This window comes from Macaca mulatta, chromosome 6 (genome assembly GCF_049350105.2).
Source record: "Macaca mulatta isolate MMU2019108-1 chromosome 6, T2T-MMU8v2.0, whole genome shotgun sequence".
Classification (NCBI taxonomy): Eukaryota; Metazoa; Chordata; class Mammalia; order Primates; family Cercopithecidae; genus Macaca; species Macaca mulatta.
In genome coordinates, this window is record NC_133411.1 from 150,812,764 (window position 1) to 150,884,514 (window position 71,751).

At 43.9% G+C, this 71,751-nt stretch overlaps 2 protein-coding genes and 1 long non-coding RNA gene across 24 annotated transcripts in view; 2 read left to right on the plus strand and 1 right to left on the minus strand.

The window, feature by feature from the left end:
- The first annotated feature begins 12,392 nt into the window (after positions 1 to 12,392).
- On the plus strand, positions 12,393 to 33,413 carry RNF14 (ring finger protein 14). 17 transcript variants are annotated; one of them, XM_078004043.1, is made up of 10 exons: positions 12,393 to 12,966; positions 14,006 to 14,179; positions 16,706 to 16,875; positions 17,252 to 17,410; positions 17,924 to 18,075; positions 21,438 to 21,965; positions 23,532 to 23,760; positions 26,763 to 26,935; positions 28,565 to 28,695; positions 31,957 to 33,413. In XM_078004043.1, exons 6-10 carry the CDS (start codon positions 21,510 to 21,512, stop codon positions 32,012 to 32,014), a joined length of 1,047 nt encoding a protein of 348 aa, XP_077860169.1. In that variant the 5' UTR covers positions 12,393 to 12,966; positions 14,006 to 14,179; positions 16,706 to 16,875; positions 17,252 to 17,410; positions 17,924 to 18,075; positions 21,438 to 21,509; the 3' UTR covers positions 32,015 to 33,413.
- A 1,743-nt stretch (positions 33,414 to 35,156) lies between these two features.
- GNPDA1 (glucosamine-6-phosphate deaminase 1) lies at positions 35,157 to 58,147 on the minus strand. Of its 6 annotated transcripts, none has more exons than XM_015140841.3 (7): positions 58,115 to 58,147; positions 57,033 to 57,162; positions 52,699 to 52,800; positions 51,063 to 51,245; positions 49,877 to 50,061; positions 48,010 to 48,184; positions 35,157 to 35,873 (listed from the first exon to the last, which is right to left on the minus strand). In XM_015140841.3, the coding sequence occupies exons 2-7, from the start codon at positions 57,154 to 57,156 to the stop codon at positions 35,764 to 35,766; spliced, it is 879 nt and encodes a 292-aa protein (XP_014996327.1). In that variant the 5' UTR covers positions 57,157 to 57,162; positions 58,115 to 58,147; the 3' UTR covers positions 35,157 to 35,763.
- Positions 58,148 to 71,078: 12,931 nt separating this feature from the next.
- Positions 71,079 to 71,751, plus strand: part of LOC144329556 (uncharacterized) — a 16,929-nt gene continuing 16,256 nt past the window's right edge. Inside the window, exon 1 of the long non-coding RNA XR_013394914.1 lies at positions 71,079 to 71,254. This is a non-coding gene — a long non-coding RNA (uncharacterized LOC144329556). The remainder of the gene's footprint in view (positions 71,255 to 71,751) is intronic.

Sequence of the window (71,751 nt, forward strand, 5' to 3'; positions counted from 1 at the left end):
CTTCTTTTGTTTTCCTTCCTTCTAACTCCCAGATGCAGGCATGTCCCCTAGAAGCTATCATCTGTTCTCTTCTCTGCATAGGGTTATTGGTCCAGAAAGGGGTTGCCAGATTTAGTAAATAAAAATACAGAGTGCCCGCTTAAATTAGAATTTCAGATAAACAATGAATAATTTTTAGTATAAAGATTTTAATCTGACAACTCTGCCCAGAAATAATGTATGCTTTCAACACAAGTTCTTTTTTTTTTTTTTTTTAAGAATTTTGGTTTACACAGTGAATTTGAAAATCTATTAGTAAACAGAAAAAAAATCAAACATATTGACTGGGAGCATCATCTGTGCATGAATATTCAGAAGCAAACTCTGTTGATTGGCCTTGTTATGTATTCAGCATTTCTGGGTGACTCCAAGATTGAACTGTTTTACACAGAAAGAACCACCCTGGAGGAAGCCTAGATTACAATCATTTATTAAATCATTTGGTCATCCAGTCACTCATTTATTTGGAGGAATTCAGCATTTTCCTCTCTATTTACAAGGTCTGATCTGGTATCGTTTGGTCTGGTTTGGTCTGGTCTGGTCTGGTTTGGTCTAGTCTGATCTGGTCTCGTTTTGTCTGGTTTGGTCTGGTCTGATCTGGTCTCGTCTGGTCTGGTTTTGTCTGGTCTGGTCTCGTCTGGTCTAGTCTGATCTGGTCTGGTTTCTGGTCTGGTTTGGTCTGGTCTGGTCTCATCTGGTCTAGTCTGATCTGGTCTTGTCTGGTCTCGTTTGGTCCAGTCTGATCTGGTCTCGTTTGGTCTCGTTTGGTCCAGTCTGATCTGGTCTCGTTTGGTCTGGTTTGGTCTAGTCTGATCTGGTCTCGACCAGACTGGACCAAACCGGATGAAACCAGACCAAACCAGATCAGACCAGACCAAACTGGACCAAACCGGACCAGACCAGACGAGACCAGATCAGACCAAACCGGACCAGACCAGACCAGACTAAACCGGACCAGACCAGACCAGACTAAACCGGACCAGAGTAGACCAAACCAGATCAGACTAGACTAGACCATATCAGACTAGACTGGACCAGACCAGACGAGAACAGATCAGACTAGATCAGACTAGACCAAACTGGACCAGACCAGACCAAACCGGACCAGACCAGACCAAACCAGACCAGACCAGACCAAACCAGATCAGAATAGACCGGACCAGACCAGACTAGATCAGACTAGACCAAACCGGACCAGACCAGACCAAACCAGATCAGACTAGAGTAGACCATATCACACTAGACCGGAGACCAGATCAGACTAGACCAAACCGGACCAGACCAGACGAAACCGGACCAGACCGGACCACACCAGATCAAACCGGATCAAACCGGACCAGACTGGACCAGACCAGATCAAACCAGATAAAACCGTACCAGACCGGATCGGACCAGACCGGATCAAACCACACCAGACCGGACCAGACCGGATCACACAAATTGAACCGGATCAAATCGGATGGAACCGGATGAAACCGGATCAAACCGGATCAAACCGGATCAAACCGGACCACACCGGATCAAACCGGATCAAACCGGACCAGACTGAACCAGACCGGATCAAACCAGATAAAACCGTACCAGACCGGATCGGACCAGACCGGATCAAACCGCACCAGACCGGACCAGACCGGATCACACAAATTGAACCGGATCAAATCGGATGGAACCGGATGAAACCGGATCAAACCGGATCAAACCGGATCAAACCGGACCACACCGGATCAAACCGGATCAAACCGGACCAGACTGAACCAGACCGGATCAAACCAGATAAAACCGTACCAGACCGGATCGGACCAGACCGGATCAAACCGCACCAGACCGGACCAGACCGGATCACACAAATTGAACCGGATCAAATCGGATGGAACCGGATGAAACTGGATCAAACCGGATGAGACCGGATCAAACCGGATCAGACCGGATGAAACCGGATCAAACCGGATGGAATCAAACCGGCTCAAACTGGTTCCAACCGGGTCAAACCGGCTCAAACCGGCTCCAGCCGGTTCAAACCGGATCAGACCGGATGAAACCGGTCCAGATCGGATCAAACCGGATGGAACCGGATCAAACCAGCTCAAACTGGTTCAAAACGGATAAAACCGGCTCAAACCAGATCAAACCGGATGGAACCGGATCAAACCGGTTCAAACCGGATCAAACCGGCTCAAACCGGACCACACCGGATGGGACCGGATCAAACCGGATCAAACCGGTTCAGACCGGATCAAACCGGATGGGCCCGGATCAAACCGGCTCAAACTGGTTCTAGCCGGATCAAACCGGCTCCAACCGGTTCAAACCATATCAAACCGGATCAAACCAGCTCAAACTGGATCAAACCGGCTTCGACCGGTTCAAACCGGATCAGACCGGATGAAACCGGTACAGACAGGATCAAACCGGATGGGACCGGATCAAACCGGATCAGACCAGATCAAACCGGTTCAGACCGGATCAAACCGGATCAAACCGGCTCCAACAGGTTCAAACCGGAACAGACCGGATGAAACCGGTTCAGACCGGATCAAACCGGATGGACCCGGATCAAACCGTCTCGAACTGGTTCTAACCGGATCAAACCGGCTCCAACCAGTTGAAACCGGATCAAACTGGCTAAAACCGGTTCAAACCGGATCAGACCGGTTCCAACCGGATCAAACCGGCTCCAACCGGTTCAAACCGGTTCAGACCGGATCAAACTGGATCAAACCGGATCAAACCGGTTCAAACCGGATCAAACCAGATGAAACCGGATCACACCAGATCAAGCCGGGAGGAACCGGATCAAACCAGCTCAAACTGGTTGAAACCGGATAAAACCGGCTCAAACCGGTCAAACCGGATCAGACCGGATGAAACCGGTTCAGACCGGATCAAACCGGATGGGACCGGATCAAACCGGATCAAACCGGTTCAGACCGGATCAAACCGGATGGACCCGGATCACCGGCTCAACTGGTTCGAACTGGCTCAAACCGGCTCCAACCGGTTCAAACCGGATCAGAGCGGATGAAACCGGTACAGACTGGATCAAATCGGATGGGACCGGATCAAACCGGTTCAGACCGGATCAAACCGGATGGACCTGGATCAAACCGGCTCAAACTGGTTCTAACCGGAGCAAAACGGCTCCAACCGGTTCAAACCGGATTAGACCGGATGAAACTGGATGGAACCGCATGAAACCAGCTCAAACTGGTTCAAACCGGATCAAACCGGTTCAGACCGGATCAAACTGGATGGGACCGGATCAAACTGGCTCAAACCGGATCAAACCGTATCAAACCGGTTCAGACCGGATCAAACTGGATGGGGCCGGATCAAACCGGCTCAAACCGGATCAAACCACCTCAAACTGGTTCAAACCGGCAGAAACCGGTTCAAACCGGATCACACGGGATGAAACTGGTTGAAACCGGATCAAACCGGCTCCAGCCGGATCAAACCGGTTCAAACCGGATCAGACCGGATGAAACCGGTTCAGACCGGATCAAACCGGACGGACCCGGATTAAACCGGCTCAAACTGGTTCAACCCGGCTCAAACCCGCTCCAACCGGTTCAAACCGGATCAGACCGGAAGAAGCCAGTTCTGACCAGATCAAACCGGATGAAACCAGCTCAAACTGGTTCAAACCGGATCGAACCGGTTAAGACCGGATCAAACCGGATGGGGCCGGATCAAACCGGTTCAAACCGGATCAAACCGCCTCAAACCGGATCAGACCGGATGAAACTGGCTCAAACCGGATCAAACCGGCTCCAACCGGATCAAACCGGTTCAAACCGGATGAAACTGGTTCAGACTGGATCGAACCGGATCAAACCAGCTCAAACTGGTTCAAACCGGATGAAACCGGCTCCAACAGGTTCAAGTCGGAGCAGACCGGATGAAACCGGTTCAGACCGGATCAAACCGGATGGAACTGGATCAAACCAGTTCAAACTGGTTCAAACCGGATTAAACCGGCTCGAACTGGTTCTAACCGGATCAAACCGGCTCCAACCGGTTGAAACCGGATCAAACTGGCTCAAACCAGATCAGATCGGTTCAGACCGGATCAAACTGGCTCAAACCGGTTCAAACCGGATCAAACCGTCTCCAACCGGTTCAAACCGGATGAAACCGGTTCAGACCGGATTAAACCGGATGAAACCGGATCAAACTGGCTCAAACTGGTTCAAACCGGATCAAACCGGTTCAAACCAGATCAAACCGGATGAAACCGGATCACACCAGACCAAGCCAGGTGGAACTGTATCAAACCATCTCAAACTGGTTCAAACCGGATAAAACCGGCTCAAACCGGATCAGACCGGATGAAACCGGTTCAGACCACATGAAACCGGATGGAACCGGATCCAACCAGCTGAAACTGTTTCAAACCAAGTCAAACCGGTTGAAACCGGCTCAAACCGGCTCAAACCGGTTCAAACCGAATAAAACTGGTTCAGACCGGATCAATCCGGATGGAACCGGATCAAACCAGCTCAAACTGGTTCAAACCCGATGAAACCGGCACAAATCGGTTCAAACCGGATCAGACCGGATGAAACTGGTTCAAACCGGATCAAACCGGCTCCAGCCGGATCAAACCGGATCAGACCGGATGAAACTGCTTCAGACCGGATCAAACCGGATGGAACCGGATCAAATCGGCTCAAACTCGTTCAGAGCGGATCGAACCGGATCAAACCGGTTCAAACCGGTTCAGTCCGGATGAAACTGGTTCAAACCGGATGAAACTGGTTCAAACCGGATCAAACCGGCTCCGACCAGATCAAACCGGTTCAAATCAGATCAGTCCGGATGAAACTGGTTCAGACTGGATCAAACCGGATGGAACCGGATCAAACCAGCTCAAACTGTTTCAAACCAGATCAACCCGGTTGAAACCGGATCAGACCGGCTTGAACCGGTTCAAACCGGATCAAACCGGATGAGACCAGATGAAACCGGTTCAGACCGGATCAAACCGGATGGGCCCGGATCAAACCGGCTCAAACTGGTTCTAACCGGATCAAACCGGCTCCAACCGGTTCAAACCATATCAAACCGGATCAAACCAGCTCAAACTGGATCAAACCGGCTTCGACCGGTTCAAACCGGATCAGACCGGATGAAACCGGTACAGACAGGATCAAACCGGATGGGACCGGATCAAACCGGATCAGACCAGATCAAACCGGTTCAGACCGGATCAAACCGGATCAAACCGGCTCCAACAGGTTCAAACCGGAACAGACCGGATGAAACCGGTTCAGACCGGATCAAACCGGATGGACCCGGATCAAACCGTCTCGAACTGGTTCTAACCGGATCAAACCGGCTCCAACCAGTTGAAACCGGATCAAACTGGCTAAAACCGGTTCAAACCGGATCAGACCGGTTCCAACCGGATCAAACCGGCTCCAACCGGTTCAAACCGGTTCAGACCGGATCAAACTGGATCAAACCGGTTCAGACCGGATCAAACTGGATCAAACCGGTTCAAACCGGATCAAACCAGATGAAACCGGATCACACCAGATCAAGCCGGGAGGAACCGGATCAAACCAGCTCAAACTGGTTCTAACCGGATAAAACCGGCTCAAACCGGTCAAACCGGATCAAATCGGCTGCAACCAGTTGAAACCGGATTCAAATCGGCTGCAACCAGTTGAAACCGGATCAGACCGGATGAAAACGGTTCAGACCGGATCAAACCGGTTCAAACCTGATCAAACCGGATGGACCCCTCTCAAACTGGTTCTAACCGGATTAAACCGGCTCCAACCGGTTCAAACCGGATCAGACCGGATGAAACCGGTTCAGACTGGATCCAACCGAATGGGACCGGATCAAACCGGCTCAAACTGGTTCAGACCGGATCATACCAGAGGGGGACCGGATCAAACCGGATCAAACCGGCTCAAACTGGTTCAAACCGGATCGAACAGGCTCAAACCGGCTCCAACCGGTTCAAACCGGATGAAACTGGTTCAAACCGGATCAAACCGGCTCAAAGCGGTTCAAACCGGCTCAAACCGTTTCAAACCGTATCAAACTGGTTCAGACCGGATCAAACCGGATGGAACCGGATCGAACCAGCTCAAACTGGTTCAAACCGGATCAAACCGGATCAAACCGGTTAAGACCGTATCAAACCGGATGTGACCGGATCAAACCGGATCAAACTGGTTCAATTCGGATAAAACCGGATCAAACGAGCTCAAACTGGATCAAAACGGTTCAAACCGGATGAAGCCGGATCAGACCGGATGAAACCGGTTCACACCGGATCAAACCGGATGGGACCGGATCAAACCAGATCAAACCGGTTCAAACCGGATGGAACCGGATCAAAACGGTTCAGACAGGATCAAACCGGATGGACCCGGATCAAACTGGCTTAAACTGGTTCTAACCGGATCAAACCGGCTCCAACCTGTTCAAACCGGATCAGACCGGATGAAACCGGTTCACACCGGATGAAACCGGATGGGACCGGATCAAACCGGCTCAAACTGGTTCAAACCGGATGAAACCAGATCAAACCGGTTCAGACCGGATCAAACCGGATAGGACTGGATCAAACCGGTTCAAACTGAATCAAACCGGATCAAACCATCTCAAACTGTTTCAAACCGGATCAATCCGGCTCAAACCGGTTCAGACCGGATAAAACTGGTTCAAACCGGATGGAACCGGATCAAACCAGTTCAAACCGGATCAAACCGGATGGAACCGGATCAAACCGGCTGAAAGTGGTTCAAACCGGCTCAAACCGGATGGAACCAGATCAAACCGGATCAGACCGGATGAAACTGGATCAAACCAGATGAAACCGGATCAGACCAGATGGAACCAGATCCGACCGGATCAAACCGGATGGAACCGGATGAAACCGGATCAGACCGGATCAGACCGGGTAAAACCGGATTAGACCGGATGAAACTGGATGAAACCGGATCAGACCGGATGAAACCGGATCAGACCGGATGAAACTGGATGAAACCGGATCAGACCGGATGAAACCGGATCAGACCGGATCAGACCGTGTAAAACCAGATTAGACCGGATGAAACCGGATGAAACCGGATCAGACCGGATGAGACCGGATGAGACCGGATCGGACCGGATCAGACCGAATGAAACCGGATTAGACCGGATGAAACTAGATGAAACCGGATCAGACTGGATCAGACCGGATGAGGCCCGATGAGACCGGATCAGACCGGATGAAACCGGATCAGACCGGATCAGACCGTGTAAAACCGGATTAGACCGGATGAAACCGGATGAAACCGGATCAGACCGGATGAGACTGGATCGGACCAGATCAGACCGGGTGAAACCGGATCGGACCGGATGAAACCGGATTAAACCGGATCAGACCGGATCGGACCGGATGAAACCGGATCAAACCGGATGAAACCGGATCAGACCGGATAAGACCGGATGAAACCAGATGGAACCGTATTAAACCGGATCAAACCAGATGGAACCGGATGGAACCTGATCACACCGGATCGAACCGGATCAGATCAGATGAAACCGGATCGAACCGGATCAGATCGGATGAAACCGGATCGAACCGGATCAGACCGGATGAAACCGGATCAGACCGGATGAGACTGGATGAAACTGGATCAAACCGGATGGAACCGGAAGAAACCGGATCAAACCGGATGAAACCGGATCAGACCGGATAAGACCGGATGAAACCGGATAAGACCGGATGAAACCGGATGGAACCGGATGGAAGCTGATCAGACCGGATCAAGCCGGATCAGACCGGATGAAACCGGATGAAACCGGATGGAACCGGATCAGACCGGATCAAACCGGATGGAACCGGATGAAACCGGATGGAACCGGATCAGACCAGATGAAACCAGATCAGACCGGATGAAACCGGATTAGACCGGTCAGACCGGATCAGACCTGATCAAACCAGATCAGACCAGACCAAACCGGACCAGACTGGACCAGACCGGACCAGACCGGACCAGACCAAAACCGGACCAAACCAAACCAGACCAGACCAGACCAGACTAGACCAGACGAGACCAGAGCAAAACAGACCAGATTAGATCAGAACAGACTGGACTAAACCAGATCAGACCAGAGCAGACTAGACCAGACCAGACCAGGCTAGATCAGACCAGACCATACTAAATCATATTAGACCAGACTAGAGTCCCTTCTACTTAGCTCTTAGGGCCTGTGATAAGGTGCAGGACCCAGGGCAAAATCAGACCCTAAAAACAGCCTACTCAAGAGGTCAGTTCTCCATAACATGATTGTTACACATTGCATGCCTGTATCAAAACATCTCAGGTACTCCATAAATACGTACACCTACATTGTACCCACAAACATGAAAACTAAAAAATTCTTTTAAAAATTAAAATAAATTAAATAAAACAAGAGATTGGTAGAACACCAACAAATAAGAGGTCAGAACCCCTAGTCCAAAGCCACAAATGGATTCCTCCCATAATGTGTTTCATTTGGCCCACATAATGTTGTCATCATCATCATCATCATTATTGAACTATTGCTAATATTTACAAATTAGATTTTACCCCCAAATCTAATTTTCTAACTTCTCTAGAAACAGGAAGCCCTGGAAAAACTGAGCCCACATTTCCCCATGACAAGCATCGGCCTCAGCTGGGCAGCTGCTGCCCCTCGGCAGGCCACACTCTCCATTTCAGCCTAGCCCCCACTGTTCCCTGCTGTCTGGAACCAGCTTGCTTCACTGGTCCCCACCAGCCCCTGTGGGCATGTGACGTGGGGCTTCCTGCTGAAGTCAAAAGATGGATGAGAGACCCAGTAGTTCTGCAACTTCCCACTCATCATTTCAACTGCCTCTGGAAACACTCACATGTGGACCAATCCAGGTGGAACATGAGGCACCTGTGAAAATGTGAGTTGCAGGAGAAGGTGTGAACCCAGAATCCAGCCTCAAAGGCATCGGGAAAAAGCCCAGGAGCCAGGGATGGCCCAGGGTCTCCACTCCACTTGCCTCTGCTTGGGCGCACCTCTTGTGGACACATTCACCTGCCTCAAAGGCACAAAGCCAGGTCATCTCCCTGCAGGGAACCCCTTCCTCTCCTGTCACTGTCCAGAGTCATCCTTTCTCCACCTCTGGCTGAGCAGGCCTGGGAGGTAGGAGTGCATGGGGTGACATGGGGCTTTCTCCACCCAGTGCACTCTGTGCAGAAGGCCCACAGACAACTATCACTTCATCAAAAGCCTCACACCTCTCCTTCCATGGACCCAGCCCCATTTTCTCCCACAAACAGCCTTTGCTAACCTGAGACCCTAGGCAGGCAGTGGCACAGGACCCTCCCCTCCTGGAAGGTGGAGGCTGCTGTTATTAGTGTGCCAGGGACTCTTCTGCTGGAAAGGGTGCCAGGTCCTGTTGGCTCGAGCCCAAGCCTCCTGACCCCAGACCCCTCCCAAATGAAGTCCCCTCACCCACCAGCTGACAGCCTGTGGGTCAACAGAAGGTTTGAGAATTATCCCCTGACAGCACTTCAGCTTCATAGCCACCATTACAGAGCAATGGGGAGAGCCTCCCTGTGCACGGATTTCATAACCAGTCATTGGGTTAGAGCAAATCAGTGGTTTAAATATTTGGCCCTGCTGGCACTGGGAAGTGTGTGTGTTCATGGAAAGCTCCATGGTAAACCCACAAAGGCTGTGGGGACCACGCAGAGAATGCTTTGCCGCTGAGGGCTGCTAACTGGGGAGCGGAAAAGCCTGACCTGCCTGAGGAGGGCCCTAGCATTTTCTGACCTGCACCTGAACCCACAAATGACCACCCAGCATGGGTGAGAGGCCACCTGGCACAGTACCCTCACATGTGGCCAGTGTCTGAGGGTTCAGGGCAAAGCGGGCACAGGACTGTGGGTGGGATGGCTGGGCAGCAGCCACCTACATAAGAAAAAAAGCGAAAGAAAATTCATCATTTCCATCAGGCAGTGGTCAGGCCAGTTGAGTTTAGTGAATAAAAGAAGATTTTTACCTTAAGCATCAATGTTTGTGTTTCTTTCAACACTCTCCTATATTGTGGTTTAAATTACATTGCTTTTTCAAAAGCTGTAATGATTGAATTAGTCAGTGTCATTTTGTTTGCATGTGACAGAATCCCCACTTGAACTTGCTCAGGAAAGAGGATGGCTGTTAGACTGAGGACATTATGCTGAGTGCAATGAGGCAGCCTCCAAAGGACAAACAATGCCCAGCTCCACCGTACGAAGCACTAGCGTAGCCAAACTCACAGGGACACACAGTGGAAGAGTGGGTGCCAGGGGCTGGGAAGAGGGCATGGGGAGTTTAATGGGGACAGAATTTCAGGTCTGCAAGATGAAAAGAGTTATGGAGCTAAACGGTGGTGATGTTTGCACAACAGCGTGAGTGCACTGAGTGCCACTGAACTGCGCACTTAAAAATTAAGATGGTGAATTTTATGTTATATGTATTTTGTGATACATTTTTTTTTGAGACGAAGTCTTGCTCTATTTGAAAAATTGTCTTTTTGTTATTGAGTTGCAGGAGTTACTTATATATTTTGGATAAGTAGACCTTTGTCAGATATATACGATTTGCAAATATTTTATTCTATTATGTGGGTTGTCTTTTCATTTTCTTGATAGTGTCCTTTTGTTACAGGAAAGAGGTCCCAATCCAGACCCCAAGAGAGGGTTCTTGGATCTCACACAAGAAAGAATTCAGGGCGAGTCCGTAAAGTGAAAGCAAGTTTATGAAGAAAGTAAAGGAATGAAAGAATGGCTACCCCATAGACAGAGCAGTGCCAAGGGCTGCTGGTTGCCCATTTTTATGGTTATTTCTTCATGATATGCTAAACAAGTGGTGGATTATTCATGCCTCCCCTTTTTAGACGATATAGGGTAACTTACTGACGTTGCCATGGCATTCGTAAACTGTCATGGCACTGGTGGGAGTGTAGCAGTGAGGACAACCAGAGTTCACTCTCGTGGCCATCTTGGTTTTGGTGGGTTTTAGCCCACTTCTTTACGGCAAGCTGTTTTATCAGTAAGATCTTTATAACCTGTATCTTGTGCTAATCTCCTATCTCATCCTGTGACTTGGAATGCCTAACTGTCTAAGAATGTAGCCCAGTAGGTTGCTCAGCCTTATTTTACCCAGCCCCTACTCCAGATGAAGTTGCTCTGGTTCGAATGCCTCTGACATTTTGAAGTACAAAAGTTTTTAGCTTTGGTGAATGCAATTTATGTGTTTTTTTCCTTTGTTGCTTGTGCCTTTAGTTTCATGTCTAAGAAACTATTACCTAATTCAAGTTCATAAATATTTACTCCTACATTTTCTTCTAAGGGTTTTTTGGTTTTTTTTTTTTTTTTTTTGAGAGGGAGTCTCGCTCTGTCGCCCAGGCTGGAGTGCAGTGGCGCAATCTCGGTTCACTGCAAGCTCCGCCTCCCGGGTTCGTGCCGTTCTCCTGCCTCAGCCTCCCGAGTAGCTGGGACTACAGGCACCCACCACCACGCCCTGCTAATCTTTTGTATTTTTGGTAGAGACGGGGCTTCACCATGTTGGTCAGGCTGGTCTCTATCACCTGACCTCATGATCCGCCCTCCTCGGCCTCCCAAAGTGCTGAGATTACAGGCGTGAGCCACTGTGCCTGGCCTTCTAAAGATTTTATAGTTTTAGTTCTTACATTTAGGTCGTTGATCCATATTTAGTTAATTTTTGCATATGGTGTGAGGTAGGAAGCATATAATTTTAATTTCTGCTTAGCCTGATGATAATCATGTGACCCTTTGTAAGTTTTTGCACCTAAGTCTCAATTTCCTTATTTGTAAAGTGAGAATAACAAATGGTAGCTAAATCATAAGGTTACAGTGAAGATAGAAAATTTACGTAGAGCATTTATCACAGTGCTTGAAGCATCCTAACTGCTCAATAAATGCGGTCGGTGTTGCAGTTATAACATGAGCGATGAATGCGTGCTTCTGCAGTGGAGCTCCAGAAAGACGGGCAGCATTTCTGAGAAGGTAAACGGGAGGAAGCAGGCTAGCTTAGTCCACTTAGAGAAGCAGGTCTGGGATTGTTGTGAGAGTCTCTGCCCTAGGTAGACCACTGCCTCGTGATCACCTCTGGGGATTGGTAAAAATTGGAATTCTCGGGCCCCATCAGAACTACTGAAAACAGCCTCCTGTGAGCACTGGGCTCGCAGTGGTTGGAGTGACGGCGGTCGCGCCGGCAGCGCCGCCTTGGGCCTGCGGGAGGCGCCCGAGAGACAGGGGCGACCACGGCGGCTGCGCAGAGTCCTCTCTAGGCCGACTACCCCACCAGCGGGATCCGCTTGGCTCAGCTGACAGCTCCCGAGAACGGAAGAGGCGGTGCGCCGGTTGAGCAGGGAATTGCTAGGCCTGGTCGGCTGGCGGCGGTGAGTGGGCCCCGGGCAAGGGCGGAGGGCGGAACTTTGGAGCTTGGCACTGCCGGGTGGCCGGAAGGTACGGTGGGGACAGCTCTCTGGGCGCGCGAGGCAGAAAAGGGGACCGGGCCAGGACTGTACAGTGGGCCTCAGTCGCTCAAACCCGGGACCGGGCGTCCGCAGCCCAGCTGGCCGGGACTCCCTTCCGGACGCTCCTGAGGAGGAAGAGAAAGGTGTGGGCCCTGCTTCTTTGGGAGGCCCCAGGCTGGCCAGCAGCTCACACGCCCGGATAGCGCCCTCTGATCCCAGCGCTGGGGCGGATAGCTAGCCTTGGACTTGCCCCTGTTTTGGGGTAGTCGCCCAAACGACTCCGCACGCCGGGTGGCGAGCTGAACCCAGACCAGGACACCCGAAGACCAAATGGATAGAATGAGAAGGAAATGGGGGTAGCAACCAGAATTGAGGTACTGGCTTCCAAGTGACAGCTTCACAAGCTGAAATCTAGTAGGGTAGGTCATGAGGAACTGTTGAAACACTGCTTGGAGTAGAAGTTGCTAGCCCTGACTGCATATTGGAATCACCTGGAGAACTTGGACAACTACTGAGGCCTGAATTAATTGTTCTGGGTGTGGCCTGGGTATTCAGATTTTAAAAAACAGCTCCTTAGAAGATTCTAATGTGCAGTCAGATGGAGAACACTAACCTAAAACCATAAACTGCATAAATGAATCTCTCATCCCATTTGCAAATGTTTTAACAGGAAGAAACAAAAAGCTTAATTAGCACCATATATTCCCACCTAGTAAAATTGTTTAAGATTAAATAAGACAATGTGAAAGGACCTAATACTGTACGTAGTAGGTGCTCAATAAATGTAAATTGATTCTGAATCTCATTCTTATTGGGGAGTTACACATCCGAGAATCTGTAACTTTTTAATTATGGTTTTGTATATGGTATTTTTGCATATAATTTTAGGGTGTTGATAGGATTCTCCATAACCCATCTGAGACCATACTCCCTTTTCCCCTCACCCCAGTGAAGAAGCCTAGCTCTAAAGCGTTTAGAATAAAACTTAAAAGTTTCTGTTTGTGTATTCTTGTTTTGTTTAAGTATTTTTCTGTTATCAGAATTAACCATGAGTGCCACTGGTGGTATTAATTCATGAACAAGAGAGGAAAAACTGGAGGGGGATGGCAAATGAAGGAATACAAAAAGCAGAAGAGGAAAGGAGAAAAAACAAGAAACTGAAGAGGCTGTTTGTTATGGGGCATGGTGTCCTGTCCTCTCATATGACCTTGGTGTTCCTCCTTACCTCCTCCCATGGCTGAGGGCAGACAGATAAAAAGTCCTCAGTCATTGCTGGGCACATGCAAATACTCCTTTAACCACATGGCTCAGTCAGTCTGCCCTAGGAGAGTAACATGCACCTGTAGATTAGGATTGGCTGTATGTTAGGATATGTTTGACTTAAGTGGTGATCATGGAAATTCAGAATTTTAATTTGGAGAGGGTCCTAACACCATCTTTTGTATTTCTTTTCTGCAGATGGCAGGATTTTCATAGTATATGTAGTATGAGTTCCACATCTTGGCCTCTTATCCAGCTTCAGCAGTCTCAGCTCCACCAGTTAGAGAATAAATGGGATTTGCACGAACTCCACTCTGAGCTGAAATACAGACTGTGGTGTTAATATTCTTTTCTTCTGGTTGTTATTAACAGGTACTAACTGACCTCAAGTAGAACATGTAATTGTGTCTTTTAGGGAGGCAACTTAAGCAGAGCCATGAACTAACGTCTCCTAGAAAAAGTGTTTTTTGAAATGAAATCATTTTAAATTTCACAGTATGACCTTTTAGAATGTAAAAAAATCCTAACTTTTTAATTATGTACATTTTAATTAAAAATATTTTAGTTGTGAGGGAGGATATTTGCAAATGCAATTGTTGTTCAGTATTTTAATTGACAGAATGGTATTTTGTTTTATTAAAATGATTTTTGTAAATTCTCATTGCTTATTTTTTTCCACATTTAAATTATCTGAAATTGCTGTATCTTTCAGTTGACGCTATTTTAAAAAACATTGATTCATACTTTATTTATTTTTATTTATTTATTTATTTTTTTGAGACGGAGTCTCACTCTATAGCCCAGGCTGGAGTGCAGTGGCCGGATCTCAGCTCACTACAAGCTCCGCCTCCCGGGTTCACGCCATTCTCCTGCCTCAGCCTCCCGAGTAGCTGGGACTACAGGCGCCTGCCACCTCGCCCGGCTAGTTTTTTTTGTATTTTTTAGTAGAAACGGGATTTCACCGTGTTAGCCAGGATGATCTCGATCTCCTGACCTCGTGATCCACCCGTCTTGGCCTCCCAAAGTGCTGGGATTACAGGCTTGAGCCACCGCGGCCGGCCCCATACTTTATTTTTTGAGACAAGGTCTTGCTCTGTCACCCAGGCTGGAGTGCAGTGATGCAGACATGGCTCACTGCAGCCTCAGCATCCAAGGCTCAAGCGATCCTCCTACCACAGTCTCCTAAGTAGCTGGGACTACAAGCACACACCACCATACCTGGCTAATTTTTTATAGAGACAGGATCTTGTATGTTGCCATGGCTGATCTCAAACTGCTGGCCTCAAGCGATCCTCCTGCCTTGGCCTCTCAAAGTGCTGGGATTACAGGCATGAACCTCCACACCCAGCCAGTTCATACTTTAATAGTAGCTAATTTCTTTCTTTCTTTCTCTTTCTTTTTCTTTCTTCCCTCCCTCCCTCCCTCCCTCCCTCCCTCCCTTCCTTCCTTCCTTCCTTCCTGTCTCTGTCACCCAGGCTGGAATGCAGTGGCGCAGTCTCAGCTCACTGCAGCCTCCGCCTGCTGAGTTCTAGTGATTCTCAGTTCTCGTGCCTCAGCTACCAAGTGGTTGGGAATGCGTGCACCACCACGCCCAGCTAATTTTTGTATTTTTAGTAGAGATGGAGTTTTGCTGTGTTGGCCAGGCTAGTCTTGAACTCCTGGCCTCAAGTGATCTGCCTGCCTTGCTCTCCCAAAGTGCTGGGATTAAACGCTTGAGCCACTGTGCCTGGGCCTTGCAGCTAAATTCTTAGTATTACCTAAAATAATGGTAAATCTTTCTTAAAATTATTATCTTTTAAATATTCTTAAGTCATAATGGTAAATCTTAAAATTGATGACTGCTTGGATTTGACAAAATCTGTTATTTCAAAAATTTAATATTGTTTTGCTGCTTGCTCAGTTATCTAATTTTCTTGTATCTATGCCTGTAACATCCTCAAGCACAGTTTTCTCAACTGGAAGCAATTTTGCCTCCAACCCCCATCCTGTCCCAGGACTTTCGGTGCTACTTGGAGATTTTTTTTTTTTTTTGAGACAGGGTCTCACTTTGTCACCCAGGCTGGAGTACAGTGGTGCTATCATGGCTCACTGCAGCCTTGACCTCCCAGGGGTGATTTGCCTGCCTCGGCCTACCAAAGTGTTGGGATTACAGGCGTGAGCCACTGCACCTGGCAAATTAACTTATTTTAAGAAAGCAGTGTAATACACTTTGACTACTTTTGCGAGCCAGGCACTTTGCTAGGTTCAGTGGACAAGTCAAAGTAAACTTGTGATTTGTCGTTTTCAAAGAAAATTTTCAAATTGTGCTTTCTTCCCTCTAATTCAATCATAAAATATCTAACTGATAAGGTCAGAAATTAGAAGTACCACAACTATCCTTTTTGAAAAAGACTGTTAATATTACAAAACGAATGGAATGCCAGATATGGCTGTCATTTTTGGTTTGGGAGGAAAGTGAGAATATCGAGTAATTCTTTGCAGTTATTGGTGAGGAACTTTTTTTAAAGTGCCATTAAACTTTTCCCACCTCTGTGCATTTTCTTTTCTTTTTTTTTTTTTTTTTTTTTTCTTGAGACGGAGTTTCATTCTTGTCACCCAGGCTGGAGTACAGTGGTACTATGTTGGCTCACTGCAGTCTCCACCTCCCGGTTCAAGCCATTCTCCTGCCTCAGCCTCCCAAGCAGCTGGGATTACAGGCACCTGCCACCATGCCCGGCTAAGTTTTGTATTTTTAGTGGAGATGGGGGGTCGCCGCGTTGGCCAGGCTAGTCTCGAACTCCTGAGCTCAGGTGATCTGCCTGCCTTGGCCTCCCAAAGTGTTGGGATTACAGGCGTGAGCCACTGTACCTGGCCACCCTCTGTGCATTTTCTGTTCTTAACTGATTTTAATGTTTTCAGGTCCTCAGAAAATTAAATGTCGTCAGAAGACCGAGAAGCTCAGGAGGATGAATTGCTGGCCCTGGCTAGTATTTATGATGGAGATGAATTTAGAAAAGCAGAGTCTGTCCAAGGTGGAGAAACCAGGATCTATTTGGATTTGCCACAGAATTTCAAGATATTTGTGAGCGGTTAGTTAATAATATTTTCTTAAACAGATTTTTCTAAATATTATTCTTTATTTCTTAGTGTACCTTAAACTATTTGTCATTTCGTGTTTATAGGCATTAGTGATAGGTGGTAGTATTACAGATTTAATGCATATTTCTGTTTTAAATGAAAATTGCAATGAGGGGCAAACAGTTTTCAATTTGATTCTACCTTTTTGATCACTGAAGAGGGATATTATCCGGCGTATTTCATATATCCTAGTCTGCTGACTAGCAGTTTATCAGCCATGAGTCATTGGCTATTACATAGTGATAATCAAAGAGAAAATTAATGTATGTGAAAACACTTAGAAATTTTCAAGTACAGTGGTGGTTGCTAATACTATTTGGTTTCCAGAATCATTTCAACTGCTATAAACATATGACACATGCTGTTACTCTGTGACCTTTTGCTTCAGAAAAAACAATACTGCTGGTTTTGATACAGACATTTACAGAAGACCTTGATGCACACTTTCTCAAAATGTTTCTACTATAAAGGGATTGAGTAAAGAACGTAAGTGTGGTAATTTAAATGCAGCTTTGGTTGTGAGAGTGTTGTATGCTATATCATATCCTCAAACCTGAGATCATTGTGTTGGCACAAATTTTCCCAACTGATTCATGGATAGTTGGGACATGCTGGTCTAAGTAGGTCATGTTGTTTAATGGAAATGAACATCCTTTCTCTAGATCATGTCTTTAATCATCTACTATAAACCAAACCACAACAAATCAAACATTGTGTGTTCCTTGGTCATTAGTGTTAGGAATTGTACCCAGAATTGTATACAAGAATAAGTTGTAGTATTTTCATTATACATTTCATGGTGCTGAGTAGATTTTTCAAGGGCTTACAAGATTTTTTTTAAGGTGGTGGCTACCAAGTTAAAGTTAGGAAATAGAAAGTGCTTTGGGGGAGGGTTTTTCCCTCAACTAAAGCATTAAGTCTTTCTTGAGCGCTGCTCAACGGTAATGGACACTCAAGTGTTGACCAACTGATCCTTTCTAATCTTTGTTTTTGGTTCAGGCAATTCAAATGAGTGTCTCCAGAATAGTGGCTTTGAATACACCATTTGCTTTCTGCCTCCACTTGTGCTGAACTTTGAACTGCCACCAGATTATCCATCCTCTTCCCCACCTTCATTCACACTTAGTGGCAAATGGCTGTCACCAACTCAGGTTAGACTTGAAACTTAATTTTTCCTATCCATTTTTAGAAACTTAAAAATCATCTTTAATTGAAGACTATCTTAATGATCTTGAATTCAGTGCATGAAAAACAAATGGCTTTGGTTTTGTAATTTTTTTCCCTTGCCTTGGTGAATCCTGATGTTAAGAAATTGAAAATGTTTGGTGTTTTAAAAAGGAATGGCAGTAATTGAAACAATCATGAATTGTAGTAGGAGTAATTTTTAAGCAAGTATATTATTTCTTTTCTTGTTTTGCTATTTTCCCATTTAATCTGTATTATAATGGAGACTATGAGGTTTTCCTCATTTTCCTTAGATATTGATACTACTTTTTTCTCAGTTTCTTATCCATTCCTTAAATGAAAGATTCCATTGTAATTAGGACTAAAAATTGAGCTACTGTAGTTATAATAAGCAAATTTTCTGAGTAAATACAATAACTGATTTTCTTTGTAAAATCTGTATTAATAACAAGTAACAGTCAACTGGTATCACATAGACATAAATGCATACAAGTAGAAATGTGTATAGTTCCTGTAGATACCTCAGTAAAGCTTGAGGCCTTGTGTTAAGAGCCTCATTTCCTCTGGGTTATATATACTTTTCTAGTAACAACTTCAACTCTTGATTGAGAAATAAATATGACTTGAAGCTAAATATAAATAATAGAAAGCATTATAGGATAGATAATGAATCAGTAGCAGCTGCTTTTCTAGAAGTCATAATGAAGATTGATAGACTGATGCGTATTAAGACAAAAGCTCAGCCTGTGCAACATGGCGAAACCCAATTTCTACAAAAAATACAAAAATTAGCCAAGTGTGGTGGTGCATCCCTGTAGTCCCAGCTACTTGGGAGGCTGAGGTGGGAGGATCACTTGAGCCTGGGTGGCAAAGATTGCAGTGAGCTGAGATTGACCCACTGCACTCCAGCCTGGGTGACAGAGAGAGACCCTGTCTCAGAAAAGAAAAAAGACAAAAGCTGTCAGAATTGCTGACCTCAAGCAATAGCTCATTAGTTTTTATCTTTGGATCATACAGTTTTCATTCCCCCATCCACCAATCTAATCTTTTCATTGAGAGTACTTTTGCAAACTTGAGCTTATGGCTTAAAAGCAAAATTAAACCTTAAAAAGGATAATATAGGTAGAATAAAAAGGCGTATTACTTTACATTCTAATATCTGTGCCAGAGGCAACAGTTGCAAGACAGTTGATTTGTTCAGGAATATCAAGACTGTTTGGCATTTAGGCCACTGATAGTTGGCTGAATTATTTAGATCTTCATAGTCGTATTTCAGCAGAGAGCTTTTCATACTTTACATCCATGCATGTGCATGCATGCACACACATATGCGCACACACGCACGAAACAGGACAGATTAACTGGATGTGTGGTTGCAGTTTCAGATTCCAGCTAACCAGCATCTACTTAATGCTGGATTTGGGGGTGGGGGTGTGTGCTGGGGAAGAGAGTTGTTCTATGTGTTGCAGCTAAAATTACAGAATTCTTTATCAAATAAATGTTTATGCATATAATTAACATTTTAATTAGTCTCTTATATTCCTTCTTGGTTCAGTTCTTGTTTGTTGCTGTACCCTGATTCCTTGGCATTATGACTCTCACCTGTTAATAGTGAATTTGACACATAGAGCTGTCATTCCCTGAATTGGGGTGGATAGACAGAAGTGGTTTTAGTTTTCTAAAACCTTGTTCCTTATTCCTCCCCAAATATACTTACACAGTCTCTTGCTCTTTTCCCTGAATTCCCATCCCCCTTCCATTTACATGCATTCCAGCTGCCTTTCTCTCTCTCTCTGTCTCTCTCTCTCTCTTTTTTTTTTGTTTTTTTTTTTTCTGAGATGGAGTCTTGCTCTGTCGCCCAGGCTGGAACACAGGGGCGCAATCTCAGCTCACTGCAACCTCTGCCTAGTGGGTTCAAGTGGTTGTCCTGTCTCAGCCTCCCAAATAGCTGGGAATACAGGTGCCCACCACCACACCCTGGTAATTTTTTGTATTTTTTAGTAGAGACAGGGTTTCACCACGTTGGCTAAGCTGGTTATGAACCCCTGACCTCAGGTGATCCACCCGCCTCGGCCTCCCAGAATTCTGGGATTACAGGCATGAGCCACCACGCCCGGCCCCAGCTGCCTCTCTTGAGAAGGGACTGGAGAAGAAAAGAGGTTGGAGAATGGCTTCTTCATAGGACTTGGCAGTTCACACAGCACTCAGAGCTTCCCTTTTAGTATTTATCACATTTTACGGATTTTAGCAGATTTCTCAAAAGCATGGTTGATTTATAAGGATATTTATGTAAATGTGAAAAATTATTAGTTGTTCAATCTGAACTCATCAATAAGTATTTAAGGTAGTACCTGTGCAGGGTTTAGTCAGTGGCACTACACAGAGCATAAGAAACAGAAAATCTGGTCCCTTTTCATTTGTCATTTAAATTTACAAAATTTGTTTGCCATCTGGAAGGCCTATTTTTGGATGTTTACCTAAAAAAGAAAAGCTGCTTATAATTCCTGTGCTCTAGTTACAAATATTTTATATTTCTAATGGAAAATCCTCTTATATTTGCCTTTCAAATTGAACAGACCATTTTTAAAGAGGAAAATTCCAAATAATTTAACTTTGGTTGCTTAGCTTAGGAAGTGTAAGCTTTCTCTATGGCTGCCAAACCTTGCTGAGGGCTTGTGATTAGGACTAGGGTCAATGTCAGTCAACTTCCCTCCATTAACCAGGATCTGATATAAGCCCAGATTGCTTAGTTAAAAGCAGCTTGTAAATCTGAACAAGGACTCTGAGGTTGAATTCTGTGAGTGATTGTTTCAGATGAGTTGACATTTTGATAAAACTGAAAGAATTAATTTTAAAACTTGAGTAGTATTTTTAAACAATTCTTTTTCCAACCATTATTCTAGGATACCAACAGGGCTAGGACTCCTAAAGGAAGAAAAATAGTTTAGTTTTAGAACTAGATCTCTTTCTCCTACATGAGATATATGGCAGTACTAAAAGATTAAAGAACAGAAAAAAGTCTTCCATTTCAGTGACTAAAATGTACAGCTATTTCTCTACCTTGTGGAGTCTTGCTATTTCTCTTGTTCTCATGGTACTTCTTGCTTCTGACTTTGTGTTCTACTTTGGCTCATGTTGCTGAATAGTTTAAGAAGTGCTCCAGTAAGAATGTTTATACTGTTTTGTAGCACAGTGTATCACAGCAGTAAAAAAATAGTGTTAGAATAAGGCCCTAACTTGCAAGTGGAAAAGATTTCTCGGGAAACCAGGAGTTGGCTGCAGCATCATTTTTCTGAACTCACCAACATCTTCATGTGTTTTCTCCTAGCTATCTGCTCTATGCAAGCACTTAGACAACCTATGGGAAGAACACCGTGGCAGTGTGGTCCTGTTTGCCTGGATGCAATTTCTTAAGGAAGAGACCCTAGCATACTTGAATATTGTCTCTCCTTTTGAGCTCAAGATTGGTTCTCAGAAAAAAGTGCAGAGAAGGACAGCTCAAGCCTCTCCCAACACAGAGCTAGATTTTGGAGGAGCTGCTGGATCTGATGTAGACCAAGAGGAAATTGTGGATGAGAGAGCTGTGCAGGATGTGGAATCATTGTCAAATCTGATCCAGGAAATCTTGGACTTTGATCAAGCTCAGCAGATAAAATGCTTTAATAGTAAATTGTTCCTGTGCAATATCTGTTTCTGTGAGAAGCTGGGTAGTGAATGCATGTACTTCTTGGAGTGCAGGCATGTGTACTGCAAAGCCTGTCTGAAGGACTACTTTGAAATCCAGATCAGAGATGGCCAGGTTCAATGCCTCAACTGTCCAGAACCAAAGTGCCCTTCGGTGGCCACTCCTGGTCAGGTAACTGTTTACCCTGCTGATGGTTGCCTCCTAATTCTCTTCCATAAATGGAGATATCATCTCAAGAACTTCCTTGATAGGGCTCATGGGGCAGTCTGAGGCCTTGGAGCCAGCCCACAAGTTGTTTTGCTGTATCCATTAAGAATGCTATGGTCAGGCCGGGCGCGGTGGCTCAAGCCTGTAATCCCAGCACTTTGGGAGGCCGAGATGGGTGGATCATGAGGTCAGGAGATCGAGACCATCCTGGCTAATACGGTGAAACCCCGTCTCTACTAAAAAATACAAAAAACTAGCCAGGCGAAGTGGCGGGTGCCTGTAGTCCCAGCTACTCGGGAGGCTGAGGCAGGAGAATGGCGTGAACCCGAGAGGAGGAGCTTGCAGTGAGCTGAGATCCGGCCACTGCACTCCAGCGTGGGTGACAGAGCGAAACTCCGTCTCAAAAAAAAAAAAAAAAAAAAAGAATGCTATGGTCTTAGTCTACTGCTTAAGCAAATGGAATGCTTCCTTTGGCCTTGCAATGGGCAAGGATGAGTGTTAGTTATTAAGTAATTGTGATAATTTACTTTGTATATCTGCTAGGATCCCATAAACCTTGGGGAATCACTAGCTTATCCTTGTGTGAGGTTGGGATCTGAAGGGGATATCTCTTGGAATAATTAACCAACTTTTATAGACTTCAGCATAAGTACAGCCTACTTAGGTTTTGTTGTTGTTGTTGTTGTTGTTTTGTTTGAGACGGAGTCTTGCTGTGTCACCCAGGCTGGAGTGCAGGGCCACGATCTCAGCTTACGGCAGCCTCTGCCTCCCGGGTTCAAGTGATTTCCTGCCTCCGCCTCCCAAGTAGCTGGAATGGTTAATTTTTTTTGTATTTTTAGTAGAGACAGGGTTTCACCATGTTGGGCAGGCTGGTCTTGAACTCCTGACCTCAACTGATCCTCCCACTTCGGTCTCCCAAAGGGTTGGGATTACAGGTGTGAGCCACTGCGCCCAGCCAGTTTTTTGTTTTCTTATTAAAGCATAATTTTACTTAAAATAAACTACACATTTAAAGCATACAAGGCTAGCATGGTAGCTTATACCTATAATCCCAGCACTTTGGGAGGCCAAGATAGGAGGATCACTTGAGGCTAGGGGTTTAAAACCAGCCTGTGCAAAATAGCATGACTCCATGTCTGAAAAAAAAAAAAATCAGTCAGGCATGATAGCAAGTGCCTGTTGTCCTAGCTACTAGGGAAGCTGAGGCGGAGAATCACTTGAGCCCAGGAGTTCAAGGCTGCAGTGAGCTGTGATTGCACCACTGCACTCCAGTCTGGACGACAGAGTAAGACCCTATCTCTAAAGAAATAAAACTAAAATATAAAATGAATTGTACACTTTGCTTAGTTTTAACAAATATGTAGACCATAATTGCCATCTGAGTCAAAATATACTTGGTTTGATTTTAAAGTGAAAGAGAGATTTTAATTTATGTGCCCATCTGGTTTACACTAGCATCCTAAGAATCTCCTCAGGTTCAGAACTGGTTGTGGAATCATCAAACCTATGGTGTTTTGTATTTCCCTCCAGGTCAAAGAGCTAGTGGAAGCAGAGTTATTTGCCCGTTATGACCGCCTTCTCCTCCAGTCCACCTTGGACCTGATGGCAGATGTAGTGTACTGCCCCCGGCCATGCTGCCAGCTGCCTGTGATGCAGGAGCCTGGCTGCACCATGGGTATCTGCTCCAGCTGCAATTTTGCCTTCTGTACTTTGTGCAGGTTGACCTACCATGGGGTCTCTCCATGTAAGGTGACTGCAGGTATGTTTTAACTGTGAACCCAAATCCTCTATCCCCAATCTCTCCCTCACATTTCACTTTCCTACCAGTGCCTTATGACTTCATTCTTCAATTTTAGAAGTATTCCTTTAGACGATATTTCTGTGTCAGTGACTATCCCAGGCCCTGGGGCTGTAGTAGTGACCAGAAGAGACAAAATCTCTGCCCTCATGGAACTTACATTCTACTAGGGGAGACAGGAAAACAAAATAAGGATATTAGGTGATGGTAAGTGCTGAAGAGGCAGAAGAAATAAAGCAAGGACAGGATATGAAATGTTCTGAAGGGGAGGGGACTTGGGATTTTAGTTAGGGAAACCAGGGGAGGCCTCACTGGCAAAATGGTTTAAGTAAAGACTTGAAGGAGGTAGGAAAAACCATGCAGATACCAGGGAGGAACATTCCAGGAGAAGAAATGGCATGGCAAATTCTATCTACGAACATGGAATAATGTAGATCCTGGATGGCAAATGCAGGGCATCTAAGCTGCCATTCTTGTCTCCATGGCACATGTATTTGACCATTTATCAAATGCTTTCTCCTTGAGCCCAGAGAGGCCTCAGAAACTTCCTCAGCATGGCACTTCGGACAACTACCCTCTGATAAAGTAGACACAGGAGTGAAATATGTTTGCCATTTCCAGTCTAGATAAGGAATCATAAATCAGGCCCTTAATGTCGATTTAACTGGACTTTGGTGGCTTAGTCTTTCTCAGACTAACAGTGATAATGATAACAGCTACTTCACAAAATTGCAGCTCGAGCAGACAACAATAATTTCACCGGGTTATTCTAAGGATGAAGGGAACTAATATTGTGCTATTCAAAATTGTTATATTTGTTACAGTGGTCTATAATGAGATATAGAAATTGAGAGGGTTAGAAACTTTTATAGTGATTTCACATAATTTTATGTCAGTCAAACCTAATAAAAATTTAGACTTTTTTTCATTTTTCTAATAAATTGTTAGCTGACTGGTGGTGCACACTTGTAGTTGTAGCTATTCAGAAGGCTACAGCAGGAGAATCTTTTGAGCCTCGGTTAAGACTAGTTTGGGCAACATAGTGAGACTCTGCCTTTAAAAAAATTAAATCAAGCAAACCTGATTATATCTTATAAAAGTGTTGATCCTTGACATATTAGAGAAAAAACTAGGCCTTTACCATAAATAGTTTGAGAAACAGTGAGCTAATCCATGTAAAATGCAGAATGGGGTTGGGCATAGTAGCTCACCTCTGTAATCTTAGCACTTTGGGAGGCCAAGGTAGGTGGATTGCTTGAGTCCAGGAGTTTGACACCATGGCAAAACCCCGTGTCTACAAAAAAATACAAAAACTAACGGGATGTGGTGGTGCACACCTGTAGTCTCAGCCACTCAGGTTGCTGAGGCTGGAGGATCGCTTGACCCCGGGAGGTAGAGGCTGCAGTGAGCCAGATTGCACCACTGCACTCCAGCCTGGGGGACAGAATGGGACCCTATCTCAAAAAAAAAAAAAAGGAAAAAGAAAAATGGTAATTATTAATGCTATTATTATTGTAGTTATTGCTTGCTAATGTTAGCAGACTGTCATTATTTCCAAGAAAGTATCCTGAGAGGAAAGAGTGAGTAGATAATTTCAGTTGCCTCAGGCAGCATCTTGTAGAAGGTAAGGCCAAATGGGATGGAGAAGTTAGCAAAGTATAATATAAGCCTTTACTTTAGACTTCTGTAACCTTTTCATTAAAAGTCGACAGTACATTTCAGGTGTTTCACAGCATTCAGGGATTTAGTAAAATTAGGAATCTCTCCCTCTCTTTGTATGTATATATTATATAAAATATGAAATACCAACAATTTTATTATTTTGAGAAGACTAAAGCAGTATAACCTTTGTCCTTAAGATGCCTAGGAACACAAAAATGCATTGAATGATTAGAGGAATGAGATTTATATTACTTCACTGCTACATTGAAGTAGAGGTGATGGAGCCGTGGGAATGCACTACACAGGAAGAATTCACAGGTGAAAGCAAAGAGTGGAGATAGGATATAGGATTCGGTATCAGAAGATGTCTTTTGCTTTAAAAGGGAGATAGACTTCCGAATAATGTGAGGAAAGTAAACTGATAAAATAAACAGAACATTGTTGGGAAAACTCTTTAATTGTGTTGAAAAATTAAGTAATAGAATTGTGAACAAAAGCCTCTTGTCTGCAAGTAAAGCCTTTGGGATTAGTTACCTGTTCCATTTCAGTTAAATGATAGAGCAGTAGAAGCCAGACTGAAGAGTATCAAGGGAAAACTTTTCAGCACCTATAGCAAAGCATAGTACAGGGTGAGACTTGAGTGGTAAGTTTTATTCACTGATTTTTTTTTTTTTTAACACAAAATTGAAGAGGTAGTCTTTGCTCTTAAGCCAAAGGTGCCTTTGTATTTGGTAGGCCTCTTCATTATCAAACGGTGAATGGTGCCAACTTAGTGGAAAAATCAATGTCTGTTTCAACCTTTGTATCTTCTAGATAAGTCAGTCTTTAACTGCATACTTCTAGTTGCATAAACATACCAACATTAAGAAATCAAAACAAAGGAAAAAAATAACCTATCTTATTCTACCACTTTTAGCAGATACATCTTTTCTAGTTGGGGGATTCCTTTCCATTCATTATCATTTGTGCATGTATAATTTTTACTGGGTTGTAACATAAATATACTTTTTTTCTGGATTCTGTGATGAGTGTTTTAATTGGGTTGTAGCGAATGTAATTATGTTTTTAATAATTGAATATTGCGACATTAAATGGCTCTTTCAAACATAATTATTTCCTTAGAAATTTAATTTTTTTGCCACTGTTATATGCATCTCCATGCATATGACTTTGGATTACTTCCTTATGATAAAGTTCTAGGAATAACATTATTGAATAGTCAAAGATTATAGCCATTTTTAATGATTTTTAGTTTGCATTACAAAGTTATATAAAAGTTAATTTTCCATTTCACTTTCTAGAGAAATTAATGGACTTACGAAATGAATACCTGCAAGCAGATGAGGCTAATAAAAGACTTTTGGATCAAAGGTATGGTAAGAGAGTGATTCAGAAGGCACTGGAAGAGATGGAAAGTAAGGAGTGGCTAGAGAAGAACTCAAAGAGCTGCCCATGTTGTGGAACTCCCATAGAGGTAAATGATTTGGGACAGACTTGGAGGCCATCAGACTTGCAAGCATGCTATGATTACCTTAAGAAGCCTTATTAGTCAATTTTATGACTTACAAAACACATGCTGGTATTATTGCACCTTCCTTACTTGGAAGGTGGAAATTTCACTACTAAATCTTGTTATCGACCTTAAATGTTTGTAGACTTCCCTTTTCAAAGTCTTTTCTTTGTGTCTTTCTTACAGTGACCATTGTTCTTACATTGTATCCATCTCAAAATTGAATGGGTTGTAAGGAGGGCATACTAGAGCTATGGTCACTTCTTACCTCATCTATGTGATTAAAAAAAATCAAATCTGACCTCTCAGAACTATTTATCCTGGAATGCTGCACACCTGTTTAAGATACACTCAGGAATTAATCTGAGTCAAAATAATTACACAACTCTATTGCTTCTTGACAAAAATCTTAATATGTTTTATTTTTTTTATTTTTATTTTTTATTTTTTTTTTTTATTTTTATTTTTTATTTATTTATTTTTTTTTTTTGAGACGGAGTCTCGCTCTGTCGCCCAGGCTGGAGTGCAGTGGCCGCATCTCAGCTCACTGCAAGCTCCGCCTCCCGGGTCTACGCCATTCTCCTGCCTCAGCCTCCCGAGTAGCTGGGACTACAGGCGCCCGCCACCTCACCCGGCTAGTTTTTTTTTTTTGTATTTTTTAGTAGAGACGGGGTTTCACCGTATTAGCCAGGCTGGTCTCGATCTCCTGACCTTGTGATCCGCCCGTCTCGGCCTCCCAAAGTGCTGGGATTACAGGCTTGAGCCACCGCGCCCGGCCATTCTTAATATGTTTTAAAATCAAAATACATCTTTGCATTTGATTCTATTGTTCTAATCTATTATGTCTGAACTGAACATAGTAGTGATACTCCAGGTAAGGAAACTGGCACTATATATAATCACTTTTTTGTTTTTTTGATACTGAGTCTCTCTCTGTTGCCCAGGCTGGAGTGTGGTAGTGCAATATAGGCTAACTACAATCTCCGCCTCCCAGGTTCAAGGAATTTTCATGCCTCAGCCTCCCGAGTAGCTGGGATTACAGGTGCCAGCCACCACACCTGGCTAATGTTTGTATTTTTAGTAGAGATGGGGTTTTATCATGTTGGCCAGGCTGGTCTCCAACTCCTGACCTCAAATGACCCACCCACCTTGGCCTCCCAAAGTGCTGGGATTACAGGCATGAGCCACCACACCTGGCCATTTAATCACTTTTGACATACCTTAGCCCTATGACAGAGTGGAGGACTTGGTACCAAATATTTACTTGGATTTATGTAAAAATTAAAAACCCACACGTTACATCCAAGTATTTTAATATTAATCTACATGTTCCAGTTATATGTGTGTGATTTTTATCTACTGCTTATCAGAAGAGATTGTGCCAAGTAACTAGTTGTAGTAACACTAGCTATTTTCTGTATTTTAGAGTGCAAAATAGAATTACATAGTCATCAGTGTGTTACATTGATATCTCAACCCTGCATAAGAAAAAGGAGAAGACCAGGACAATGTTGTACTGAATCACTTTGGCATGTGCATGTCTCTTCTGCTCTTACAGCCTTGATATTTTTCTCTTTCTATCCTTCCCACCAGAAATTAGATGGATGTAACAAGATGACATGTACTGGCTGTAAGCAATATTTCTGTTGGATTTGCATGGGTTCTCTCTCTAGAGCAAACCCTTACAAACATTTCAATGACCCTGCTTCACCATGTTTTAACCGGTATGTATACACAGAATTCCTTAGGCTCTCCAGCAATTTTTGGTACTTGATTTGCAGACCACACATCCAGTGTTTTATTTAAGTACTTGGACTTATTTAGAGAATTCTCTTACATGTTTTCCCCCATGAAGGAATTTTTATATTATTTTCTCAAAAATGAGCTTTATAATGAGAATATACACTATCTGGAAGTTTTTATAGTGAAAGTTTTCAAACATACAGAAAATTTGAAAGGATAGGACTATGAATAGTAGAATACCTTCCACCCAAATTAACAATTGATAATACTTTGCCATATTTGTTCCCTTAATATTTTTGCTGAACTACATGAAGTTGGAGTTATGATAATGCTTCAACTAAATATTTCCACGTTTCTCCTAAGATAAGGAAATGCTTCTACATCATGACAGTACTTTTAAAAAATTTAATGATAGTGGCATACTGTTATCTAGTAAACAAACATTTGAAACTTCCTAATTATTTCTGAAAATATATTTTAAAGCTATTTGATTGAACCAGAATCTAAACAAGTTCAGTCACTGTATTTGGTTCTATCTCTTTAGTTTCTTAATGCAGAAAAGCTTTGGCCCACCTTTTTTGTGTGTGTGTTTTGTGAACATTCACTTTTTTTTTTTTTCTTTGAGACGGAGTTTCACTCTGTCGCCCAGGCTGGAGTGCAGTGGTGCAATCTCGGCTCACTGCAAGCTCCGCCACCCAGGTTCATGCCATTCTCCTGCCTTAGCCTCCCAAGTAGCTGGGACTACAGGCACCCGCTACCACGCCTGGCTAAGTTTTTTGTATTTTTAGTAGAGACGGGGTTTCACCGTGTTAGGATGATCTCGATCTCCTGACCTTGTGATCCGCCCGTCTCGGCCTCCCAAAGTGCTGGGATTATAAGCGTGAGCCACCGCACCCTGCTGAACATTCACTTTTTGAAGAGTCCAGGCCAGTTGTCTTATATAACGTCTTACCTTCCAGAGTTTTGTTTGTCCATGGTGTCCTTTAGCTAGTTTCTCTATCTTATTTGCTATAAACTGGAAGTTAGGTCTAGACTGAAGTTTGATTAGATTTAGAATAATATTTTTTATGCTGATACTTCATGAGGAGTGATGTGTATTCCGTATTGGATCACATCAAGAGGTCCATGATGTCCCTCATTAGTGTGGTGCTCAGTTCTACAGTTTGCTTTATTGTAAAGGCAAGTTTTCCATTTTGTTATTAGGAAGTAATCTGTGGGGTGATTCCTTGGCACAGTGTGAATATCTTGTTCTCCAAGAGCTCTCCACTTTCAGCATCAGTTGATGATCTTTGTTAAGAGGTGTCTGTTAAGTAAACACATTGGTATTGTGAAACTATAAGAGAAATTGAAGAAACAAGCCCTGCCATGAACTGTTGGAAATCTAGTGTTGGAAATTGCATAAATTGTACATAACATAAGGAAAGGAAGACAAATTGACAGCTACAAAACATTCTATAAATGGAGGGTGCAAGGACTGTGAAGATAGAATGGAGTGATTGATGAGCATGTAATAGTAATAATAGTGTCTTGAAAGAGTTCAGTTTAAATTGCCTGACTTCCCCAGTCTTAGCTTATTCCATGTATTGTATACGCTGGTGTCTTGAAAGAGTTCAGTTTAAATTGCCTGACTTCCCCAGTCTTAGCTTATTCCATGTATTGTATACACTGGTGTCTTGAAAGAGTTCAGTTTAAATTGCCTGACTTCCCCAGTCTTAGCTTATTCCATCTATTATATACACTGAGTATCAGTTTTGTGATACCCATCCTCCCTTATTGTTTATCCTTGGTCCTGGAGAGTTTGTCTGGATTCTAACAGGACTGTTTTGTTTGCTTGTTGTAATTTGGAAAGGAGAGCTTTATTTCTCATAAAGAGTTGAAGCCGGCAAGGTGGCCGTTCTGACAGGTTGGGAAGCATAGCCTTCAGCCGGAAGCTGAAAACAGACACTTTAAGGGTGGAAAGAGGAAGACAGGGATTTATGCTCTACAAGATAGCCAGATACACATATTCAGTAAGCTATAGGAGGAGTCATGAATATTTATGAAAGGAGAAATATGCTGCATGTGCAGTTGAGCTTCATTACCCTTCAGGGGACCCATGTTCAAAAAATGGCACGATCTCTGGGGGAGGTCTCTGATATCAAAAGGTGAAGCAGAGAATACGAAAACCTCAGTACACATCCTCCATAGACTGGCTAGAACCACTCCATGGTCAGTGGTCCATTGACAGGAAGAAATGCTGGTCGGTTTTTGTGCCAAAACTGCAGAAGGGAGGGGCAGCGTTAGGCGGTTGGTTGATAGCAGTGGAGCAAGTCTTCCCAGAGGGTTGGTTTGAACCCTTAGGGAAAGAAAGCCTAATGGTGGTCAATGAGGGAGGGGGGTATGACCAGGTGTGTCTGGCCTCCCATCCCGTCATGGCCGGGAACTGTTTTCAAGGTTTCTTTGGGGTTCCCTTGGCCAGGAGAGGGTCTGTTCAGTTGGTTGTGGGCTTAGGGTATCATTTTTATTTCTCATTTTCCCCCTTTTGACTGAGATTTGCCAGAGGCACCATTGATGGTCAAACTTATTTTGTCCCATATCATTGCTGGAGTGTTGTGGCTAACCTGCCTCGCCTCCATCTAGGCCCTCAGTGGGACCCGTATGGCCAAGGGACTTAAGGCTATAAGACAGCCAATTAAATCTTCTAGGCCAGATGGGAATGGAGCTGGACAGGCACTCATCCACCTTAAACGGGCCGTTCTTTTATTTTTTATTTTTTTGAGATGGAGTCTCACTCTGTTGCCCAGGCTGGAGTGCAGTGGCGCAATCTCGGCTCACTGCAAGCTCCGCCTCCCGGGTTCACGCCATTCTCCTGCCTCAGCCTCCCATGTAGCTGGGACTACAGGCACCCGCCACCGCACCCAGCTAATTTTTTGTATTTTTAGTAGAGTCGGGGTTTCACCGTGTTAGCCAGGATGGTCTCAATCTCCTCACCTCGTGATCCGCCCGTCTCGGCCTCCCAAAGTGCTGGGATTACAGGCGTGAGCCACCATGCCCAGCCCAAACGGGCCGTTCTTCACCAACTTTAGGGTAGATTGTTCAAAGGGACCCATATTTCAGCCCTCCTTAGTGGAATGATTAAAGGAGAAGAAAAGATATACAAAAATGTTATCATAAGAGTACAGAAAATATTTTTCAGTGAAGGAGAGGCAATTTACATTGTTTCATTCAAGTGTATAGAAATGTACCTTTTTTAATGCTTCCAGGCTGTTTTATGCTGTGGATGTTGACGACGATATTTGGGAAGATGAGGTTGAAGACTAATTAACTACTGCTCAAGATATGGAAGTGGATTGTTTTTCCCTAATCTTTCGTCAAGTACACAAAGTAACTTTGCGGGATATTTAGGGTACTACTCATTCACTCTTCCTGTGTAGAAGATATGGAAGAACAAAGTTTATATTTTCATGTGGTACTACTGAAGAAGGTGCATTCATACATTTTAAAATGTAAGTTGAGAAAAATAAGCCAAAGGTTCAGAAAATGAAACTACAGAATATTAAATATTATAATGTGATAATGTGCCCAAAGCTCTGAATAGTAAAAAATTAAATATTTATTTTCTTCCCCAAGCTTTAGGTAAGGAGAAGAGGGGTCAAGAGTTAAACTTAGAGACCCTTTGTCTCTGAGAAGCATCCCTCTAAGACATTCTGTTGGAGCTCCCTCAGTACTACTATTCCTTACAACTGGAGTGGGTAGAAGCCTTTTGAAAATTATACTGAGAACCTGATCTCATTTACTCCATGTTAATCATATTCCTACCAACCTAAATTTCTGCCAACTCAGTTCTCTTTGGAGGAAGCCCTTTACTCTGTAACTGACTGGATGGTCCAGTGTCATTTTGATCTGCTTTTCAGAATGGAAATTTATAATAATTTAAATATATGTTTTAATACCACAAACACTGTGGGGCACTTGATATTTATTAGTGGTGTATATGATCCACTGGTTGCAGGCCAAATCTAGAATTTAGTGATACTGGCTCAGAAGAATTTAAGTTCTATTCAACTTTCCTAGGAGTTAGAACCTAGATTCAAAATGACTTGTCTTTGCTACTTTTGTTCCACATTCTCTCTCTTTACCTTTGCCCTACCTTCTGTTTGTAAGGACGATTTTAGTATTAATTCCAGGAACACATGTTTTTATTTCCTCTGCTGGAATAGGAGAAAGCTTAATATATTCCCAAGCTGAATGTTCTTGAATTATCTGCATTCACCACTGTATATGCATATAGTGACAGTATAACCTGTCTATACCACGGTAGTTCCAGTCCTAACTTTCTGAATTATTCTTAAAGATCTTCTCTAACAAGCTATGGGAATTTGGCTTCATACTCTTTTTTTTGCAACAGCATTGTTCTGGGTGATAATTTTGAATTGATACCTGTTCTTTTTTTCGGGTTTTGTTGGCTTTTTGAAAAATTGTCTTATCATTGGTGGGTGGCTTGGTAGCAAAATAACATTTTTTTGGAAAAGAGGACAGAAAAATTGAACTGCAGCTTGAGAACATATTCTTTTTTTCCTACTTCGTCATTGAAAATTGAGGAATCACTTTTAACTGTTTTAGGTGTGTGTGTCCAGAGTGAGCAAGGACTATGTTTTTGGATTGTCAAAGAGGATGCTTAATCTTAAAATAAAAATAAATTTAAAAATCATCTTATAATTAGAACAGAGTTGCTGCTATTTGTTCTGTCACCAAGGCAACTAATCACATTTTAAAACTGTTTGGCATATAACATATTCTTAAAGTAAGAAGAAAAAGGTCACAGAATAGCATCTCTTTTACCTGGGCTTATGACTGAGCTTAGGTTTTAGGGCCCATATTTTGTTTAAACCAGATAGTTTCATGGTCTTCGATTCAGGACATTTTGTGTAAAAATTGAGGTTAATTTAAAGAATAAATTAAAGATAAGAAATGGAAATTAAAATGATTTGTTCTATAATATATACCTGAGAAGAGTGATTTCTGTGATCAAAAGGAGTTCAATTCAGATTTATTTAGAAAGAACTACTCAGAAGCTCTGTAGTTCATGAGCTACTTGATATTTTCTAGAGATCATTTTATGTTAAGCTGTTGTACATTGTTGATGATGTCATGGAAGTAGGAAAGAAGCCTTTATAATAGAGTTTTATGAAAGAAATGGGAGCCTTTTTTTCCCATTTATGATATTAAAAACAACACAGGTATTTGGTGTTTAGTCTTAAAAATTTGTTTGGTCACCTTAGTGATTCTTACGTGCAAAGTCTTCATCACTCAATTTTAACAAAGAAAATAGGGCTTATAAAGTTATACTTTTGAAGCATGAGTTATGAGCTAATTTTAAGATGGTATAGTTTTGGTAGAGTACTTTTGTCTCAGTAAAATGAAAGATTTGGGTAACTCCCCAAATGCCCTGTAAAACAAATAGGTTTATGGAAGGTTGCAGTGTCAGCAAAATATATGACAGAATAAAGAGTTTTGTACCTGCATTAATTTCATGAAAGCCTTTTTTACGAGTGGGTTGAGATTTGCCATAAATTAGTATGAAGCTCATGGGTCTTTTTTCTTTTTGAGACAAGGTCTCACTCTGTCACCCAGGCTGGAGTGCAGTGGTGTGATCATAGCTCACTGTAGCCTTGATCTCCTGGTCTCAAGCAATCCTCCCACCTCAGCCTCCTGAGTAGCTGGGACTACAGGCACATACTACCATAGGCAGCTTTTTTTTTTTTTTTTTTTTTGTAGTAGAAATGAGGTCTTGCTATATAGCCCAGGCTGTGAACTCCTGAGCTCAAGTGATCCTCCTGCCTCAGCCTTCCAAAGTGTTGGGATTACAGGCATGAGCCACAGTGCCTGGCCTCCTGGGTGTTTTTTGGGGAGTTTGAATAGTCAGTGTCTCTTCATTTTTATATAAAAGGTTTGGGTCTAGAGCTGATAAACGAAAATAAGCTATCAAATAACTTATTTATTTATTTATTTATTTATTTGAGATGGAGTCTCATTCTGTTGCCCAGGCTGGAGTGCAGTGTCACGATCTCAGCTCACCTCTACCTCCACCTCCCAGGTTCAAGTGATTCTCCTGCCTCAGCCTCCCAAGTAGCTGGGACTACAGGCGTGCGCCACCATGCCCCACTATTTTTTTTGTATTTTTAGTAGAGATGGGGTTTCACCATGTTGGCCAGGCTGGTCTTCAACTCCTGACCTAATGATCCACCCACCTCGGCCTCCCAAAGTGCTGGGGTTACAGGCGTGAACCACCGTGCCTGGCCATAACTTTTTTTTTAAAAATCACAATAGAAGCTCTGTGACATTTTAAGCTTGTGATCAAACTAACTTAAGGGCCTGCCTTTGTCAATTGAGATGCATCTTGTTTCATCCATTTTTCTATTAAATTTTTATTTTTTTAGCCACCCTATTAACAGACCATCCATTTTTTAAAAAGAAACTTTTTATTTTAGAATATAGATTGACAGAAAAAATTGCCAAGATTGTACAGTGTTCCTATGTACCTCTCACTCTGTTTTCCTTATTAATATATTAGTGTAGCACACATCATATTAATGAAGCAATAATTGATATTGATATTAATATCAATAATGAAGTATTGATATTATTAAGTAGAGTTCATACTTTATTCAGATTTTCTTAGTTTTATCTGATGTCCTTTTTCTGTTCCAGGATCCCTTCTAGGACACCACGTTATTACATTTAGTAGTCATGTCTCCTTAGACCCCTCTCAGCTGTCACTGTTGTCTCATCTGTTTTTATTGTTATATAAACATTAATTATACCTTGGTACATCTGGACTGGGCAGGAGCCAAAAAACTTTTTGAAGACACATTTCCTAATCCTAGCAGGCTCAGCAAATCAGTGATTTCTTTTTGACTGAGGTCTTTTGTAGCTTTAAATCAGTTACTTCTCAGGATGCTTCAGTGCTGTGTATGCAGTTTTAGGCTGTTCCCCTATTCTGGTAATTTTCCTGCTCAGCTTCTTGAAAAACATCATTAAACACTGGGCAAGTTGATCAAGTCAGGAAGTCAGCTGGACCCATTAGACTGTGCACTGGTGTGAGAATTAGCCTGCCATCTTGGCTGCATCCCAAAGTTTGTTGCGTAGATGCATCCCTTCCTGTTGACTTGTGGAGGAGCTGGTGAAGGTAAGAAAGGCTCAGAATCAGAAGCCATATTCCCAGACAGATTTGTGGTGTCAGCAGTCTATTTTTTTTTTTATTTTTTATTTTTGAGACGGAGTCTTGCTGTCACCAGGCTGGAGTGCAGTGGCGCAATCTCGGCTCACTGCAACCTCCGCCTCCTGGGTTCAAGTGATTCTCCTGCCTCAGCCTCTCAAGCAGCTGGGATTACAGGTGCCCACGACCAAACCCGGCTAATTTTTTTTTTTTTTTTTTTTTGAGACGGAGTCTCGCTCTGTGGCCCAGGCTGGAGTGCAGTGGCCGGATCTCAGCTCACTGCAAGCTCCGCCTCCCGGGTTTACGCCATTCTCCTGCCTCAACCTCCCGAGTAGCTGGGACTACAGGCGCCCGCCACCTCACCCGGCTAGTTTTTTGTATTTTTTAGTAGAGACGGGGTTTCACCATGTTAGCCAGGATGGTCTCGATCTCCTGACCTCGTGATCCGCCCATCTCGGCCTCCCAAAGTGCTGGGATTACAGGCGTGAGCCACCGCGCCCGGCAACCCGGCTAATTTTTTAAAATTTTTTTATATTTTTATTTTTAGTAGAGATGGGGTTTCACCATGTTGGCCAGGCTGGTTTTGAACTCCTGACTTCAAGTGATCCACCCACTTAAGCCTCCCAAAGTGCTAGGATTACAGGTGTGAGCCACCGTGCCCAGCCCAAAGTCATTTGCCCAGTCATATTTTTAGTAGTAGACAGTTCTAATTTACATTAGTAATCTCTTAATATACTTAGTATTTTTTTTTCTGTCAAGAGTAATGAGAGTTAATTAGAGGAGATAATAATAAAGTTGTTCAAGTGGCTGTCTGCTTTGAAAGGGAATTTCAGAATTTTGACTGGAGTTTGGATCTCCCACCTAGTATTAACTTTGCCATAAGCATCACCAGCAGGTGGCAGCAGTGCCCATGTTATAAAAATATAGTCACTAGTTAAGACAGGTATAGAGTATGTTGTTTTGTTACAGAAGTAGATTTAATTTCTGGTATTTAAATTTTCCTCATTATATTTAATTATAGTCTGTTTTATACTTTAGTAGACAGAATGGTATTTAACAATACTATCAAGGCAGGAACAGCAGTATTACCAGAAATTTTTAAATACTCCAAAGTGTACATGAACCACAGTTGACATCTTATGCCATTGTTACATAGCAGAGTGTCACTCCTGATAGTGGCACTTAACCTTCAGCCACCAAAGTAGGGAAATTAAGTTGTATATGAAGCTCCTAAGTAGGACCAAGGAATTGTAACACCATGGTGCCCTCTGATGCTGGTAAGAGTAGTCAGCCTGCTCCCCAGACCTTAGCTTAACTAAAAAAAATCAGGCCAGACTGAGTGTGGTCAGAAATCTGGCTATGGGAGCTTTAGGGGTATTCTTAACAAATGCTTATGGTAATAATCAACTTTCACCACTCATCGTTTAGACCGTACAGTTTCTCAGGTTGTCTGAAGATTTACCACTCCAAGGACTCCCACATTTCTCCGAGCCAGTGGATGCTTTGGAGAAGATTGTGTACGTTGGAAACTTAGGGAGATTTGATGCTGAAGTCGCTAAGTACAAAGTCAACACAGTCACTTGAGACGGAGTCTCGCTCTGTCGCCCAGGCTGGAGTGCGGTGGCGCGATCTCCACTCACTGCAAGCTCCGCCTCCCAGGTTCACACCATTCTCCTGCCTCAGCCTCTGGTGTAGCTGGGACTACAGGTGCCCGCCACCTCGCCCGGCTAGTTTTGTATTTTTTAGTAGAGACGGAGTTTCACCGTGTTAGTCAGGATGGTCTCGATCTCCTGACCTCGTGATCCGCCTGTCTTGGCCTCCCAAAGTGCTGGGATAGTCACTTTTTTCCCTTGCTTGAATCTCTTTTTTTCCCTTCATTATAAAAACAAATCAAAAAAGGAAGAACAACTAAACTCACACGAATACAACATAAATACATGAAAATTTTAAAAGCGATTGTGTGTCTTACCCTCAGTACCATTCTACTTTGTGCAGCCTCTAGTATTTCCTGGAATAACTCACTTATTTAACAAATACTGATGGAATACCCTGCAATGGGCCTTACTCTTTTTCAAAGTGGTGAGAATGTAGCAGTAAATAAAACAGATATAATCTCCCTGCCCATTTGGAATTTAGATTCTAGTGGAAGGAAAGAGACACTAAATAAAGTATCTGGTTCATCAGAAGATAAGTAGCATGGGGCTGTGTGCAGTGGCTCCCACCTGTAATCCCAGTGCTTTGAGGCTAAGGTGAGAGGATCACTTGAAGCCAGGAGTTTGAGACCAGTCTGGGCAACATAGAAAAACCCCGTCTCTCTTAAAAAGAAAAAAACAAACAAACCTAAAAATTAGCTGGGTGCAGTGGTATGTGCCTGTAGTCCCAGCTGACATTCAGGAGGCTGAGGCAGGAGGATTTCTTGAGCTGAGGTCAAGGCTGCAGTGAGCCTTCATCACACCACTGCATTCCAGCCTAAATGACAAAGCAAGATATTTGTCTAAAAGAAGAAAAATACCATAGAAGCTGGGGAGAAGAAATAGGGAATTAGGGGAGGCAGGGCAATGTTGTAATCTTAAAGAGTAGAGAGGACTCCATCAAGATAACATTTGAACAAAGTCTCGGCAGTGTGGGATTGAACCTTCTGGACACCTGGGAGAAGAGAATTCCAGGCAGAGACAGCAAGGGCAAAGCCCTTGGGCTATGAGCATGTAAGAGGGCTCCAGGAACTGTGTGGTAGCCAGTGAGGGCTGAGGCAGACCCAGCAAGAGTGAGGGATGGGATGTGAATAGGTGGTCCTGTAGACTATATGAGCCTTGTGTGAACTTTGGCTGCCACTCTGAGTGGGGGCCATTGAGCAGAGGAGTGATAGGGTCTGGCATGTGTTTTAGGGGAATGGTGAGCAAAGGTGGAAAAAGACCAGTTGGGAGGCCATTTGCAGTAGCTCAGGTGAGAAGTGCAGGTGGCTTGTACCAGTGTGCCAGAAGTTAGAATCTTGAGAACTGGTTAGATTCTGTACTTGCCTGAAGGTAAAATTAATAGGATTTGTTGACAGACTGGCTATATAATGTGAGAAAGTAAGGCATCGGGGTTCATTTCTAGGTATTTTTGTCTGAGCAGTTGAGATGAGAAATCTGTAGGTAGCACAGGTCTGTGACTGAAGGTCAGGAATTTGGTTGTGGACAGGTAAGTTTGAGATGCCTGGTAGTTATCCCAGGGGAAATGATAAACAGGCAGTTGGATATTCTAGTCTGGAGTTCAAGGGAGCAACTCAGGGTAGAGATAGAATTATGGGAGTCAACATGTAAATGGCATTTAAAGCCACGAGACTAGATGAGATTACCAAGGGAGGGAGTTATATGTAGGGAAAGGTTCAAGGACTGAGTCTTGGGTCACTCCAGATGCTAAGAAGTCAAGGAGATGAGGAAGGACCAGCAAAGACAGACAGTGGCCAGTAAGGTAAGAAAACCAGCTGTGTGTGGTGTCTTGGAAGCCAAGTCAAGTTTGGGGGAAGGAGTAATCAACTGTGTCATATGCGGCAAAAACGTCAAGTAATGTGAGCTGTAACAATTGAAGCAGTCAGTGTTGAGGTCCTTGGGGACTCTGACAAATGCTATTTCAGTGGAGGGCAGTTGCAAATCTAGAGTGTGTTTGAGAAAGAATGGGGTGTCCTCATAATAAGAAAAAGGTTGAGCAAACCGATAATCAACAGCTTTTCTTATATCTGCAGAGAATTGAGGTCACAGGGCAAACCACCGCAAAAACAGGCAGGAAAATAGAGATCGGCTCACCTAAGGCAGAAGCTGTTGGAGCCAGTAATTGAGATTTAAACAAATTGCTGTGGGCTAAGTGTGGACTAGTTTGAGAGTTCAAAACCAGGAGCTTGTCTAAGGGGACCCCACACTTTGGTGGGTTTTACCTCAAGGAGACCCACTAGGTTCTCCTGTAAAGATGGCAGGAAAATTCCCTTGTGCTTTGGACACGGGAAGGGAGAAAGTAATCCTTTCGAAATATATCCAGGAAGAAAGCAGACCCAGATCTTCTGTTCTCCATGGCAGAGAAGAGTTTTCTCAGGGAAAACTACTTGCAGGAGCCTTCTCTAGCTTAGGAGAAGGGCAATTGGATGGCTCAACCCTCCTCTAGCCTTCCTGTCTCACATAAGAGGAGGAAAAAACAAGGCTCCACTAACAAAAAAAAAAAAAAAAGATTTTATCATAAGAATATGCAGTGCATCTCCTCACCAATACGATACCATCAGTAGGGCTCCAGGATAACGGTGGATTACAACTGAGAGAGCTGCAAGACACAGACTGTATTTTAAGAAGGAATTTCTAGGGAAACCCAAAGACAACAGGGAGACAAACAAGGATACTGAGGAAAATTGGAGCCTCTAGCACCTACGGTGAACATCAGACGCAGCCTGTTAGCCAGATAAACATACAACTCACTTTACCTAAGTTCTTGTTACCTAATACATCATGTCTGGCTTCAGTAAAAAAGTACAAAGTATGCTAAAAGGGAAAAAAGAGACAAAGCAAGCATCGAGCCAGACTCAGATATGTCAGAGATTTGGGAGTTATCAGACTGGGAATTTAAAATAACTGATTAATGTGCCAGATTTCTAATAGACTAAGTGAACAACATGCAAGAATAGTCAGGTAGTATAAGCAAGAGATGGAAACTTAGAATCAAAAAGAAATGCTAAAAAAAAAAAAAAAGGCCAGGCGCGGTGGCTCACGCCCATAATCCCAACACTTTAGGAGGCTGAAGTGGGAGGATCACCTGAGGTCGGGGGTTCAAGACCAGCCTGACCAACATGGAGAGACCCTGTCTTTACTAAAAATACAAAATTAGCCTGGCGTGGTGGTGTGTGCCTGTAATCCCTGCTACTCGAGAGGCTGAGGCAGGAGAATAGCTTGAACCCGGGAGGCGCAGGTTGCTGTGAGCCAAGATCCTGCCATTGCACTCCAGCCTTGGCAACAAGAGCAAAACTCTGTCTCAAAAAAAGAAAAAAAACACACAAATGCTAGAAATAAAACATTGAAGCAGAGATGAATGCCTTTGATGGGCTCATAAGACTGAACACAGCCAGAAAGAATCAGTGAGCTTGAAGATATATCAATAGTAACTTCCCAAATTGAAATGGAAAGATTCCAAAAAGGAATGGAAAAATTTTTTAAATAGCAGAATATCCAAGAACTGTGGGATAATTTTTAAAAGTGTAGGTTGGATGCAGTGACTTACACTTGTAATCCCAGCACTTTGGGAGGCTGAGGCAGGCGATTGCTTGAGGCCAGGAGTTTGAGACCAGCCTGGGCAACATGGCAAAACCCAGTCTCTTAAAAAAAAAAAAAATACAAAAATTAGCCAAGCATGGTGGTGCACACCTGTAATCCCAGCTACTCAGGAGGCTGAGGTGGGAGGATCGCTTGAGCCTGGGAGGTGGAGATTGCAGTGAGCTGAGATCATGCCACTGCACTCCAGCCTGGGCAACAGAGTGAGAACTTGTCTCAAAAAAAAAAAAGTAAAGTGTAGCTATGCATAATGGGAATACGGTAGTTCTCCCATATCCACAGTTTCACTTTCTATGGTCAACTGTAGTCCAAAACTAGGTAACTGCAGTACAATAAGATTTTGAGACAGAGGGAGAGAGACAATGCTCACATAACTTACTACAGTGTATTATTATAATTCTATTTTTATAAATCTCTTACTGTGCCTAGTTTATAGATTAAGCTTTATCATAGGTATATGTGTATCAAAAAAAAAACAAAAAAACTATACATCAGGTTCAGTACTATCCACGGTTTCAGGCATTCACTGGGAGTCTTGGAACATATGCCCTGTGGATGAAGGGGCGACTACCATACCAGAAGAAGAGAGAATAGAAGAGAGAGAGATTAAAGTCAGAGTATGAGTAACTCTAGAAACTTTGCTCTAAACAAGATCAGAGAAATGATGTATCTGAGGGGGCAAATGAGGTAGAGTTTTGTTTTTTTTTTTTTTTTTTTTTTTTGAGGCGGAGTCTTCACTCTGTCGCCCAGGCTGGAGTGCAGTGGCACCATCTCGGCTCACTGCAAGCTCCGCCTCCCGGGTTCGCGCCATTCTCCTGCCTCAGCCTCCGGAGTAGCTGGGACTACAGGCGCCCGCCACCGCGCCCGCCACCGCGCCCGGCTAATTTTTTTTTTGTATTTTTAGTAGAGACGGGGTTTCACCGTGTTAGCCAGGATGGTCTCGATCTACTGACCTCGTGATCCGCCCGCCTCGGCCTCCCAAAGTGCAGGGATTACAGGCGTGAGCCACCGCGCCCGGCCTTAGAGTTTTGTTTTTAAGTCTTGTTTTGAATGCCATAGGAGTGGTCTAGGAGAGGATAATTTGATGCTGTAGGTGAGAGATGGGAGTGTTGCCAGAGCAATGTCCTCAAGGAGGCAAGAGAGGATGGGATCTGGTGTGCAAGCAGAGAGCTCGGCCAAGGAGCAGGTAACAGGAAGACAGCAGAGTGTGAGAGCAGGGCTGACGTGTGAGTGTGTGATGGTGGGAACTCGTGGACATTCTTTTCTGATTGCTTCTGTTTTCAAGGTCATCAGCTGAGAGGAAAGCTGAGGTAGAGGGGTTAGACGTTTGGGACCTTATGATTTAGTCTTTGAAGATACTAAATGGACTAGTGTGATTATTAATATAGTATGACTGCCAGCTGGTGGTAATGGCGCCCCTGAGGTCCAAAGTGCTATATTCTGTTTTACCTGCCCATTATTGCATAACTCAAAATCGTTACACTGTGTCTTACTGGAAATGGACGTGTTTCACTAGCATCTCATCACAGTAACGATTTTGGTTCCCAGGAAAGAAGCATCAAATTTGCCAAGTTAGATCTCCTCAGTAGGCCAGTTGGCTAATCCATTATATAATAGGCCATGATTTCCCCTGGTTGTTATGTATGATCACTACTCTTGGGGACAACTATCAGGCTTATGGTTCAACAAGTACCAGTGCCTTCTAGATATCAAGGCACTGCTATAGGGGCAGAATAAAGCAGTATTTAACATCTACCTTCATGGAGTTTACATTTAGTGGGAAACAAAATACATGTCCAGTGTAAAGGTTCTGAGAAAATAGCGCACGGCAAGGATAGGAACTTGGGGATTGCAGCTTTATATTGGAGGGTCAGGGAAGAGTTATCTGATAAATGACATTCGAGGTGAGGCCTGAAGGACAGAAAGACTAGAAGAGTAGGCCATAGGGGCAATAGTGAGCCAGGCTTTTGTGTTTTCTACTTTATAAACAGACTAATAGAAGACAGGCAGCAACCATTGATGTCAACACTGCCACTTTTTACTAAATGTAATAAAACTTTAAATACATTCTGTCTACTCTTCCTGAAATACAACTCTGTGTGCACTTAATATTACATTTTCCCTTTCTTATCAAACTTGCTGTTTTACAAATTCAGCGTGTTCCAGTCAGCTGTATTTAGTATTTCCTTTTTGATCAAATTGTGAAAACCTGCTCAGTGGGAACCCATTAACTGGCTGTTTTGTCCTCTCAGAACTGCCTCAGACATTTTTGTTTTGTTTTATTTCATCCCCAGACTTTTTTTTGGTTTTTGTTTTTGGAGACGAAGTCTTGCTCTGTAGCCCAGGCTGGAGTGTAGTGGCATGATCTTGGCTCACCACAACCCCCGCCTCCTGGGTTCAAGCAATTCTCCTGCCTCAGCCTCCCCAGTAGCTGGGATTACAGGTGCACGCCACTGCACCTGGCTAATTTTTTATATTTTTAGTAGGGATGGGGTTTCACCATGTTGGCTAGGCTGGTCTTAAACTCCTGACCTCAGGTGATCCACCCACCTCAGCCTCCCAAAGTGCTAGGATTACAGGCGTGAGCCACTGCGCTGGGCCAGCCACAGACATTTTTGAAAGCACCCTTATTTCCAGTAACAAGATATTCCAGGCCCACTCTGATCCCTACCCCCAAACATAATTAGCTCCTGCACAAGGAGCCTGATATTAGAGGCCCAAGATGACCCAGGGGTGTACATCCCACTTGATCGCATAAGCGCTGGTTGTAGCAGGACACTGCTGTTGAGCCACCAGGAAAACACAGACTTGGGAAAGACATCAGATCTTTCTAAGGTCCCAGGTTCGTACAGCTATCTCCAGTTTAGCTGTCATCACCTAGTCCTTTTTCTGTCTCATTTTAATGTAATTTAGTTAATGTAGTTAATTTACTGTAGTTAATAACATACTTAAAATTTAAACCCTTCTTGACTGGATAAACAAAATGTATGTCCACAAAATGGAATACTATACAGCAATAAAAAGGAATGGACTACTGCTATGTGTTATATGAACCTGAAAAATGTTATACTTAGTGAAAAAAGGCAGACACAAAAGATGTCATGTCACATGATTCCATTTATATTAAATGACCAGAAAAGGTAAATCTATAGACATAAAGCAGACCAGTAGTTGCCTGGGGCTGGGGTTAGGAGTAGGGAGCTTTTGGGAATGATAGAAATGGATTGTGGTGCTGGGCGCGGCGGCTCACGCCTGTAAACCCAGCACTTTAGGAGGCTGAGGCAGGCAGATCATTTAAGGCCACGAATTCAAGACCAGCCTGGCCAACATGGCGAAACCCCATCTCTACTAAAAATACAAAAATTAGGTGGGGTGGGTGTGGTGGTACATGCCTGTAATCCCAGCTACTGGAGAATTTGAGGCAGGAGAATCACTTGAACCCAGGAAGCAGAGGCTGCAGTGAGCTGAGATCGCACCACTGCACTCCAGCCTGGGGGACAGGGTGAGACTTTGTCTCTTGGAAAAAAAAAACAAAAAAAACACTTGTGGTAAGGAAGTACACAATCATAATCATAGAAATCATTGGATTTATATCTCAAGAAATTGTTTTTGAGATGGGGTCTTGTTCTGTTGTCCAGAGTTGGGGTACAGTGATGCGATTATAGTTCACAGCAGTCTTGAACTCCTGGGCTCAACCAACCCTCTCGTCTCAGCCTCCTGAGTGGCTGGGACCACAGGCATGCACCACCATGCTTGGCTAATTTTTAAAAATTTCGTAGAGACAGGGTCTTGTTATGTTGCCCAGGCTGGTTTTGAACTCCTGATCTCAGGTGATCCTCCTGCTTTGGCAAAGCACTGGGATTACAGGCATGAGCCACTGTACCCAGCCTCAAAATTTTGTTAAAAAAAATTAAACCCTTCTTTTAACTTCTACATCTACCTCCTTAATTGGCTATATTAACCTAATAAGCTATTCCATTATATTAACTTAAAAAATATATATATATTTTTTTCCGTACCTTGCAATAATATCCCTCATCACAAATCTGCCTTAATCTTTATAACAGCTGTATCCTCATTTGGATCTCAGGTACAGCCAGAACATGACAATTTATTGCTCATCTGTTCATTCCTACCCTTTTTCCTATAGGTGCTCCATTTTCATAAAATCTCTTATTTTTCACTCTGATGATCGAAGAAGAGATCAATAGATGGTTGCTTTGCTTGTGACCTTCCTGCAAGTTCTTGTGAGGACTGAGTGTGACGCTTTGCTTACCAGCTCTTTCTAAAATATATAAATAGCTGAGTCTTCTAAAATTGAGGGCTCAAATCCACAAATGACATGTTATTTGAAAATACTGGATTTAATAGAAAATATCACATTGTAAACAAATCCATTGATCCATGAGCTTAAAACAGAATGACAGCACAATCACATAGAAAAGCTAAAGACAAAACACTGGTACCAAACATAGCCCTTAGGCCTGAGCCAGACTCTTAAAGGTCTTTCCCAGAAATAGAGACAGCAGTAGCTTCAAACAGGCACAAAAACAGCCAGGAGGAGGCAGCATCCACTCCATGAAGGCCTAAGACAATGAAAGGAAGCCAGAGCAACAGACCACCTTGGGATCCGGGGAGAAGGATAAATGGGCAAAAGGGTTGTATTTCCTGATGTTCTCAGAACATCAGACCACACCATGTGAATCTAAGCAGGACTATTTTAAGTGGGGAAACAATACTAGAAACATTTGGTGTGTTTTCCTGGCACTCACCTCCTAGGGAAGCAGGAGAGCGGGACACTCAGGAGCTGTGACTAAACTCACACTTAAGCTGCCTGCCCAGACCGTCCTCTTGGCTGAACACAACACTGAAATTGTGGCAGTGTCTGTTGCCCCAGTGGACCTCCTACTTACTAATGAGTATGTAAAACAGAGGAGCCACAGTGAGGCCTTTCACAAAAACACAGGGCTCTGGGGGGAAAATGGCTTCCACCTTCCTCCTTTTGATGCTGCAGAGTCCCTGAGGGAGAGAAGTTTGACATGGCTGGGCCCCTTGAGGCTCTGGGTTTATCAGTAGAAGCCGCCTCTTTGACCCCACCCACCCAAATCCACCCCCAGGTTCTCCCAGTTCAGAGAAAAGCTGTGAAACTGGAAAACAACTGGAAGAAGGAAGGAAGGGATGTTTTCTTTCCACTGCACTTGTTACTGACCAAAGAGCCTGCTTCCTTGCACTTTAGATATTGAGAGTTTGTGCCTTAACCTGGAACAATGGTTCTCAACCAAGGGGCAGGCCTGTGCAAGAAGGACTCTCAAGACTCTTCAAAGAGGTGGCATCCAATATACACAAGCCCCTAATTCCCTCCCACTTGAAAATCAGTGCATGTAAGGAGAGAAATTCCTGATGGGAGTGTGTTGTACATGTGAACCGTGGCTGAAGCAGAACAAAAAGTTTAAAACTCCCAACCTGGGTTTGGCAGACATCAAAATGATGGAGTACATTTTGCAGAGATTTTTTTTCTGATTAAGTTACAAACAAATCATTCTCCCTATAGCTAAACTCCATGACTAGGCTCCCAGCCTCATGGCCAAGAACAATAAGTTTACCCACTTATCTGGAGTACCCATACTAGATTAAAGAAATACAATTCTTTCTTCTAAAGACAATTTCCAGAAAGACCTGCCTTTCCCTATGGGTACTTGACACTAGGTCCCAGCACAGGCTAATCGCTGTATGGTTTCTTAGAAGTTTGGCTTTTCTCAGTTTCTTTCTCTTTGATACTGTACAAGGGGTCCACCAACTTGTTATGAACAAGCATTAAACCTACAAAAAATTAAAAAGTAGTTAATTCAGGCAGTGGCAAGAGTTCCTTGATTATCAATCATAACATCCAGGAGCTCTCAAATTTTGTCTTACAGCTGACTCTTCTCTCTTTTCTCTATGATCCCCAAATGATAAACACCCTAAGTACAGGAAGAGTTATTCACAGTGAGTACTATATTCATGGAACTTTTATAAATTCAATCACTATGGGAGTTGGCTATTTAAAGGTTAGTCTTTTCAGCAAAGAACAAATTCCTAATTGACCTGCTTGAGTAAAGGAGGATTTTCACGTTTGCCTAAAGCAGTGTGCATCCTTTTAAAGTAAAAGAAGAGCCGGGCATGGCGGCTCTCATGCCTGTAATCCTAGCACTTTGGGAGGCCAAGATGGGTGGATCCCCTGAGGTCAGGAGTTAAGACAAGCCTGGGCAACATGGCGAAACCCCGTCTCTACTAAAAATACAAAAATTAGCCGGGTATAGTGGCGGGCACCTGTAATTCCAGCTACTTGGGAGGTTGAGTCAAGCAGAATCACTTAAGCCCGGGAGGTGGAGGTTGCAGTGAGCCGAGATCATACCACTGCACTCCAGCCTGAGTGACAGAGTGAGACACTGTCTCAAAAAAAAAAAAAAAAAAGTAAAAGAAATGAAGATCCTCCTGATAATTCAGTGTCTCACCTAGAGGGGAATGGCTGTTTAAGATTTGAAAAGAGAAAACCTGAGGCTCAATGGCACTGTGAGGTCATCACATAGTCCTTGGACCATACTCGGCATTTTCTTTCCTCCTTCTCAGAGCAAACATATCTCCAGAAATGGATCTTTGCAGTCACAGGTGGAAAATAAATGACAGTGTAGTGTGATGCAGTTGGGTTTGATATTTCTTAAGATTACAGTTGTCAAGTAAAACGACTAGAGGATGAAAGCTGGATCTACTACTAACTCCCGGTACACCCTGAGCTTGACCACCTGTTCCTGGACCCACACCTCCCTCACCTTTGAAATACTTGACAGTCTTCACTTTCAGCTCCAAGGTGGCATCCTCATCACACACAAACACGGTGCGGGGATGCTGCTGGAAGGCAGACACGGTCCACATGTGGTTCACTCCCTCCTCGATGGCCTTGTACAGAGCGAATGCCTTGTGAGCACCTGTGATGAGGATCATCACCTGGGGATCAGAAAACAAGTCCGTGATAGAGGGGAGCATTCCAGACACCCTAAACAGTTGTAAGGATGATTGTTTTTCATATCACATTGTAAGTGGTTACCATGCAACATACTTTTGCTCAGTGCTCCTTGTGCTTTATCACACAAATAACCCAAGGCAGGTGGCATCATTATCCCCATGTTATATGATAAGAAAACAGAGCCTGGGGGGTTAAGTAACTTGCCCAGGGTCATTTATGACCCTAAAGTTCATGTTCTTGACCACCACGTGACAGTGCCTCCAGGTATCTTTGATGATGCCTATGAAAGTGCCCTGTAAACAGATATGCCATGCCCAGGCCCGCTATCCCGTCAGCTTGGTGACTCTCCACAAGCACAGTTTGTGAAAGAGGGCTCCTAACCTGCACCACCAGCAAGGATGCTTTGCAGGCAATGGTAGGAGTTATCTGTGGGACCTCTAAGGCTGAATCCCAGGAAGGCTGCTCCATTATCTGGTCACTTTCAGTTCATAGCATTAAACCTATGAACTAATGTGACCTGGGGTGATGGTTTTTGTTAATATATAATAAAACAAAGGCACAGTCTCCACTTAACAGTTAAGATATCAAGAATGTAAGTGATCTTAAAGAAATCAGCTCTATTCAAGGGCAGGAAAAGAGAAAAAAAATAACTCAGTTCTATAGATTTCCTTTCATTTTAATTCACATGTGCCACAGAGTTGTGAACAAGATGTACTGTTCCTTTCTTAAAAGATTAGAACACAGAAGCAGAGAGGGAATGTGACTATTTATTCCGGACCCCTCAGCAACCCAGAACTCTTTTTAGAAAAGATAATCTCCTGATTTCCAGTCCCAGGTCCTTTCCCAGATCAAGATGCCCTCATGATAAAAACAGGTTTAAGCTGCAAGACTAAAAACAGCGAGTAAACACCCCCACCCCACATACTGATTGAAGATTACCCAACAGAAATCTGGGCGCTGTCACTCATATCACAAAAGTTCACTTTAAACAGGGAATTTTTCACTGATTTAGATGCTTGTCTATTGGCTTGGGCAAAGAAATGTAAATCTAACATGTCTATAGCTGCTTCCCACTGAATGCACATCAGAAAGGAAGAGAAAACGCTTCTAAAGTTCTAATGAAAATAAGGAAATTGGAACCACAAAAAATTCAAATTCAAATGATAGTCAATTTTTTAGGGGAAAAGCTAAATTCAGTTTAAAACACTTATATTTTAATCACACTTCACCACATTTATTAATCTCTGAGCACGGGGCTAGAAGCACAAGCATCCTTGGTGTCCAAACAGTGACCTCTGCCAACTACAAGGAACAAGGGAGCCCCTCTCTCCATACCTGGTCAGGTACAAAATTCATATTCCAACATTAGTGATGCTGGCCTCCTCTCTGCCTGTGAAAAGCATGAAAGGGGCCCGAGGCCAGAGAGCCTGCTGTCCCAGGCAGTCAGCCAAAGGCACCAAAAACATGCTCAAGGGATTCACCTCACACTGGGAATAATGATGTCTTCCAAAGAGGCAAGAGGAACAGTGAGTAACAGGGTCAGCAGGGATTTTAGCTTTATTTATCATGTGTTCATCTTTAATAAGAATGTAGGTGGTACAAGTATAGTTAAGATTAATAAGAGAAAGACAAGTCCACCCAGCGCAAAGCTGGTGGGGCCCTTGCATCCTCACCTCTCTAGCATCCATGACAGTGCCCACCCCCACCGTCAAGGCCATGGTGGGCACCTTGGTGAGTTCTCCATCGAAGAACCTAGCATTGGCCAGGATGGTGTCCATGGCCAGTGTCTTCACACGGGTCCTGGACACCAGACTGGAGCCTGGCTCGTTGAAGGCAATGTGTCCATCAGGGCCGATGCCTACAGGGAGAGAGCCCACGCAGCTTTGTGAGTCCCAGGGATCCAAGATTTCAAGAATGGACAATTTCTCCTTCCCTAACTAGGGTCTGAAAAAAAATCATTGAAAGCTGTGTCACCTTTCTCATTTGCAGCCCTGAGCAGGTACTCTGTCCCCCTCCCTACCATTTATTTCTCTTTGACATACTGTCTCAGAGGAGACCCTCCCCACCATTTCTGTCTAAGGCACACACATTGTTAACTTGCTATCACCCCCAAAAAACTGAGGAAGAAGCACTCCAAACAGCTTCTGCCTCCCCAGATTGTCAGGAAAGTGGACCTTCTCTGTCTCTTCCGCCTGTAGTTAGAGGGTCCTGCTGCTGGGATAGAGGTGCAGTGAACAAAACACCCAGAGAACCTGGAAGGGGCTGCCAAGGTTCTAAAATCTCAGAGGATGAGAGCTTCCTACCTCCTCCCCACCTTTAAGTACAGAACAGTGATCTCTAGAGCAATAAAAGGCAATTCAATGTTACCCCTCATGGGTAACTCCAGAGGTGGCGACAGATGGACACACAAAAGGGCAGCCCAGAGGACCCGAGCACAAATCCAAGAAGCAGACACCTGCTCCCACCTGCGGACCTTCAGTGAGTCACCTAACTTCTCTGGGGTTCAACTGGCTATCTATAGGGGCTGTGTGGAGACTTTTGGAACTACAGGAGTCCATGATGTTAAATGTTTAGATAAGTTCCAGGACTGATCCATAAATCCTTAAGACTGGGGAGTAGACAGAACCTCAGAGTCCAAACCCAGACCTCTCAGTTTATAGACAAGGCATCAAACTGCACAAAGAGATCCCCAAGATAACACAGTTCCTGAGTAACAGAGCCAGGCAGAGCCCATTTCTCCTGCCTGTCTGTGCGGTCACTAGCACGCCCAGAGGAAGCTGTCTGGAGATAGGCGTGGTGTCTTGTCCTCCTTCCCACGGGTCTGGCCCTGGATTGTGTGCTGCAGAGTGTCAAGCTTACCTCCAACAAATAGCTCGATCCCACCTGCAGCTTTGATCTTCTCTTCAAAGGCATCACATTCTGCCTGTAGGTCGACTGCATTCCCATCCAGAATGTGGGTGTTTTCTGGGTGGATGTCAATGTGCTTGAAGAAGTTGTTCCACATGAAGGAGTGGTAACTTTCTGGGTGGTCTCGAGGAAGGCCTGTGGGGCCATGGGGCACTCAGTCATGCCTAGGCCAAGCCAAAGCCTCCCTCCTAAGAAGGATGCCAGGACACCAAGCTGACCTACAGAGACACTCCCAGGGGTCTGCCCATCTGGGAGCCTTAGGCACCAGCCCTCTGACCCCTAGCCACTCGGGACAGACTGAGCCAGTATCCGTAAGTGTCCACCCACCCAGCACCACCATCTGTGGCCACAGAGCTGGGCCAGAGTAACTACACACCAAGGGCCTGGGAAATCCCCACATTCTAATCTGCTTTTCATAAGGCAATGACCATTAAGTTAGAGGCTGGAGACACTCTGGCCCCCTGGGGTAGGGCTGCACTCATCTTAGAAAGCAAGCAAGCACACCCCTCACCCTGTGCCTCTCACCCCACCATCCACTCCCAGTTCTACCCCACTCAGCCTGAATACATTCCAGCTTGAACACCAGGTGGTTAGAGGGAACTATCTCAAGGCTTCCCCAAATCAACTTTTTTTTTCAGCCAGGAAAAAAAAATAATAATGTTTAATGTTAAGCATTAAGAGTATGTAAAATCAGCCTTAAAAAGGAAGGAAATTTTGACACACGCTACAACAATGGATGAACCTTGTGGACTTTATGCTAGGTGAAAGAAGCCAGTCAAAAAGACAAATACTTTATGATTCCAGTTATATGCTCTAGTTTGATTCTAGAGTAGTCAAATTCATAGAAACAGACAGTAAAATGGTGGTTTCCGCGGCTGGTGAAGGGGGAAACGAGAAGTTACTGTTTTACGGGTATAGAGCCTGGGTCTTACAAGATGAAAAGAGTTCTAGAAATTGGTTGCACAACAATGTGAACGCACTTAACACTACTGAACTATACATAGAAAGGTGGTTAAGATGGTAAATGTCATGTTACATGTATTTTACCACAATTTTTTTCTTTTAAAAAGGATGTTTAAAATGAAGCTATTACAAAAGGACTGGGTGAAGGGGAGGTGATAGAAGACTAAGGTATAGCCTTTCAGCAGCAGGAAGGACACCAATCTCGGGTCCCCTCCAAGTGTACCTGGCAGAAAGGGGAGCTGGAGGCCACACACAGGAGAGGAAGCACAGATCCAGATCCTAGGGGAAACGCCCCAGCCAGGATCCCACTTGCAATCATTTGTTCCAGAAAGAAATGGCATGGAGTTGGGGAGCAGGCAGGAGAAGGAGATACTCTAATATGTATTAAGTATTTGTTATGTGTAAGAAACTTCCACATCTTTTATGATATCATTTAATGCTTACAACCTGTGAGGTCAGCTTTACTAGCCCCATTTTAGAGCTGAGTAAACCAAGAGGTAAATATTGATAATTGAGCCTATCATCAAATGTCACTGGCTCCCTGATTCCTCTCCAGGGCTGGGCCAATGAGAGGAGGAGCATCAGTCTCCTAGAATCAGGAAAGAACCTTGAAAGAGAGACTCACCCACGTACTCATCCATGTTGAAGGTCTTCACATATTTAAAGGACAGGTCCCCATTCTTATAGTATTCAATCAGCTTCTTGTAGCAGCCAAGTGGGGTACTCCCTGAAAGAGTGGCCACAGCCATGAACACCCCTTGCACCCCAAGTCTGGAAGCCCAGAGGGTATACAGGAATGAGTCTGGGCTGCTCACAGGGAGAACCTGTCAGATCTGAAGTCCTAGCCAGTACTCCAATCCTAACTGCCATCCATCCATTAATTGTTTGTTTAATGCCTATTTTGCCACTAGACTTTAAGCTCCAGGAGGGCAGGACTGTGTCTGCCTTGATCACTGCTGAATCCCCAGTATCCAGCACACTGATGACTGAAATCACTCTGATTAGTACCTGAGTGAACATCAGACTTAATTATTGACATGATAATCCCTGAACAAGTACTATGTGCAAGACACAGGGCCATGTGATAAGGACACAGGGGAGCAAGGCACAGTAGCTACTCTAAAATAACTCAACTGTTTAGGAGCAGAACACAAAGCAGGAACATCAGTTGTGATGGGGTAAAGTACAAGCTCACCCAGTGCTTCAGGGTTCAAGGAAGACTTCCCTGAGGAGCAGCGAAGCCCTAGTTGAGTCTCATTAAAAAGTCAATGTCACCGGGCGCGGTGGCTCAAGCCTGTAATCCCAGCACTTTGGGAGGCCGGGACGGGCGGATCACAAGGTCAGGAGATCGAGACCATCCTGGCTAACACGGTGAAACCCCGTCTCTACTAAAAAATACAAAAAATCTAGCCGGGCGAGGTGGTGGGCGCCTGTAGTCCCAGCTACTCGGGAGGCTGAGGCAGGAGAATGGCGTGAACCCGGGAGGCGGAGCTTGCAGTGAGCCGAGATCCGACCACTGCACTCCAGCCTGGGTGACTGAGCGAGACTCCGTCTCAAAAAAAAAAAAAAAAAGTCAATGTCATGGCCGGGCGTGGTGGCTCACGCCTGTAACCCCAACACTTTAGGAGGCCAAGGCAGGTGGATCACTTGAGGTCAGGAGTTCAAGACCAGTCTGGACAACATGGTGAAACCCCGTCTCTACTAAAAATACAAAAATTAGCTGGGCACGGTGGCATGTGCCTGTAAGCTCAGGAGGTTGAGGCACAAGAATCACTTGAACTTGGGAGGCAGAGGTTGCAGTGGGCCGAGATCGCACCACTGCACTCCAGCCTGGCCAACAGAGCCAGACTCCATCTTGAAAAAAAACAAAAAAGTCAATGTCATAAAAACACACACATAATAAAAGGTAGGAGAACACTGTATATTAAAAGACTAAAGATGCATGAACCCTGACTGAACACTGGATTTTTAAAAAACCAACCTATAAAAGATAAATGTGGACAACTGAGAAAAAATTGTGAACATAGTTTGCATATGAGATGATGGCGTGATTTTTCATTTTCTTAGGTATGATGGTATCATAGTTGTGTAGGAGAATGTCCTTATTCTCAGGAGATATGTGCTGAAGGATTTAGAGAGAAGTGTCAGGATGTCTGGAACTTACTTTCACATGGTTCAGAAAAAAAACTTGTGTGTGTGTAGATACAGAACAAGAGCCAGAGAAAGGTTAAAGCAAATGTGGCAAAATGGTAACAATTGGTGAATTTAGGTGAATGGTATTGACCTGTTTTTTTTTTAACTTTTCTGAATATTTCAAATTTTGCAAACTAAAAAAATGAAAGGAAAAAAAAAAACTACCGAGATTACATCATGTCACCATTCTTTTCAAAACCCACCATTAGCTTCTCATTTCACCCTCAGCAACACCAGTCCTTCTAAGGCTCCACAGAACCTGGCCCCCGGCTATGAGACCCTCCCTGCCACCATATCCAACACTGCACAGCCCCACCCCTGCCAACACACTCCCTATCCTTTCCTGCTTCATGTTTCTCCTTTCCTCTTATCACCATCTAACATACTCTATATTTTGCTAATTGTTTATTATCTGTCTCTCCCATTATAATTTAAGCCTCAGAAGGCAGAAGTTTATATCCTTTTTGTTCACTGCTGTATTCTTAGAGGCTAGAACAGCTTTGCACACAGAGGGCACTCAATAAATACCTGCTGGGTGAATGGCAGCTCCCCACAACTCACGCAAAATAATCAGCTGGTCCGTGTGACAAGGCCTTAGCTATGCCTGAGCCACATAGCTTCCTCTCTCCTGCCATTTTCCAAACTTCTAGCCTTCCCATGAATTCTCTGAACTTCCCAGTATCTAGCCAATAAACTCCTTTTCTGCTTAATTTAGCTGGAGTTGGTTTCTGCGGTTTCCACTCAGAACCCTGACAGGTGCTACATCTAACAGAAGGAATGTTCCAAGGAACCCGTGTGGAAATGCTGTCCTGTTGGTTCAAGAAGGACAGGCAGGGAGAGGCTAGGTTTTGGAGGGCCTTAATGCCACTGAAGAGTTTGGATCTGACTCTGCAATGATGGGAATGAGGGAATGGTTTCAGAAGACCAGACTCTGACCCATAGAGAGGTTGTTTCTCTCCACAGTTAGGAGACAGGATGTTAGCACAGCCTCCAGAGGGCCTGAGACATTGGTGGTTTCACAGGCACAGGTGGATACTACTCCCACAAACCTCTACTGCAGAGCTCAGCAAACTTTGGTCCACAGGCCAAATCTGGCCTGTGCAGTGGCACGATCTCAGCTCACTGTAACCTCTGTCTCCTGGGTTTAACTGATTCTCCTGCCTCAGCCTCCTGAGTAGCTGGGATTATAGTGCCTGCCACCATGCCCAGCTAATTTTTGTATTTTTAGTAGAGGTGGGGTTTCACCATGTTGGCCAGGCTCGTCTCGAATTCCTGACTTCAAATGATCCACCCACCTCAGCCTCCCAAAGTGCTGGGATTACAGGCATGAGCCACCACGCCCAGCACTGCAGCCTGTTTTTATACAGCTCATGAGTTAAGAATGGTTTTCTTTTCTTTTCTGAGACAGAATCTTGCTGTCGCCCAGGCTGGAGTGCAATTGCACAATCATGGTTCACTGCAGCCTCGACCAGGCCCAAGCAATCCTCACACCTCACACCGCAGCCTCAGCTGGGACTATAGGCATGTGCCACCATGCCTAGCTAATTTTTGTATTTTTTTGTAGAGATGGGGTTTTGCCATGTTCCCCAGGCGAATCTCAAACTCCTGGGCTCCAGCAATCTGCCCACCTCAGCCTCCCAAAGTGCTGAAATTACAAATGTGAGCCACTGTGCCTGGACTGGTTTTTACATTTTTAAATAGTTTTTTTAAATTAAAGAATAACAACATTTTGTGACATGTGAAAATTATATAAGTTCAAACTTCAGTGTCCATAAAGTTTTATTGGCCTACAACCATACTCATTCACTTATATATTGTCTTCTCTTTTTTTGAGACAGGGTCTCACTCTGTCACCCAGGCTGGAGTACAGTGACACAATCTTGGCTCACTGCAGCCTCAATCTACTGGCTTAAGCGATCCACCTACCTCAGCCTCCCAAGTAGCTGGGACTACAGGTGAGCGCCACTGTGCCAGGCTAATAATAGCTGCTTTCAAACAACAGAAGGGTGAGGTTGTTGCAACAGAGACTATATGGCTAGTGAAGTCTAAAATATTTACTACTGGCCTTTTACAGAAAAAGTTTGGACTGCAAGGAAGACAAAAAAGAAAAAGAAAAAGCTTGAAGAACCCCCCCGACACACACCACACACACATACACACTCTAATGGATGGGTCAGGAACGGCCACTAGGGCAAACCCACCCATCTCTGAAAGAAATAATCAGGACATTTGTCTTGAGGAGCTGGGGTCAAAATATCTTTCTGAAAAAGCAACATTTTGATTTTTTCCAAAAGAAATTAGGACTGTTTTTTACTTAGGTCCTGTGTTTAATTAAGCCTTACAGAAAATTACCTAAGTGACTACCTTCTCAATTCTCCCAAGGATGGTACTTAGCTAGTACCCCTCTAGATATAGAGAAGAGAAATTAATTCATTACATAAAATGAATGCCTTAGGGTATCAGGACTTAATTCTGTTAAGAAACCCTGGTGGACAAGGCTGACTTAGGATGTAGCCTAAAAATCAAGTTCTTCCTACCTAACCAATATCCCTTCTGCTCCAGGATTCTGCAGGAACAGGCAGCACTAAACCAACCCATAAGGGAAGCTGGGTCCTTTGTATGTGGAAGGGGCAGGAAGGTACTCTCTCAGCACCAGTACCCCAGAGCCCCCGTGAAGTCCCTTGGCTGAGTGAGCCCGTGTACCTGGCCCCTGTTGCCTACTCTCTCCACTCCTATCCACGGCACCCTCTCCATCCAAGAACGCACCAGTGGGGAGCCCCAGGGTGAAGTACTTTTCTGGCCCTGGGTTAAACTGGATGATGCGGTTCCTGATGTATTTAGCCGCCCACTCGCTGGCCTGAGAATAGTGGTCCAGGATGATGAGTTTCATCTTGTCCTGCAGTGGGGGAGAGGGGATGACAGAAAGGAATCAATGGTAAGGGGCAGAGAAAGAGATGGAGGTGGTGGGAGAAGCCTCTCTTACCCAGCAACAATCCCCCCTTCCCAAGCTGTCTGAGCCAGGAAAAAGGCCTTTCTATTCACAGAGGAGCTAAGAGGTTGGGCCAGTCGCCTCCACCACCCACAGTCCACTAGGAGGCGCTACTGGGGGCAGATCTGGGTTCTAATCTCAGCTCCTTCACTTACCAACTAAAGGACCTCGGTCGAAGGACCTAAGTTCTCTCTGAGCCGTTTCCTCCTTTATAAAAATTGGGACAATAGTACCTACTTCACAGACTTCACGACGGGTAATACGAAATGAGAGAATGCGTGTAAACCACTTAGTATTTACTATGTTGGCTGTTACCATCCGGATAGATGCTCTGCTCAGCCCCGCCTCCCTCATCCCTGCCCCCACGGGAGCGGGATACTCTCCACACTCCCCGCCCTCTACCCCAAGACTCTTCCTCAAGAAGTAGAGGGGTCATAGGATCATGCTGGGCCACTAGAGCAGGTGGGGCAATGAGCTCTGCCTGGGGAGCTGTGTGCTGAGGGACTAGCGGAGGGGTGTTCCTACTGGCCCGCCTTGCTTTGCGAACCCCTCTGGGTCCTCAGTTTCCCCCAAAGCACAAAAGGTAAAAGGTAATCGCTCCAGAAGGAGGACGTTTTGCTCCCCCAGCACTGCGGTTAGTGGGAGTGGGAAAGCAAGAGGCGAAGGTGGCCCGCGCGGTCGTCGGTGGGGTACAGCGTGTCCCCCACCCCGATTACCACCCCATCGACCCTCCGATCCCGGCTGGAAAATGTGTGAGAGCGGCTCCCCGGGGTCCCGACCCCGGGTGCCGTAGGGCTGGGGCAGCGCTCCGCGCTTCGGCCCGCGAGGAAGGTGCCCGCCAGCCCTTCTCCCCACTTACGCGTACGCCTCCCGCGGCGGCTGCAGCTACTGCGCCGGCGGCCCGGCCCGGCGCGGGTCACGTGGCTGCGGGTCACGCGGCGCAGCGTGCGCCGCCCGCTGGGCTGACTCAGCGGGGCCGCAGCTACTGGGACTGACTCTCTCGGCGGAGGGATTCCGGCCACTCACAGTCTCACCTCGGCCGGTGGCTCCGGCAGGCCCTGGAACAGACCGTAAAAAACACACTTTCCCTTGAGAGGCGGGGATTCGAGCCTGGTGTTTTTTTTGGTTTTTTTTTTTTTTTTTTTGTGCAAGAGGAGGGAGACTTGAGGCGTGCCGGGTCGCCCCCAGGAATACAGCCCTCTGGAACTTGGGGCTGGGGCCGGGGTTTTTAGTGCAGAGGTTGAGCTGGGGGCAGGCAAAGCAGAATCGCTGCCTCAGTCTCCTAGGGTTGGGCCTGGCTCTGTCTTCAGTTTCTTTATTTGTTTAGATGGCATTTATTTACCCAGGTATTAAAACTTTTGTTGTTTAAAATACAATTGGACTTTTTAAAGTCCTTTTTTAAAGATCAAACTTTGCAGCATTATATAATAGAGAAAAAGGCAGGCCCTTGGTTTCCCCAACTCCCCACACCAAGATAACCATTGCTTAGAGTACATTCTGAATTGCTTTCTATGAATATGCTTACACTGTTATTTTACATAAATGGGAACACATACACATGAGGCTTATATATATCAAGGGTCAGATATTTGACCTGCATTATTTCACTTAATCCTTATTAAGCTCCAGTAGTAGGTTTGCCATTACTTTTTAACGAGTGGAGAAACTGACGCTTGGAGAGAAAAGTTAACTTGGCCAGAGGCACCAGTGGTTTGCCTAAGACTTCAATTCAGGGGAATCTGTCCAAATCCCAAATCCATGCTTTTTACCGCTAGCGGGCACTGCCTCCCAGCTGGTATGACTGAATTTGGGACGCTTCTATATCAGAACAAGAGATCCATCGTATTCTTTCCACTCAACATTAGAGTGTTCGAGACTTCTAGGGACACTTGGGAACTTTCCATGCAGAGGCTGGAGGAAGGACTTGAGTGCTGGTCCTCAGTAACATCTTCCATTACATAGGGTTTTGCAAGAGCTTTGTGCCCATTATTTCATAGAATCCTGCCCAATCGTCAGATATGATTACCGCCATTTTATTGATATGGAAACTGGGGCTCAAAGGAGTACAGAGACTTGTGATATATGACCTCACAGTCCGACATCCCGGACTTTGGTCAGTGCTAGGGAGCAGTGGCGAGATCTCCTGAATCAACCTAATTTTCCTCCCGCAGCAAAAGGCCAAAGGAATTCTGGCTTCATGACAGGTGACAGGGCCTTCCTCAGTCAGCCGGGTGGCCACGATCTGCAATTCTGCTGAATCTGCTCACTGTGGACAGCCCCAGGCGCTCACCCAGCCCTTGGGCCCAGCTGCAGCTCCAGACCAGGTTGCTAGGAGTAGGCTTCACCTGGTGAGGCCCTGATGAGACCAGAGATGTTGGAGCTGATACCTTTACACTATGGGGGACTTGCTTTTTGCCTCAGTGTTATTTTTGTTTGTTTGTTTTTTATTTTCCAAATCCTGAGAGCCTGTGAATGGCTTGGTGTTTGTGTAGTTTTTGTTTATTTTTAAATTCAGTCAGAAATCTTTTTTTTTTTTTTTTTTTTTTTTTGAGATGGAGTCTGGCTCTGTTGCCCAGGCTAGAGTAGAGTGGTGTGATCTCGGCTCACTGCAACCTCCACCTCACGGGTTCAAGCAAGTCTGCCTCAGCCTCCTGGGTAGCTGGGATTACAGGTGCCCACCACCATGCCTAGCTAATTTTTGTATTTTTAATAGAGACAGGGTTTCACCATGTTGGCCAGGCTAGTCGCGAACTCCTGACCTCAGGTGATCTGCCCGCCTTGGCCTCCCAAAGTGCTGGGCGTGAGCCCACCGCGCCCAGCCAAAAATGTCTCAACATTAGGACTGCAGATGTTTCACAGTGAAGCTCCAACTCCAATCTCCAAACACGTCTGATAACGTGGGCCAGGTGTGCAGCATCTGCATCCAGACCTTTCTAGGAAGACGGTGACTTCTGGTGACTGAACCCATTTCCCCTGAGTTACCCCTTCTGCAGGGAACCAGTACAGGGTCTCTGTGAAGCCTGGAGGCTCTTGGGTCAGTTTGGGGACTAATCGGAAAGACCTGCCTTTCAATTCTGGTCTGGCTAATTTCTGGTTCTTGAGTGAGTAATTCAAGCAAATGACTCAACTTCCCCAGGTCTCAGTTTTCTTACCTGAAACATGAGAATTGAGTGGAAATTAAGTAATACTGCCCTCCTGTGGCTGTTGTGACTATTAAATGAAATATTAGCATAGCTTGGCATTCACAGCCAGCTGTAATTACTTACCCCTTATTTCCTCCTAACCCTCCTTGCAACCCACTCTCTAACCATACTGAAATGCTCTCTAGCCCTAACCTCCTGTCTCCCTGTACTCCTCCTACTCCACACCTGTGTTTAAACTGCACTTATCCTCCCATCCTCTTGTCTTGGAACTAAAGTTGGCAAATTAGAAGAATTGTGAGTTCATCCACACAATGGAACACTCTGCAACTTTTGTATGGTCAGATATTTTTATACCTTCTAATGCACCCTTGCTTTGGGCAAACAACCTGCCCAGCTGTTACCCCCCAAATTCTGCTCAATTCATAGTTTGCATGGTGCTGGCCCTACCCTTTGACCTAGGATTGAACCAGTTAGAGACTCCATGGCTCTGGCCATGATTAGTTCAAGGCCAGGCAGGCATGGAAGACACTAACCCAGCAGCCATTCACAGCCTCCTTCTCCCTAGCTGCTTCCCACTGGAGAAACTGGAAAGTCAACGACCTCACAGCTTCTCCCACAGCTACGGCGTGGCCAAGTCACTTCGTTCTGCCCAACGAGGGAGGAGGATGGCCTCTGGTTAGATATTTTACTTCCTGAGAAAAGTGCTGTGCTTGAGAAACAAACTGGCGGTTTCTGGTTCCTTCGCTTTCCTTCCTGCCTTGAAGGCAGTTGTGATGACTGAAGCTGGGGAGGCCACATTATAATTGTGAGGCACCAAGCATAAGGATAGAGTGGAGGAGAGAAAACACTTATGTCCTTGCTATCTGACTAGTGCTGGGACCTCCTACTCTGGGCTTCTTATAAGTAAATGGTAAATGTCCTTTTGGCTTAATCTTTAAATCATTTTTAGGAGAATTGCCTGTGACTTGAAATTGAAAACATGACTCACTGTTACAGCAGGTGATTCAGGTCTTCCTGGGGGTTTATGCTGCTACTGGGGGGAAATACTCTTCTCCTGAAATCTTGAGCTGTAAAATGGAGCAAAGCTTAGAGCTACAGAAAGGTACAACAAATAGAAGAAAGACACAGAACTCTGATGACATCATTTGAGCCCCCTAGAATAGCATTGTCTGAAGCCAAATATACCCTTTTGGGTTTTGTGGTTGAGTGAGTAAATGAGTGAATACATAATTAAATATCATTTTCCCCTGAAGCTAGTTAGAGGAAATTCTGGAAGGATATTTTATTAGTTATGTATTGCTGCATAACAGATTACCCCAAAACTTAGTGACTTAAAACAACAATAATGACTATTTCTCACAGTTTCTGTGGGCTGGAAATTCAGACAGGATACAGTGGCGATGATGTCTTGCCCGTCAACTGAAAGACTCAGAGTCTGGGGCTGGAATCATATGAAAGCTCATTGACTCACATGTCTGGCAACGGGTGCTCACTGTCAATAGAATACTCACACATGGCTCTCCTTGTCGCCGTGGCTTCCTCACAACATAGTGGTGGGTTCCAATGGCAAGTGTATCGAGACAAAGGTGGGCTAAGCCTGTATCCTTCTTCTGACCTAGTCTCAGAAGTCATATAGCATCCCTTCTGCTGAGCTCTGTGGGTTGGAGAAATCACAAGCCCCTACCCAGATTTAAAAAGAGAAAACATAGACCCCATCTTTCTGTGTAAGAAGTTCAGTAATATTATAAGAAAAGCATGTTGGATGGGATACATGTATGAGTATGGCCATGTTTAAAAAATACAATCTGCCATAGACACACACTAACTTGTTATTAAGATTTGATTTGGCCAGGAGTGGTGGGTCACACCTGTAATCCCAACACTTTGGGAGGCAGAGGCGGGCAGATCACTTGAACCCAGGAGTTTGAGACCAGCCTGGCCAACATAAACAACATTTTTGTCTCCACTAAAAATACAAAAGTTACCCGGTCATGGTGGCACGTGCCTGTAATCCTAGCTACTCAGGAGGCTGATGCATGAGAATCGCTTGAACTCGGGAGGTGAAGGTTGCAGTAAGCCGAGATTGCACCACTGCGTTGCAGCCTGGGTGACAGAGCAAGACACTGTCTCAAACAAACAAACTGCGCCCCCTATTTGGCAAAAAAAAGAAAAAAATTTTAATAAAAAGTTTTGATCAAAATAATTGACCATCTACTCTGTCCTAGGCACTGTGCTAAAAGTTTTTAAAGCATCGTCTCATTGACTCATGTTTTTGTAAAGTGGGTGCTGTGGGGTAGGATACATTCTGCTTAATATTTGTATGAAATGAATGATTTTGTCTTGAAGGAAAAACGACAAAAAAACCTTGAAAACTTAGCAAATCTTATGCTTCCATCCAAGCCAAGTAAAGTGCCACCTGCCCTACGGTCTTCTTTGTCATTCATTTATAAAATATTTATTGAGCCTTTACTATGTGCCCAGCACTATTTTAGGTTTTAGGGACACAACAATGAACAAAGCCAAGTCCACACCCTTGTGGACCTCCAGGCTCTAGGAATTACATTTTTATGAATGTTAGTAACTTGGTGTGATAGCCAGCCTCCAAGATGGCTCCTAGTGATTCACACTCTTATGTAGTCTCATTCCACAGTGGATGGGGTGACCTGTGTAACCAACAGGATAGTGCAGAAATGATGGGTGTGTCTTCCAGGGTTAGGTCCTAGCATCCATTGCAGCTTCTTCTTTGTTTTCTCTCTGGGATCACTTTCTCAGTGAGGTCAGCTGCCATTTGGGGGACACACTGGAGCAGCCTTATGGAAAAGCCCAGGTGGTGAGGAAACAAGTTTTCTCCCAAAAGCCATGGAAGCCATCTTGGAAGCAGATCCTCCAGTCCCAGTCAAGACTGCAAATGACTGCAGCCCTGGCCAGTAGCTTCACTGAAATCTCATGAGAGACCCTTAACCACAACCACTCAACTAAGTCATTCTTGGATTCTTGACTCACAGAAGCTGTGAAATAATAAACACTTGTGGTTTTAAGCTGCTAAATCGAGTGATTTGTTATGCAGCAATGTATCTCATACGCTCAGAAAAAAAAAATCCACAAATGGGGAGGGTGGCGAACAAGAGATTTAACCTTTGTACCCACTCCCTTGTGTCTGAAGGTGCAATGTCAGACCTGTCAGAGACTCCCCACTTCCCACCCCTATACTCCAACATCATGCCCCCTTCCACATGCTTGTGGAATCCCCTGCCAACGCTTTCGCTGAGCCTTTCTGCTACTTGCTGTTTTCCACCTTTTCATTTTCAGAGGCCCTGTCTTACTTCCTATAATGATAGCCATATGTCACTACTCCCTGCATTTCCCATACTCCCTGTAGCTCAGTGGTACCTTGCACATAAAAGCCAAAGCCCCAAGTGGCTCAGAACACTGGCTCCAAAGCCCATTGGATTCAGATTCTGGATCAATCACTAATTAGCTGGGATACTTTTCTTAACCTTTCTGTAGTTCAGCTCCCTCAGTTGTAAAATGGGGATAATCATAGTGGCCACTCATAGGCTAGCTGTGAGGATGAAATGAATTGACACATGTAGAGCATTTGGAACCGCACCTGACACATGGCGGGTGGTCAATAAATACCAGTTATTAAACCATTTGAAATTGTGACTTTTCTGGGTCAAAAACTATAAAATATCAGCAATTTCATACTGTGTAACCTAATATTATTATTATTCTCTCATCAGAGATATTCAGAGAAACAATCCAGCAACTGAAAATTAACATTTTTATTAGTGTCTCTAGAAGAAAATCAAAGATGATCCAAATCAGAACTCAGAGCACCTCTTAAAATTCTCCTTCATTATTTTACTGCTAACCAGGAAAACTTTCTCCACCACTTTTTTTTTTTTTTTTTTTTTTTTTTTTTTTTTTTTTTGAGACAGAGTCTCGCTTTGTCGCCCAGGCTGGAGTGCAGTGGCACTATCTCAGCTCACTGCAACCTCCACCTCCCAGGTTCAAGCGATTCTCCTGCCTCAGCCTCTCAAACAGCTGGGACTACAGGCACATGCCACCACACCCAGCTAATTTTTGTATTTTTAGTAGAGATGGGGTTTTGCCATGTTGACCAGGCTGGTCTCAAACTCCTGGCCTCAAATGATCTGCCTGCCTCAGCCTCCCAAAGTGCTGGGATTACAGGCATGAGCCATTGTGCCCAGCCAACCACTCATTCTTAATTCTAACTAAAAAATCTCTTTGTCCCAACAGCACACCCACATGACCAACCAAAGTGGGTTTCTACTTTGCTTTCCTTTCAATTTAGCTCTGTTCTCCTCTTCCTTGTAGTAAATTTCTCTCAGTCCTTTTGGCTTCTCAGTTGTTTCTCCCTTCTCTCTCATCGCAAAAACCCAGATTTGAAACCACCAAAAACTGGCTCCTTAGAGGGCAGAGGAGAGGGGAGAAGCCTAGAAGGCAAAGGAAGAATTTCTTTTTTCTTTTTCTTTCTTTCTTTTTTTTTTTTTTTTTCCGAGACAGTCTTGCTCTGTTACCAGGCTGGAGTGCAGTGGCACAATCTCGGCTCACTGCAAGCTCCGCCTTCCAGGTTCAAGCAATTCTCCTACCTCAGCCTCCCAAGTAGCTAGGACTACAGGTGTGCACCACCATGCCCAGCTGATTTTTGTATTTTTAGTAGAGATGGGTTTCACCGTGTTGGCCAAGATGGTCTCAATCTCTTGACTGCATGATCTGCCTGTCTTGGCCTCCCAAAGTGCTGGGATTACAGGTGTGAGCCACCACACCTGGCCTTTCTTTTTCTTTTTAATTTGGTACACACACACACACACACACACACACACACACACCCCATGAAGTTTACCATCTTAACCATTTCTAAGTCTATAGTTTGATAGTATTAAATATATTCACATTGTTGTGTGACCAATCTCCAGAACTTTTTCATCTTGAAAAACTGAAACTTTATAGCCATTAAACCATTTTTTGACTTAACATAATGTCCTCAAGCTTCATCCATGTTGTAGCATGTGAAAGATTTCCTTCTTTTTCAAGGCTGAATGATATTCCATTGTATGTATATACCACATTTTCCCCTACTATCTGCCATCCATTTACTTAATTATTTGATTTCAGTACGCATGTATAGCAGTACCAGGATTGTAACCCTCAGTCCCATGTGAAACAACTTTATCAAGTAGAGCACAGTGCTTATGTACAGTTTCTTTTGCCTTTCATCTGACAGGCTCCACTAATTTTCAAAGTTACTTGTCAGCATCTTTCCCCCTCTATAACTTTCAGTGAGGTTGTTTAATACATTTTAATGCAGTTATATTGTTTTGCCACATTCTATATTCTGTCCTGGGATCCTTCTCCTAAATGATGTTTTTTTTTTTTTTTTTTTTTGAGACGGAGTCTCGCTCTGTCGCCCAGGCTGGAGTGCAGTGGCCGGGTCTCAGCTCACTGCAAGCTCCGCCTCCCGGGTTCACGCCATTCTCCTGCCTCAGCCTCCGGAGTAGCTGGGACTACAGGCGCCCGCCACCTCGCCCGGCTAGTTTTTTGTATTTTTAGTAGAGACGGGGTTTCACCATGTTAGCCAGGATGGTCTCGATCTCCTGACCTTGTGATCCGCCCGTCTCGGCCTCCCAAAGTGCTGGGATTACAGGCTTGAGCCACCGCGCCCGGCCTAAATGATGTTTTAAAAATTTGTGGGCTGGGCGCGGTGGCTCAAGCCTGTAATCCCAGCACTTTGGGAGGCCGAGGCGGGCGGATCACAAGGTCAGGAGATCGAGACCACAGTGAAACCCCGTCTCTACTAAAAATACAAAAAATTAGCCGGGCGCGGTGGCGGGCGCCTGTAGTCCCAGCTACTCAGGAGACTGAGGCAGGAGAATGGCGGGAACCCGGGAGGCGGAGCTTGCAGTGAGCCGAGATCGCGCCACTGCACTCCAGCCTGGGCAACAGCGTGAGACTCCGTCTCAAAAAAAAAAAAAAAAAAAAAAAAAATTTGTATGCTCTGTGCTGTAAAATTCTATGGGTTTTGACACATGCATAGTGTCAAAAATCCTCCCAAAAGTAGGGGATTTTTTTAGGACAGTGAAACTATTCTATATGACACTATAATTTAGGACCTATTCTACTTTCTGAACCCCTTGGCAATCATTAAACTTTTTATTTATTATTTATTTAATTATTTTTGAGACAGGGTCTTGCTTTCTTGCCCAGGCTGGACTGCAGTGGTGTGATCACCGCTCACTGCAGCCTCCACCACCCAGGCTTAAGCAATCCTCCCACCTCAGCCTCCTGAGTAACTGGGACTACAGGCATGGGCCAACATGCCAGGTGAATTTTTAAATTTTTTTGTAGAGATGGGGTCTCACTATGTTGCTCAGGTTAGTCTCAAACTCCTGGGCTCAAGCAATCCTGCTGCCCTGGGCTCTCAAATGCTGGGATTACAGTCACATGCCACTGTGCCCAGCTTTTTTTTTTATTTTATTTTTTCTGTAGAGATGGAGTTTTGCCATGTTGCCCAGGCTGGTCTTGAACTCCTGAGTTCAAGTGATCTGCCCGCCTCAGCTTCCCAAAAGTGCTGGGATTACAGGGTGAGCCACCGCATCTGGCCTCACTGAGCTTTTTATCATCACTGTAGTTATGCCTCTTCCTACCACATTTTGATTTTCCATTCATCTGTTGATGGATGCTTGAGTTAATTCCACCTCTTGTCTATGGCAGAATTCCTTTTAAAGGGGGAAATGAGAACAAATTTAGTAATTTTAGGCTCCGTCACAAGGAAAAAACAATATAATAAATTGTGTGGAAAGCGGGTCATATCTTGAAGAGTCTCACAGGGCAGAGCGGGGTACATGCAGGTCTGGGGTTCAGAAATGGACTCCACGGCCACAGTATCTGGCTTCGAATCCCAGCTCTACCACTTTTGGGCTGTGTAATTTCTGTGTAAGTTATGACATGTCTTTGTTCCCTAATGGCTTCACCCATAAAACAGGAAAAATAATATCTATCTTATAGTACATACTATTATTATCAAGAGCCGTGGCCTCACGAAGGGTAAATGATGTAATGCATCTAAGGCAAATAATACCTGCCACATAGTTTGTACTATTATTCTCAAGAATAATAATCTCAGGGAGGAGCAAATGATTTAACATATATAAAGCACTTAGAACAGTGCCCGGCACAGAGTTAGCCCTCACTAAGGGACGATTACCATTATTACTAGGGTTTTTGAGATGGGCTCAAAAGAGTCAGGATTTGATCATTTAAGAGGAGGAGGAAGGCATTACAGACAGCACAAGCAAAGGCCCAGCAGCACAGAGGCTGAGGGAGTAGATTTAACAAATAAAAGTACAGGACATCAGTGAAATCTGAATTATTTATAATTGCCTGAATTATTTATAATTATTTATAATTGCCTGAATTATTTATAAATTATAGATAATTTATAATTATCTATAATTGAGATAGAAAAATATTGCATGCACTGACATACTTTTAGTAAGTTACTTTTAGTAACATATTCATTGCTTATCTGAAATAAATTGTAAATATCTAAATTACATACCTTTTTGTTATATTTCCCTGGAGATTTGGCACTCCCTAATAGTTCTTCATTTTGCAGAATTTGTTTATAAAATTCCTTGCATTAGTCTGTGTTCCATTTACATTTTATCATGACTTCTGCAGTGGTTGTATCCAATTTATTTTGCTCTTTTGGCCACTGAATATTCATTAATGAGAAATCATGCTTGACATTAGCTTTACAAGCCAGTGTATTGAACATACACAGACATAAAGTTACCAACTCTGATAATTACTCTTCAAATTTGATTGGCTGAAGCACATGTGTCATCTTTCATGCATAACTTCCTTTTCCATTCTTCAGGATCACATTGCCTCTTTTGGTCAATGACTCTTTAAAATGTTGTCCACTGACAAAAAGGAGCATTGTCATCAGTTTTTATTCCTTCTTTTCACTACACTACATGTAGATTACAAATAGAACTTTTGATGGATGTATGCAAACAGGTACAATGTTTATCCAAAGTTGAAGCAAAGCCTGAATGATCCCATGAAAGATACTGGCTGTCCTGCCCACGTTCTCATAATACTTCTTAAATAGCATTGATGTTTTCTATTGAGACTGAAGTAATCATCATGAAATTTTTCATGTAATGTAATCATTTAGGTTTTGCTTCAACTTTGAATAAACATTGTACCTGTATGCATAACACATAATGTAGTGTAGTGAAAAGAAGGAAAACCCATGTAATAAATTAAAAAATACAATGTATTAAAAAAATACAGTGTAATATAGTGTAGTGTAGATTTTATTCTTTCTTTTTCATCACGCACATGGTGATTCCACTTGTACCCACACTGGAAGAGTATTTAGTAACATCCATGTGAAAAAAATGAATTTTTCAAGGGATAAAATCCATCTTGAAAGATGGTCATAACAAGTGTTGTGATAATTGTCCACTTTGAGCTAAAATTTATTTTCCTGTTCATATGTAATGTCCCTTTTAAGAATAGTTTTGATAATTCAAGGGATGCGTTTTTCATCAATTCTCCTTCAACACATTCAACAAATACGTTTAGCAATGGAGTAGTACTTCCATAACACTATTTGCTCTTTCAATTTGCAGAATCCTATTGCAGAATTGACATTGAAAACTATGAATGAGAAATAACTAGGCATCATTCAATGGATTATTTTAAAAGTCAAGAACTTGGGGGGCCTTTTCTTCATAATTAAAGTATAATTTCAGTGCTTGAAATAAATGGAAGATTCTCTCAACTATATTTGTTAAAGAGAGCCAATGGATTTTTGAATGCAAGAGAAATGAAGAATTCTGAATATCAAAATCATAAAAATCCTTAAAATGTTCAGTTAGAATGCTATAAATACTAAAGTAGGAGAACAATTTCATGATAATTACTTCAGTTTCAATAGAAGACATCCATCCAATGCTATTTACGCAGCATTATAAGAACATGGGCAGGACTACTGATACCTTCCATAGAATCATTGAGGCTTTGCTCCAACATCAAATAAACAGTGTACTTGTATGCATACATCCACCAAAAGTTCTATTTGTATTATCTCCAACAAAAGCAGTAAAAATGTTCTCATTAACTGCTAACTCAAGAGGCTCTGCAAATATTTGCTATTGTTTCTGAAGTCTCACCTGGAAGGGATTCTACCTGTAATTGTCTTATTGCAAGTGTTTTTCATGAGAAAACTAGTGCGCACAGGAAAAGTTGAACCTGTATTGTGATACTTGTATTGTAGCTATGCCATAAAAAGATGAGGCATTTAGATATTTGATAATCTCTGTAATAATAAATGAAGCTTTTTTTAAATTAGGGCAGTCGATTTTATCCTAGCATTTGAAATTTTGCTTGCAATTTTGGAACCAGAAAATACTTTGTTAGTAGTATGTTGAAATAGTTATTTGAGCAGAAAGACTGATAATGATATAGTGTGGAAGGCCATTACAACTTCTATTACAACTATTTTTGTCTTAATCTGCTTCTCTTAATCAAAAAAAATTGTTAGTATATCACTTTTCTTAGTATTAGTTGAGAAAATCTTACATCTCTTTTATGTTTAGCCATTAGTATATGCTAGTTTCCACCTAACTTTCTATCATTTTTTATACTAAATGAACAATTACTGCACAGAGCTTCAAAAGGACTTTTTCCTTGTTTAATAAATGTCCATTGGTCAGAAATTTCATGACAGAATTTACACTTGCTTTTTGACAATCAGGGGTTCAAATATACGCAAATAAAAAACATCATATAAACTACTGCAAAAATGGAAGAGATTGACTTTGCTAAACTCACAGCCGCTTTAGTACATCTGTCACTCATAAGTCCAAACTCATAACAAACTATAAACAAGGTCCAACTGTTTTTTGTTTGTTTGTTTGTTTTTGAGACGGAGTCTAGCTCTGTTGCCCAGGCTGGAGTGCAGTGGCCGGATCTCAGCTCACTGCAAGCCCCGCCTCCCGGGTTCACGCCATTCTCCTGCCTCAGCCTCCCGAGTAGCTGGGAGTACAGGCGCCCGCCACCTCGCCCGGCTAATTTTTTTTGTATTTTAGTAGAGACGGGGTTTCACCGTGTTAGCCAGGATGGTCTCGATCTCCTGAACTCGTGATCCGCCCGTCTCGGCCTCCCAAAGTGCTGGGATTACAGGCTTGAGCCACCGCGCCCGGCCAAGTCCAACTGTTAAAAGAGTTGCATTACATTGAACCTGACATCTGATGCCAAAAAAAAAAAAAAAAAAAAAAAAAGGAAACTTCCGGTTTGCTTGCAAGAGAGAACAGTACTTGGACGGGAAAGTCTCCCAACACCCAGGGCTGATTTAGTGTTAGGTTTAGGGAAGCAGGTCATGCAGGGTTGGTGGCGCTGCTGAAGCGTAAGTATTTAGGAATCTAAGGCCTTTCAGCTGTGTCAGCAAATCACAGGCGAAGGCTGCCTTTCGCCCCCGACTTCCGAGAGCGCCGGCGCGGGAGCGAGGCACTTGCTCATTGGCTGCTGTCGAGCAGCGGAGGGGACCGAGGGGCCGGCCCTGATGCGCTGCCTTTTGGGCTGTTGTGGATCCGCTTACCTTTAGGAGTGGGGTTACTGCAGCGATGCTGTCGTTGACTGGCCGATTTTCAGAACATGTGTATGATTGGAAGTTATCTCTAATTAACGGTGTCTCCTGTTCATGACTTTGGACTTCTGCCAAAAAACAGTGTTTTCCTTTCCTGAATAATAAGTACCCTTAATCCTCAGTTTTTCCTTCTGTTCTTCCCTCAGCCGAACCTGCATGAAACCAGAAGGTATTGTCCAAATCTTTATGGAGATACGCTTTTCAACTAGTGTTGCCATTTAGGTGATTTAATTTAGGTGCCAGTTACTGTCGAGGAAAAGTAGCTCTGATGAATTTTTAAATGTATTGAAAAAAGCTGAACATAGGACACTGAAGGAGTCTTGACAAAGTCAAGTAGGACAAAATACAGGATGTGCCCTACATACACAGCCAACTCTATGAGGAAAATGAGAGGGGAAGGGAGGGAAAGCCCCATACCCAACAGAAAGAAATCTAAGTCCTTTGTCTTTCTGGAAGGGCATCCATGGCATCCCAGCTTGTTAAAGAAAAATATTGGAACAACCTAAATATCCGTCAATCAGGGACTGATTGACTAGTTTTGCATACTTGTAAAATGGAGTACAATACAGCTACTAAAAAGCTAGTTCCATGAACTGATAGGAAGACCACCACAATAGTTAAATAAATTTTTTAAAGCAAGATACAGAACTCTGTGTATAACATGTG

Bases quoted from the DNA above. Each gene is read 5' to 3' on its own strand.
- GNPDA1 (XM_015140841.3), bottom strand. From the start codon at position 57,156: ATGAAACTCATCATCCTGGACCACTATTCTCAGGCCAGCGAGTGGGCG. The intron at 52,801-57,032 runs GTGCGTTCTTGG...CCACTCTTTCAG, and splicing joins CACCCTGGGGCTCCCCACTG to GGAGTACCCCACTTGGCTGC. The intron at 35,874-48,009 runs GTGAGGGAGGTG...TACCTTCACCAG, and splicing joins GACTGTCAAGTATTTCAAAG to CTCCTCCACAAGTCAACAGG.
- RNF14 (XM_015140850.3), top strand. From the start codon at position 16,722: ATGTCGTCAGAAGACCGAGAAGCTCAGGAGGATGAATTGCTGGCCCTG. The intron at 18,076-21,437 runs GTTAGACTTGAA...GTTTTCTCCTAG, and splicing joins AATGGCTGTCACCAACTCAG to CTATCTGCTCTATGCAAGCA. The intron at 23,761-26,762 runs GTATGTTTTAAC...TTCACTTTCTAG, and splicing joins TCCATGTAAGGTGACTGCAG to AGAAATTAATGGACTTACGA.